The sequence below is a fragment of the Psittacula echo genome, assembly GCF_963264785.1.
Source record: "Psittacula echo genome assembly, chromosome: 1".
Taxonomy (NCBI): Eukaryota; Metazoa; Chordata; class Aves; order Psittaciformes; family Psittacidae; genus Psittacula; species Psittacula echo.
In genome coordinates this window covers 9104578-9165525 of record NC_137735.1, presented here as the reverse complement: position 1 = coordinate 9165525, position 60948 = coordinate 9104578, and the positions used below count along the sequence as shown (strand labels likewise).

The 60948-nt window shown below is 48.0% G+C and overlaps 1 protein-coding gene across 1 annotated transcript; it reads right to left on the bottom strand.

Moving 5' to 3' along the window:
• Nucleotides 1–494: 494 nt before the first annotated feature.
• NAT8L (N-acetyltransferase 8 like) lies at nucleotides 495–26904 on the bottom strand (the record flags this gene model as incomplete). Its single annotated transcript, XM_080627263.1, has 3 exons — nucleotides 495–862; nucleotides 25183–25347; nucleotides 26571–26904. The coding sequence occupies 3 exons, from the start codon at nucleotides 26902–26904 to the stop codon at nucleotides 495–497; spliced, it is 867 nt and encodes a 288-aa protein (XP_080483389.1).
• Between the last annotated feature and the right edge of the window lie 34044 nt (nucleotides 26905–60948).

The window sequence follows — 60948 nt, the reverse complement described above, 5'->3', positions numbered from 1 at the left end:
TGAAATCTATTGACCAGTAACTAATGGTAAGACAAATGCATATTCTACTGACTGGTGCCCGAAATACTGAAAACTGCATTCAAGTAATATTTTCTGCACTACCATGAACGCGTGGCTAGGTTATCTTACACTGGGAGGAGGAGACTATGTACACCAGAGCAGTGGTAACTGTTTCGCAGTTGAGTTTCTGTGCTTTCCGGAGGTACCTGGGGAGGAGAGGCCGCCGCTCCGCTCCGCTCTGCCCCGCGGCGTCGCAGGACTCCCAGCACCACCACCTGCAGCATGCGAGGAAGGAGCGCTGCTCGGCCGGGCCATCGAGCTGCACGGAGCAAACCAAGAGATGACATGAGGGAAAACAAAGACTCAACCCAACAACCGGCAGAATCGGGTGACGAGGAGGAGGAGGAGGAGGGTGGTTTATTATTTTTTGAAGGGGGAGAAGGAAGGAAAAAGAAAACGAATATTTTGTTGGTTTTGTTTGGTTGGTTGGGTTTCTATTCTTCCCGCAGCTGCAGGCGGTAGCGGTGGTAGCGGAGCTGGAAGAACATTCTCTCCAGTAAGGAGCGCGTCATCCCTGGCAGGGCGTAATGTTCAACAACACCCACGTGCTTGAACCCCAAGGACTCGTAGAGCTTGTGGGCTGCCATCTTCACGGCCGTGGTTCCCAGCACGACGGAGGAGTAGTTGTTGAGCACGGCAAACTCCAGCACTTTGCGGCCCAGGGCCTTGGCGATCCCTTTGCCGCGGTAGTTGGAGTCGACGGACATGCGGCGCAGCTCCACTGTGTTGTCCTCCTCGTTGCCCCGTGCTGCCACGATTCCCACCACATTGCCGTCCAGGACGGCGACCCAGAAGCAGGAGCCTGCAGGAGATAAAGCAGCACATGTAGCCACTGGCTACCCTGGATAGGGAAGGCAGGTAAAGCACCCATTGACAATCATAGTGATGCGAGGTAGGCTTGGGGTCAGAAATCACCCTCTGCCACATGTGGGGACTAATGACTTCTGTATAGAAGAACCAAACTTTCTTTTCCCCTGATGCTGTGAAGGGAATGTTGTTTTTCCCAAGGAAAATGCACAAGAAAGTCAATACAAACCAAAACAAGATTCCTAGTGTCCAAGCTTTATGAAGTACAGATGGGCAGTGATCCTCAGCTTACAGTGGCACATGATGGGTAACTGATGATGGCCAGCAGCACACTAACAAGGGAAAACACCACATACACACCCAGAAACAGCATCTCCTGTGCAAGATCAGGCTCACCCATCCCTTCTTCCCCCCGCAAGTTGGGATGCTTGTGGCCAGGTCCCCCTTGCTTTGCAGCTGCTATTCTTCATCTGCTGGAGAGTGCCAGGCAAGAGCATCCCAAGAGCTGGAAACATGGTGCTCAAGCAACTCAGACCAAAACCATGCAGGGTTTAACCAGTGAGCAAAACCAGCCTGCCCTTAATTGTGCCCCAGCACTGGTCAGCAGACACAATGCTCCAGGAACATGGCTTAACCAAGAGGCTGCACTTTCTGTGTGCAGGGGGGTCAGCACTGGCACTCTGCCATGGGGCTGAAGGCTTGGTAGAGCAAATGATGCATTCAAGCACCCAAAGCAAAACCCAACCTAATCAAAGCCCAGCAACTTGAAGGGCATCCAGCTGGGCTCAGGGCAAGTACCTCAGGGTGCCAAGCACTCTAACAACAGCCCCACTTATGAAGCTCAAATAAAACTGGACCTCGCTGGAGAGAAGCACTGATGCCATTCCATCCCACTGCTTGTAATGGGCAAATGTTAAAGCCAGTGCCACTGGAAATTGCTGTAACTGTGGACTACTGCAGTAGTACTTGGCCCCACCAGCAAGGGGACTTAAATGAAATTCAAGTAATGAATTACTCAGATCTTAACTAAAGATCTTTACAGGAGGTCCTGGTGAAGGAAAAGTGTCTTCAATTGAACTGAAAAGACCAGCATCAGCACGGGGCGACTGCAACCTTAGCTTGAATATTGCTTAATTAACACCCAAGAAAGCCACTATTCAATTAGTGCAGCTAACAAAGGGCACGGACAGGTCTGTCACTGGGAAGGAAAGTGCTGACTTTCAGTGCTCAGGAGAAACATGGCTTCATCCAGAGAAAGAGGACCCCATCACAGGGGAAACCCTGGCACACTGCGACCTGCCACAGGCACTGGCCTTCTTTCCAGTGCTAAGGAGAAGAAAATCTGACTTGGGCTCTATCTTTAGCATCAACCCTGCCAACCTCCCCATGCATGGCATGGCACATGTCCATAAGGACTGGCACTGAACAGCCCAGGTGGGTCCTCGGGGGTGCACAGCACCGTTCCCTCTGCAAAATGAGGGGCAGGGAAATGAACAAGGCAACTCAGTCCTCTGCTACTGGAGGAAAGCAAACACAGGGTGGCAGGAGGTGCCTCCCCGGCTGCTGCCTGCAGGACAAACACCCCTTGCAGCTCAGTGAAGCCATCAGAAAGAGATGGCCGAGGTCTCCCACCCTTCCCCATGGCACAGCCCAGCTGCCAAGGAAAAGCCTGGCACAAAGGAAGCGCAGGGAACCAGCCCAGGTTCAACTCAGCACACCAGGCTCATCCCCACCTTCAGAGCGATGCGCAGCTCCAGTGATGCTCACTTCTGTTCCCACTGCAAGTCACCCCGCTGTCGCTATCTAGGTCAACAGCTAATTTTCGAAACCCCGGGACCCATCTTGACCCATTTATCAGGAGCAGTTGTCTCCTCCGCTGTCACAGTGACAGTGCAGCTTGTTCCCTGCAATCACCTGCATCTCAAAACATCATCTATTCACATACAACCCCAGACGAAGACCTTAAAGAGCTGAAACCCAGCAGTTGCCTTCCCTGCGAATACAAATTACAGGGCTGAGAGCCCGTCTCTCACTGCTCCAGAACTGCTTTAAACTGCTCAATGTGTGGTGACCTCAGAGCAGCCTTGCAGTGTCTGAAGGGGGCTATAAGGATGCTGGAGAGGGACTCTTCATCAGGGACTGTAGTGATAGGACAAGGGGTGATGGGTTCAAACTTAAACAGGGGAAGTTTAGATTGGATCTAAGGAAGAAATTCTTTACTGAGAGGGTGGTGAGGCACTGGAATGGGTTGCCAAAGGAAGTGGTAAAAGCTCCGTCCCTTGTGGTGTTCAAGGCCAGGCTGGACAGAGCCTTGGACAACATTTTCTAGTGTGAGGTGTCCCTGCCCATTGCAGGGGGTTGGAACTGGATGATCTTAAGGTCCTTTCCAACCCAAACCGTTCTATGATTCTGTGTGGTGGATCTGCCCAACACAACCCCGGCCCATCCACCTGGCTGCATGGCAAACACACCACAAAATAAGGGCCACAATGATCCTCACCCCTACATGCACAGCCACCAACTTCAGCTCCCTTGGGGTACTCCAATAGAGGGTTCACGTGTACCCCCATGTTTGAGGATCAGAGGTGGGATGCTCCCTTGGGACACAGAATGCTGTGTCCATCACCCACCCAGTCAAGAGGCAGCCCCCAGAAGTGCCACAACGTAGCCACCAACCGGTGTCACTGCCACCACATCCCTGTCACCCAGCGCCTGTGCATGGCAGTGACTCCTGGAGCTGCTTCTCAGCAAGCCTGTCTTGTGCTCCCAAAACCAGAGATGCCAACCCAGGCTCCTCTCAGCCTGAGGTTATGGAATTGCTTCTCTGAATGCTTCCTGTTTCTATTCCTGATTATTCTCAGCAAGCACCTCTCCTCTGTGCCTACCAAGCCCAAGAGGCTGCTAACGCTCACTCACCAACGCTTCCCACAGTTGCAAAATGGTATGTTTCTAGTATTTTTGGGTCTTCTGCCTATGTAAAACCCAAACCTGGACGTGCCCACCCCGGCAGAGCCCACAAGGCCCTTCTCACCCCTCCAACCACCCTCCAGGACAGAGCCTGTGCCCTCACACCCATCCATCCCAGTGGGTACCAGCCTGGTTGCAAGCAGCATGACAGTAAACCCACACCCCTTGTTAGCTTTTACTTACAACTTTAAGGCTTAATTATAATGATTTTGAGTTCGATGTGAAAAGAAACCGTATCTGGCACATCTCCCAGTGTGTTGTGCACGCAAATGCTTATAATTAGCGGCAGACAGGACACATCTGCTCAAACAATGTGAGCTGTGCTCGGTTCTTGTTTACACCAGCACCATCAATCCCCAAGACTTTTACCCTGCTGCCCACCTTGTGTCTGATCTGAGCATCACCAGCAGCCACATCCTTCAGCCTAATAAAGGCACCTCGAGTTTCACAAGGTGACAAATAAGCCCAGGAGAAGCTTTCACCCATGGGATTGTCAAATCCCTCCTCTGGGGAGCTGCACCCCATTCGGATGGGGATTTGCTACCGAAAGCTGTTTTGGGCTCCTATCATGTGCTGCTTTGGGCTAAGACCCTCCCTCCTCTGGGAAAACCTTCCCATTTCAGCGCAGGAACCCTGAAGGCCTTCAGTTTGCTTTTAACCACCATGTTTCAGCAATCCCAGCAGCTCCTCACCATACCCAGCAGTGGCTTACTATGGAGAGGGGTGGAAGCATCCCGGGAAAACCACCCCACGCTGCCCCTCCTCAGGGCTGGAGGGCGTCTCTTCCCCATCTTTTCTGGACTGAGGGGACTGACTCAGAGCCTGTCTTGTTTGTGCACTCTCAGACCTAAATTAACTTCATCTCACCTGTCAGCAGCAGCAGGAGCCTTGTTTGCAGCACTATTAATAGCAGGGGCTGACGTTTTACTCTCTCACACCACTATCTGAAAATAATCACTGCTGCAAAGATAAACACAAACCCCAGCGGCTACAACTCTCCCTGCCCTTCACAAGCTCACCTCGTGGCAGCGTCTCTGCCTTCACTTCCATCTGCCTCCACCTTCTGGGGTCCCCTGTGAACTCATCGCTATGGCCATCCAAAGCCCTTCCGGCTCACTCCAAGGTCTGTTCTTCATGGACATCTTGCATTTAACTACAGCTGCCCCCTCAGTGCCACTCAGGAGGGCTGGAGGTACCCACTGGAGACATTAGCTGTTTCCAGTCAAACACAAGCCTCTCTGCAGCACTGTCCCTTGCCTCTTGATCTAACCCTCCAGGGCTGCCAAAAGGCAAAGGCAGAGGAGAAGCAGCCATGGGAAGCCCATCTCTGCCTTGCATCTCCACTCCCCAAGCCCACTGCCTCACCATGCAGAGCCTCAACTGCAGAAACTCAAGAGGTGAAAGACATAATAAAGGAAGAAATACCCTACAACAAGGGGGTGAGAGACCGGCACAGGTTTCCCAAGGAGGCTGTGGGTGCCCCATCTCTGTCATGTTCAAGATCAGGTTGGATGGGGTTTTGAGCAACCTGGTCTATTGAAAGATGTCCCTGTTCACAGCAGGGTGGTTGGAACTGGATGAGCTTTAAAAGCTCTCTTCCAACCTAAACCATTCTATGGGAAAAGTAATTGGAATGCACACATCTATGGAAAAGGCACAAGATGGCTGTGATGTGCATAGCAAGGAAGATGATTTGGGGTTGTTCATGCTTCACAGCAAGTCACAGCTTTCTCAGCTGATGGCACCCAGGGCCTGAAAGCACACATGATGGCAGTGTCTTTCTGCTCTAAATTTAAGGCTGATTCCCAGCTTTTGAGGACCAAAAGAGAGCATCTTTCTAATCCACCCACCCCTCTCCTGCAGCACAGGCTGCCCTCAGGCTCCATACACCCTGACGACTTCCCCAGAGCACTGGCACCACGCTGGCTGCTCATCCTGCACCCAAAGCACCCACTGCTCCTGCCCAAGGCCATGCAGTTCCCTGCCTGTGCTTGCAGTCCTCCTTCTCCTGCTCTTCTCCTCTGCCATGAGCTGCACAGCTCCCCCCACGCACCCGGCGGGGATGGTGGGTGAAACCAAACTCATTTATTTTTGCTGCAAATTCTTCTACACCCTTTGGTGAATAAAAGGCCGGTGGGTGGATGGGTGGAAAGACTGGAGCCAAAAGCAATAGCACAGAGTACTGCTAGGAGAGAGGGGGGAAAATGAGACACCCGCCTTCCTCAGCAGCATGAGTCCTACGTGATTGACTGCAGCAGGTTCCCACAGCTTCCCTAAGACCCTTGGCATCCAAGGAGCACTACTGCAACAAACCAGCGCTTAACAGCTGTGTGCTGCTCTGAAACAGCAAAGCTCCATCTGACAGGAGCTTTAAAATCCACCATTTTCTGGTAAATTCTGTTATTTCCACAGCAGCAAGCAAAGCTCTGCCACCACAAAACATCCTGAACTCACATCTGGCTCCGTCCTCCATGGTTCCAGCACCCATGCACCAAGACAAGCCATGTGCAGCAGCAAGAGCAGACAGTCCCCAGCCTAAAGGTGGCTGTGCCACAGCTATGTATTGCTGATGCCATTTAAATCCCTACCCTTTTATGCCATGTGGGGTCTGGAGAGAAGAACTCAGTACTTGAGGCAAGCCTCCCTCCTCCTTCCCCTCCATCCTCAGTGAAATCCAGGGCAGCCCAGCCGAGTTACATCAGCATCAAGGCAGAAAGGAAGCTTGTCTGGTAGAGCAGGGCTGCTGCAATGTGAGTGCTGCCAGCGGGAAGAGTCTGGGGCATAGATGTGACGCTTTGGCCACAGACACAGCTTGGGCACAGGGACCAACCAAGGTCAGGCAACAGCGACTGACTGCAGCTGCACAGCCAGCCAGGATGGGGAGGGATTTATTTATGTGCTTATCCGGCACATTATTACCCTATTATCTCGCCCTGCCTCCATCTTTCCCGTGTCTTGAGTTTCTCTCCTTTCCACCTTTCTAGTTCCCCTTGGCTTCAAGCAGGGCTGCATAATAGCTCCCACAACTTCTGCTAATAACTCTACACTTGACTTCAGTTAAAAGGCACTCCTAGAGGGCTCCTGGATAATAATTGCATTTCAGTGTAGTTTATGGCCAGGGAAACCAGGTGAGATGTGAGAGACTCTGACTCCAACACTGCTGACACCCGTGAGCATCCCTCTACATCAGGCAAGGCCCAGGAGTGGGGGAACAAAACATGTCAGGGACACACAAGAATTACTCATGCATGAAATTAGAACTGCTGTGGGACCCCTTCCTTCCCATAAATAACTCCACACAACCTACCACCGCAGGATTCACTGCCCAGTTATAAACAATTCCCTGCTGGAAGAGCACAGGACAGCACATCTATGTGCCGAGGGTGGGTGACAACCCTTGATTCATGGGGCATCTGGCAATGAGATCACCTACACAGCATGAAAAGATCGATGATTTGGTCCTGAGCAACCAGCTCAGCTACTCCTCATCTACCTTCTTCTCCATCCTTGGTACCTTTCACCTTTGTTTTGTTGTCAATGAGGGCTGAAGCTACTCACAACCACCCCTTAAGCTCAGGCAAAGCCTCCAGAGCTGCAATGAGGGAATCAGTGGGATGACAGTGACATCCAGCATTTGACCTGCAACAGGGCCACAGCACAGTTCCATGCACATTCACTACCAGAAACACCATGACCACAACCCACAACAGCAATGGGTCTGAAGCCACCCCAACAGACAGGAATTCAGAGGCAGCCTCTGCAGCTGATAAACCGGAGCATAAAATGAGACATGGGGTAGGTAACAGCTGGCCTAAACATCTGTGCAAACCCAAAAGGACATCTGGATTCAGACTGGTCTGTGCCTAACGTGCCACCACTGATAAACCTGGAGCAGTGGCACAACTACAGAGGTGATGGTCCCACCAGGAGGTTTTGCTGCAGCCCAGCTTTACCTTCACCTGGGGATGGAAAAGGTGGTGGGGCTGCAGTTTAGAGTAACAGTATGAGAACTGACTTTGATCAGTGCCTGCTCCATGCTTCCTGATGGAGCTGGTCCATCCTCAAAAGCACTCAGCTACTTTATCATGTCATTTTGGGGTGCCAAGGCCCCTGAAAAACCCCTAGGATGAGGAGAGCTAGCTATAGCATCCTTTCACTTTAATATTTTGACTGGAGAAAACCAACACATTCTGCAGTAAATGAACTTTAGGAAGTAGCCAGGTTTGGTCCTAAACAACATCTCCTGCTGTCACTGCTGGGGATATAACATTTCCAATGTGTCATTCCTAATCTCTTTAAAACCTCTGCTTTAAACCTCACCCTGTTCTTCTGAAACACCTATATGACAGCTTCTTACTCCTCTAAAGCTTCAGGAGCACCCAGCCTGGATGTCTGGATCAGCACAAGCTGTTAGTGGCAACAGCTCACGTCAGCACTTCACAGGTTGGTTTTTCAAACAGGCTTTAGCCCCGCGGGGCCCACAGTGTCACCACGTGTGACAGCACCAGGGGAGCTCTGCAAAGCCCTGGGAAGTGCCCAGCACATCTCAGGAACAGGCTTTTGATGAGACAGCTAAAAACCAGGCGATGCCGCAGATGGGGAAAGACAGCCCTTCCAGCACATTTCAGAGGGTGCTATATTAAGAAGTGCAACAGCAGGACTTGCATCCGGCTCTTTCTGCTGCCCGTGGTGCACCTTGAAAAGCAAAGACTGTAATAAAGCCAATGTATAATAACTGATCAAGAAAAAGCTGCAGAAGCAGTTAGGGGGGATTAGAAGTACCCTGCTTAGCAGGGCATATTTAGCCCAGTCCATCGCTCTGCTCTCCACTGTTGAAAGGAAGGACACACAACAAGAACAGGAGAGACAAAACCACTGATGTGGTGATTGGACTCTACCTGCTGGGTCATCAAGAGGAAGCACAGCTTGAGAAACCAGGCATTGTCTGTGGTTTTGGCATGTGAGCCATTGTTATCGATAAGCAAAGAATTAAACAGCCTAAAGGAGCGGATAAAGACTAGAATATGTGACTTTGGCCTGGCATTGTCCTCAGGGCTAACGGCATGGTAAGTGCAGCACAGTGGAGCTGGCTCAGCGGAACAGGCTGGTGTGCACAAATGGACAAAACCAGGAGAAAAAGAGCATTATAAATACTTTCAGAGCAGATGTTCCCTTTGCAACCAGAATCCACACTAAGCCCACAAGTGCAGAGTCAGACCTTAAGCAAACCAATGCTTCGACTGATGTTTAGATAGGAGTTTAAAGGGAAAAAGAAACAAAGCCCTCCTGCCAGCTTTGCTAGCCTCTGTCCTCCCAGCAACTGCTCCAAAAGGCTGATGTGACAACTAGGTGCTCACTAGTTAAATCAGCGTACAAGATTAATTGTGTTGCTGGTTGTGTTTAAGCCAGCTCCTTCCAAGGATGTTGTTAAGGCTCGGTCTCCATCATCTAGACCAATCTTTTATTATACGGCTTCAATGATTTCAGAAAGGTTATGAATTTGCATTACAGCCCCTTCCACTTCCAAACACTGAAAAAACCTGGAAAATCTACCATTATTGGATGTTTTAGAGTTCATTATTTGCTGGCTGACTTCTACTTCATACGCATTAGTGTAAGAAGGCAGTGAGCAATAATCATCAAATGACTCTCTTTTAGCTTAGCAGTTGGCCTAGCCATAAATCACACAGGGAAACCAGACAGAATCAATCTCATTTTTACCATCCATCACTACTCGTCTGGTCTAAATTTAGCCAAGGCTCCCTTTAGTTCGAGAGAAATGCCTGTATCTTACACAGGTATTGCCCAAATGCTTCACAGCAAAGAGAGAAACTGACTCTACATTTACTTAAGGTTAAATAATAAATGCAATTCCAAGCCTTACAAGGACTTCCAAGGAGATTTATGCTGCTCTAAATGAGGTCAACAACCTTTAGGTGAGTCTCCCTTTCGGAGAGCCCCTCTTCTGTAAATGACCACAGCAAAAGCCTACACAGCTCACTGCAAACAACTGCTTTTAGCCAGGAATAAGGTAGGAAAGATGAATCACACCCAAGATGTAGGTTCAAACTTAACGTATGGCATAATGACGCATTAGGACAGAATTACTTATTTATGTGTGCAATCTCTTTAAATCAGAGCCATAAAGAAGGCTGAGAGGTGCTTTCCCTTACGTTACAGCCAGGGCACCTACCTATACTGAAAAGGGAGAGACTAGAAACACTTGTATATTTAAACATGACAGACAAATAAACCCTGACGAACAACAACAGAAGAAAACCCCACAACAAAGCACACCCCAAAACAGGACTACATTGCTTACATTACTTTTAGGATATCAAGGACAGCAGAGCCAGGAATAGGAATGCCTGTCAGGTAACCAGCATATAACCCCAATTCAGGGGATGGTGCTCCCCAGGTGCTGGTGCAGATGCTGACTACTTCTGCAAAACCACTCAAATCTATGCCTGTAAAGTAGAGAAGTGAGTGAAAAGGGCAAGGCACAACATACAATTGCAGGTCATGTAGAGGATGTGTGTATTCAGCTAAAACATGCTGTACAGCATGCTTCAGTGCTTCTGAACATGGGGTCTTTCCACCCTCAGCACATTCTCTCTGCCCTTAGAAGCCTCTGAATGAGGATTGCTACTACAGCAGTCAATGAGCAACAATGATGAGTAGCAATGAGCGGTATTTATGGTGCAGAAACACTGACCAGGAAAGTCTCCAACCCCAGGGCAGCTCCTCTGTGTTCCTTACTGGAGCATACCAGGAATTGAGGGACAGAGACTGCATTTCACCAAACACTGAATGGCAAAGAGAAGCTACCATGGTTGTCTCCTAACACCAATAAATACAAGTCTGCTGCGCTCAAAGCCTTTCTTTCTGCAGATGACTTGGGTTTCACAAGAATCCTACCTTGTTGCTAACACAGTGAACTAAACCTCCCAAACCTCTAACTTTCCATTGTATGAATAATCTACAGGAGAGAAACAGCAGTCACAAGGAGTTATATTTTCCCTGAAATCACAGTGAAGAACTCACTACTTAATGTGGAAGGAAGACATTAAAAAAAGAAGAAAACGTTCAGGCGTGTATTTGGTACAAACTACAAGCTGAGGTCAGATGTACATGGCTTGATCACCTCAAGTCTATTGCAAGCCATAAATATTCCTATTTCTAGCACAACAACTTGAAAGGGTGCTGCATAACCCTTCCCAGAGCTCAGGCATCCAACAAGGATGCCAGTTGTAATCAGCTAGGATCAACCCACCCCATCATATCACAGCATGTGAATAGTCACCATCTGCCACACCAAGACAAGCCCCCAAAATCCATTGTAAGGCACTGTGAAGAGCTCAAGAAGCAAAGAGTGAGGGTGGCACTGAAGCACAGCTCAATCACACTTCTCACTGGGACCAATCCTGTCTGACCTGTTAGTATGAGCCACCCAAGCAATGGGCCAAACCCATTCCCCTAACCTCTGGGTAAGGAGCAGATGATTAAACAGGGGATCTGAAATGATAATAAAGCTGGTAAGGAGGATCAGGCTTGGGTCAAGCAGCCAAACCCGCAGCCTCCTTGCCCTGCTGCCATGGAGGCAGCACAGCATTCCTGCAGACACATCCTGGCATGGAAGATGATGGGAAAAATGAAAGCAATTTCCACCTGCAGCATGCCAAGAAACAAAGCCTTTTCCTTGGAAAGGGGGTTTGCCATGCACTTCTGACATCCATGGCTAGAGGTAGTGACAGTACTAAGGCTTTGTTTTATAGCAAATGCAACTCCAAACCCATATAAATAAGTGAATAAATAACTCACAAAACTCTCTGGAAGCAAACCTTCCAAGTATTCCCTAAGGGCTTTTAACCCCTCAAATACTCCTTCAAACACCAGAGGTCTTCCTCCATCAGTAACTTTTACCCTACACAACACCAACCAGCCCATCCTCTTCACGAAGAGCAGGGAAGGAGGCACTCATTGGATCACATGGAACCAGATCCTGAAGAGCTTCATTGCACTGCTTTGGGGCGGAACCAGACCCACTGACAGCTTCAGGCACCTTCCCACATCTCCAACCCCACCCTCAACCAACCGATACTGTGGGTGGTGATTCCAATGGTCCAGTAGAATCAGAGGGTACCAGTGCGTTCCCATCCCACCATGCTGTCCACATCCCCATGGCCATCACACCGCAGGCTGCCTCTATAAACTAACACCTTTTCTCTACAAAGCCTTGTCCCCTTTAAACCCAGCACACTGCAGTCCCAGCATGATGTCCTAAGCAGTGTGAGCCTCCACCACCACACACCAACCTTTACCTCTCAGCAAACCCGTGGTAATGCCTCATGTAAAGCCAGGGAACTGCCATGGTACACAAAAACCACACACCTGGATGCTCACTGTTGTTAAAGCCAACGTGTTTCTTCATCCCTCCTCTAGTACAGGAAGGCCAATGTGCCTTGTGTGTGATTCTACTGAACTCCACAGCTCCAGACTGAAATTAGCACTTCAATGTGGCAGTGTAAGAAAATTCTAGATACATAAATGTATCTATCAGACTGGGCACAGACAATGGACCTGGTGTAGATGATGGGTTAACAGAAAATGACAATAACATCTATATAAATCTCTACATTAAAAATTAAAGAATAAAAAAGGGTAACCATTTGCCATGTGTCCAGACTACCATGGCAGACCAACCAGGCTCCAAAGTCCCTACAGAAGCCTGATTTGTTTATTCCCATATCTCCTTTGATGACCATCTATCACCACCTTAAGACTTCACATCCACATAGAATCATAGAATGGTTTGGGTTGGAAAGGACCTTAAGATCATCCAGTTCCAACTTCTCTGCCATGGGCAGGGACACCTCACCCTAGACCATGCCACCCAAGGCCTCGTCCAACCTGGCCTTGAACACCGCCAAGGATGGAGCATTCACAACCTCCCTGGGCAACCCATTCCAGTGCCTCACCACCCTCTCAGTAAAGAATTTCTTCCTTAGATCCAATCTAAACTTCCCCTGTTTAAGTTTGAACCTGTTACCCCTTGTCCTGTCACTACAGTCCCTAATGAAGAGTCCCTCCCCAGCATCCTTGTAGGCCCCCTTCAGATACTGGAAGGCTGCTATGAGGTCTCCACGCAGCCTTCTCTTCTCCAGGCTGAACAGCCCCAACTTTCTCAGCCTGTCTCCATACGGGAGGTGCTCCAGTCCCCTGATCATCCTCTTGGCCTCCTCTGGACTTGTTCCAACAGTTCCATGTCCTTTTTATGTTGAGCACACCAGAACTGCACACAATACTCCAAGTGAGGTCTCACGAGAGCAGAGTAGAGGGGCAGGATCACCTCCTTCGACCTGCTGGTCACGCTCCTCTTGATGCAGCCCAGGATACGGTTGGCTTTCTGTGAGTGGGGGTCCTTTGAGCCCCAGCCCCAAAACCAGTCACAAGAGCCAGCGATTTAAGAGAGGTTTGCAAAATAAACCAGACGGAGTAGGTAAAGGGCTCTCTCTCATTCCATAGACACGTGGGAAATGAATGAGGCTTGCTCAGAGCCAGTGAAAGCAGACACTTCCATGCTTATTCACCACACATCTGTGCAAAGGGGATCAACTTACAAACATGAACAGCACCTACAGCAACCAGAGCCAGGACAGATGCAAACCTGGGCAGAAGTGCAGTGTTTTCAGGATCCATTGGATCTTCCTCACTACAAAGGCACCACTAAACAACACTAAACCCCCATAACCGATGCTAAAACAGGGCAGAATGAGTAAACTAAAAGCAGGTTCACAGCTGCAACTCCTCCTTCTGATGCACCAGTTTTTCCTAAAACATCATAAATTCCCATTGCAGGAAGCTGGTAGCACACACAGCAAACGCAAGGTTTACTCCATCACTGCATGTCCTACCTATGTCACAGGTCTCCTGTAAATGTCAAAAGAGCACTTGCACCCGTAACTGAAGGATGTCCCTGTGCTGATCTCCCAACCAAAGACAAGGGATTTAAGCCTATGATTAAGTTAAAGCAAATGCTCCAGTGACTCTTTAAGCCAAACTGCCCCAGAGTTCAGTCTGTGTCAATGCGGGGGGGGGCTGTTTGGGGTTTTGAGGGATTCTTTGGTTATTTTTTAACTTAACTTAAATCCTCTTTGGCTGCTTGAGTTATCCATGAAAAACATTCCCACTCCAAGAATCCTTGCAGACACTTTGATGCCTTTCAGACTGCTGATGGCTCAACAGAAAACCCCCCCGTAAAACCTGACCATGGCTTATTCCCAAATGAAAATCTGCCCAAGAGGCACATCTTGAAGCTATCCCCTAAACATCTGCAGGCTCTGAAATCACACCAGACGTGTATTTTCACAGCCATTAAGTGAATCTAATTGACTTCACAGGCAGCAAAAGACTGAAAAGGTGTTTTATAAATACCCCTTTTACACAGTTTGGAGTTTTAAAGCATCTCTCATCAGCGTTCCTTTCATCCAGTAACTCCCTTCCTCGCTTCCTCTCTTGAACAAATCCCACCACCAGCAATGTAATTCCAATCATGAGGACTTCACCAAGATGCTCGCTGCTGTTGAGCAGACAGCAGCCATGTATCTGCCACGCTTTCATTGCTCTGTTTCTAGCCAACCATCATCCAAAATTACTTACAAATGGCAGGTGCTCCAAACCAGGGTATTTGCAAAAGCTTCTCTTTGCAGTTCCACTATTTAACATTATTTTACATTGAAAGAACTACAGATTTAGGTCTTCCCTGGATTCCCACGAGAAGTGTTACACAGTGCTTCTGATGCTGTTATCTAGTTCCAGGGAGGATGCACAGATTTGGCACCTCCAAAAAAAGAACAAAAAGGCCCGATCTCAGCAAATGAAATGGGGGGGGGTTTGCTGTACTGACTGCAGCAATGATTTTATGTATCCTATTAAAATGGGGAGAATGGGGTTTGCAATAAAAAAATCATAGCTGAAAAGATCAAATATCTGTGTCCAGGTACATGTAGGAACGACGTGGGTCAGATGCTCTATGGAAGGTGTAAGAAATGCAGTTGTTGCAGCTCATTTGCCTTTAGGCAGAATGTTCTCTCCCCACCATCACCGACAGGTGGGTTTGTGCACTGCACTGACGCACTCTTTTCAGCTCAGCAGACACAATATCCTCGTGCTGCTGCCTTCTATTTATTTTCTCATCTTTGTTATTCCGAGTACTCTACCAAAAAGAAAATATTGTGCTCTATTCCGTAGTGCTCCCCATGCACAACATCTGAATGGCAAACTGAGAAGATGAAAGTACTTACACAATGAGATTAAGCAAAACAACAGAGATTTAAAAGCGTAACAGGAGGAAGGGGAAGATCAGAGAGATACAAAGAGGGATGCTGAGTGTGGGACCATCACTGCTGGGAAACGCCAGAAGTGATGAATGGAGCAAGAACCAGACCAAACCCCCCAGAGAATTCAACACAGGGATGGACAAGAGAGCCAAGCAGAATTCAAAGGATAAAAACCAGCATATATTGCTGTTTGACACAAAACGGGACAAGTGGGATAGAGAACTGCTGTGGCAGGGGAAGAAAGAGGGGGATAAAATGGTAAAGAAATAACTCAAGGAACTACTATTGACCCCCTATAGATGGTATTATCTGATAGCTGTTGAAATGAGTGTTGTCTGGGACATGCACTAAGGAGCCATTCACAGCCAGACAGCTGGTCCATCAACCCCCATTTCAATTAGCAGCCTTAGCACAGACCAAGAGCTGCAACCGTATAAAGCAAACAAACTTGCACCTTGGTTTCCAAGTCAGGATTCAAGCACATTGGCAAGAGACACTGGGAGCAGCTTGTACATCAATTACTAGTGATCGAGGATAAATCTGGGCAAATAGCTTAAAAATGCAGGTTTTGTCAATTCAAAACAATTTACGCATTAGTCCTGAATTCACCAATATCTTCTGCTGGGAAAGATGACGCAGAGGGAAGCCAGGCTGGCAGTAATCCTGCACACAGCACAGCATCCCCCCAAGGATGTTGTTCCATCCAAGGGTTGGAACTAGATGATCTTAAGGTCCCTTCCAACCCAAATCATTCTATGATTTTCTGCCAGCACACAGCTTGGTCCTACCCAGATGGCAGGGGACATCCTATCAAGGCTCTACCATGATCAGTTATCTTAAATAAATACTTGGGTCTGAGCTTTGCTCCTTGAGGAAGCCTGTAACAGAACCAACAGCTTTGTTTCAGGCTGAAAAAAGTATTACATTCACCACTACACCCAGGTTTTTGCTTCTTCATGGTGAGAACACACAGAATGAGCAGTAAATCAACTTAATTTGGATTAAAACCATCCTCCCTTTCATTTCCCAGTTCCTGAACTGAAAAATCCTTTTCTCATAAAACCCTGCATTTTTCAGTTTTGCCACTTGGAAAAATCCTAGAAGCAGCACGTGAATTTTCAGTGACAAATATTAGCTGCAGGTTATCATTTCAAGCAGCACGTGTTAATGTGCCACTAGTGCCTTGCATTCTTCTATCAGCATTTACACTGTTGCAAATCCAATTTTAAATAGTAATATTTCATGTAGGCACTTAAAAATATTCCTGTCATACGTATTTCCAGGTACCTATTTTGAAAAGCCTCCTTTCACTCGCAGGAATCCCACTTTAACACCAAATCACGGCTTGGCACTAAAACCATGGGAGTCCTGGGTCTACATTTTAGAGTTATACTGTATGAAACAGTTTTCACTTCTTGAAAGAAGCGCTTGTCAAACAGTTATAGAAGACAACAAACAATACCCTAGGTGCTTGCATAAAAAGTTAATTGATTGCTGGGGTCCAACGGATCAATAGATGACTTGAACGAATGGCTCAAAGCCATCTGTAACAGATACCTGAGCTTATACCTGGCTCCAACCAGGCCACTATGAACTAATTGTTGATGCACCCTTAGTAAAAAGCATGAGGCTTCTTGGTGATTCCAAAAACCCAAAAGCTGAAAAAACCAACCAAACATCCTTATTATTTGGGTTAGAATAGTAGATTTGTAAATGTAAACTAGGTATGGCACCCTGCTCTCTTTGGATTCCCTTGAAGACCACTTTCATCAGCCATCTGTCAGGAAAAAGAAACCATTCCTCAGCTTCCTACAGGGGGAAAAGTATGAAAGGAAAAGAAAAGCCCTAAAAATACACTTTGGACTTCCTGTTTTGCTAATGCAGAAAGCTACAAAGACCTGTGCATCCCTTAGCTCCTCACAGAACCAGATACCAGCAACACACACGAAGTCTCTGTTTGCTTTAGTCTGGAAGAAGCAGCATGAAGCATGTGATGATTTATAACAGATCCCCAGCACTGCATGACCAGAATAAAAGTGTGTGCTCTGCAATACACCAGTAAATGACACTGAGAGCCTCCAGAGCCCACACAGGGCTTGCGGCCACCTCAAGCCCCAGCAGCCATTCCCACCCCAGGTAATTAGATATAACCTGCCTGGGTAAGGATTTAAGCCTACAAAAGGCATTTCAGAAACCCACTCTGAAATTTGGACAGATTTTGAATGGCTGCTCTTGAAAATCAGGCTGTGCATTAAGGGGTTTACCTAAAAGCTGCTTTTGCAATATGTTTAGAGGTCTTAAGGTAGAGAGCAATGACTAATGATGATTTCTAAGGTATTAAGACCCCTGGTTGTGCACACTGGGAGGAACCAACCTGACCACAGACACCCTAGGATAATCCTAAGAGGCTAAATGTAATACTAAATATAATAATGTGCTTGAAAGTAAGATTTTTCACTTCATGTTCCCACATCCAAAACTCAAGTGTCAAGAGGGGCTCAAAGCCTTGGACTTTTAAAACGTCTCCTACAAGCTACATACCTGACATGGAGCCTAAGTTTAGGCAATGATGAAAACCTTAAGCAGGCTTTTAATCTTGGCCATTCCTAAGAAAGAGAAATAAGGAAGAGGAGCCACGGAAAACCCTTTAGAAGAGTAATTAATTTGCCTTTAAACTTGTGGAGAAGATCCTTTTTAGTTGTGACTGCACACAACCACACCAGGAAACATCCAACACAGAGAAGACATTCAAAAAGATACTGAAAGCCAGGAAAAAACCCAGAGCATCTGATGTTGCAGCCCCCTTCATGTTCATATGGCTTGTGTTTGCTTGTCTGGAGAAGTTAACTGTGCCTGTAACACTCCTAATGTTGAATTTACACAACTTATTACTTCTTATATTGAAGATTAATGAACAGCACTTTGCACGTACTGGGGTTTTTAAACACCTGCAGGCAGAGCTTATGTTCAGAAGCATCATACCCACCCAGACGGATACAACTCAAATGCTGCTGCTTTAACTGACAGTCATGTCAATTAGGGACTACCTTTGGAGAGAATTTTTCAATGCATGGATAAAAAATAAGTATTGCTCTGCAAAATTTACTATAAAATCTATTTTCATCTAATTTTGACATGGGACCGCGCCAGCATTCGTGGGAGAGCTATTTTTGTCTTGTGCACGTTGAGAAACGGGTCTGTGCATATGTTCCTACTCCAGTGATAAATACATAGGAGGGGGGAAGGCTGCAGTGGCTTGCCCATGAACACACTCATACCATGTGCATGGATGATATAGCCCTGAATCCACAGGCTGCTCTGCTCATCAGACAACTGCAGCTTTCCCACGTGCCAGCCCTTGGCTGACAGCACCACTGCTCTGTTTGGCACTGCCTGAACCCCCAAAAGTGGAAAAACCAGTGAATAATAAAGAGTTTGTGGGGCAGAAGGACCCTGCAGGCACTCAGTGAGGTTCAGCAGAGCTGACCCACGCGGCTCACTACTTCTGGCACTTCTTACCCAAAGAAGTTGTGAATGCTCCATCCCTGGCAGTGTTCAAGGCCAGGCTGGACAGAGCCTTGGGTGACATGGTTTAGTGTGAGGTGTCCCTGCCCATGGCAGGGGGGTTGGAACTGGGTAATCTTAAGGTCCTTTCCAACCCAAACCATTCTATGATTCTATAGGGGACCTCTGGAGAGAGAAGGCTGCGTGGAGACCTCAGAGCAGCCTTCCAGTATCTGAAGGGGGCCTACAAGGATGCTGGGGAGGGACTCTTCATCAGGGACTGTAGTGACAAGACAAGGGGTAACGGGTTCAAACTTAAACAGGGGAAGTTTAGATTGGATCTAAGGAAGAAATTCTTTACTGAGAGGGTGGTGAGGCACTGGAATGGGTTGCCCAGGGAGGTTGTGAATCCTCCATCCCTGGCAGTGTTCAAGGCCAGGTTGGATGAGGCCTTCGGTGACATGGTTTAGTGTGAGGTGTCCCTGCCCATGGCAGGGGGGTTGGAACTGGATGATCTTAAGGTCCTTTCCAACCCTGACTGTTCTATGATTCTATGATTCAGCTTTATCCCCTCCAGATCTACCCAGAGCTTACCCGCACAGGTACATTGTCTGTGGCCTTCAGCTCACCTGTGCTGCCAGCACTGGGGAGAGCCCTCTCTCAGCTCTGGGAACACGGGGTGGAGGGTAGGAGCGATGGTGTGGGCTGGTGCTGGCTCTGGCAGCGCTGTGCCATGCTCACTGTGCTTGCTATGTGCTTGCGGGACGGGGCTGCCTCCAGATGCAAAAAGTCAAGGCTTCTCTGCAGCAAACCAAGGCAGCCAGGAGTGATGGAGTGCATGCTGTATCGGAGGAGGTGGGTTTTGGGAGAGGCAACCTAACTTTAAAGACATTTTACATGATTCAAATAAAACCGAAATAAAACTAATGCTGGACAAAGCATATCCCTAACATTTGGAATCATGAGCTGTTTTTCCTATTGCTTCCCAACAAACTGCACTGGAGACGAGAAATGCCAAACGAGGCAGCAGCTCCAGTGCTAAGTTGTCAGAACTCAAAAGCAACATTGGGAAGCAGCAGCACTCCTGACTGTTCCCCTCAAATACTTTCAGACATAATACCTCCCACTGTAAATATACCAACGGTCTCTAATCCTAACCCTGTAGGATCTCTCTGATATGAAGATCTCATCCCTTGAAGCACCTTCATTGAATTACAGAGAGATGCCAGCACCTGAAACACTCAAGGGAGAGACCCTGCACTGCCTGAGGACAAGATCTGACCTCAGTTCTCAGGGGTGTGGAGCAGAGCTGGGAGACACCGAGGTGGAGGTAAGGACACAGCCCCTCCCCTGGGTTTTCTGGCTCCAACTTCTCACCACCCTACACCGTGCATGAGGAGAGGCACGCACAAAACCCCGATACACGAGGGTGAGCGCAGGGGGTTGGCAGATACATGAGGTCAGGGCACTGCATAAGCCAGCAAGAAATGCTGCAGATAGGGATGCTTCGGATTCCAGTTGCCTCTGGGCACCGCGAGCGGGGTTGGGCTCTCCAAAACCACATTCCTGCACTGGGAAGCAGCAGCCCTGAGCCCTCTCCCGGCGTCAGGTAACCAAGCCCTTTCTTTGCTGCTCTGTTCTTTCCAAACAATGTTATCGCTCGGCAGCGGTGCTCCTGCTTATCTGGCAGCTTGAGCATTACCCAGAATGTGGAGAAACTGGGCTCCGTGGTGGGGAGAAAGCCCCTAGGCTTGCAAAGGGTCTGGGCATGGCAGAGGAACCACAGCTCCCATGCTGAGGATCTCCTCCCAAGGCGGCCCCTGTGTCTTCCCTGCACCCCAAACCTCACTGCTGTGCATCCCGTAGCCCCCAGCGCTCGGCACTCCGTGAACAGGGTTAGCTGGAAACTAAGTTCAGCTCCTCTGGTGTCAAACCTGCTGCAAATGGCCTGATCCAAAAGCACAATTAAAACCAGATAAAGGTCTCACTGAAGGCAAGGAACACCTCAAAAAGATCAAGCGGCAAACAGGGTATCACCTCCTCACAACCCAACCCTGGCCCCACCTCAACTGGTATCCTTCTGGCAGAAGGATGTGATCCCAAAACCTCTGCCAAGAAGGGCAGGACATCCCTCCTTCAAGCTTAGCTGAGGAATGTGCCATTCAGGAGCTGCAGGGATTGAACCCTAATGAGCCATCCCCCCACAGTCACCTCCCAGTGCCATGGGTTAGTGGTGGACTTGGCAGTGCTGGGGTAACAGTTGGACTTGATGATCTTAAAGTCTTTTCCATTCATAGCTGATGCTATGATTCCCTAGGGCCCTGTCACCCAGGGAGGTTGGGATCTCAGCCCAGGCTCTTCATCTTGAACCCTCATGTAGCAGGTGACAAAAGGCAGCAGGATGGGGAGGCTCTGCTCAGCCCTTGACAGAAGGAGGAGAGCAGAGGTGCATGCCCAATTGTAGCACAGGGCAACCAGAGGCATCCTGTCTCTCCAAGGCAAGAGCTGATGTGCAGGCACTGCCGAAAACCACAGCTCTCAGCGTGCTGCGGTTAATGTGACCTGACACCTCCTGCAGCAGCCAGTTGGGCTTCATCTGCTGCATTACCCAAGGCAGATGCCCTCAAGACTCCATTAGGTCCTGCAGCCACAGCGCTCCAGGTTGCCCAGCTGCGCTGCCTGTCCCTCCTGCCCTCCAGCACTGAGCATTGCAATGCAATCACCCAGCTAATCTCCAGTGCCCAAAACCATGGGGAAAGGCCAGCTCCCACCACCAAGAACACAACACATGTGCACACCCCTCAGCAGATCCTGCTGGGACAGCTGGCAGCAGAGATACCACTGCAAACCACAAAGAAAGACCTGCTGTCTCATCAGCTAAAGCCCCGTCTCTGAGAGCAGCAGGTTTGCATTGGAGGGAAGGAGTCCTGGTTTCCATCACCCTCCAGCGGAGACCTCAGCCTCACAAGAATCTCTCCAACACACCACCAACCACTGCAGTATATATATACAACACAACTAACAGGGACAGAAGCTTGAAGAGACACTGTGGAATTGATTAGTCCTCAAATTCATCAGACCATAAAAGAAGCTCCAGCTGTGCTCCTCTATTTGCGTAGAGAAATGCAAGAGGCAGTGCTCTATTTAAAATTAATTCCTTCTTTTTTTCTCTGTTTACTAGAGCCCAAGTTATTCTGGTTGACAATTAAGCCCATTATCCAACTCCTTTCTTTTCCGCCACCCCTGTGCCTAAAAAGGAAAATTCCTATAAGCGCTATTTTAAATGGAAAAACGCAAGTTTACAAAGAGCTCAGGAAGGCGTTTGAACCATTCAACCTCCTGGTTTAAGATGCCAGCACAGGACTCAACACAAGCAATACCTTTCAAAGCAACAGCAATTTCAAGTCACCCCCGCTGCACACGAGCTCAGAATCAAGAGCTGGCCTAAATGTTCTGCCAGATCCTTGGTTTAGGTGTAGGAGGGCAAGAGAAAACAAAGACACAGATTTTGGCTGGTGTACTTGTGCAGAACCACTGTCAGCACATAGTTCTCAGTTCATACAAAGCCCAGCAGAGGAAATTTAAAACAATAACTAACTTGGAGGCCAGAGGAGCAGAAAACTGCAGAAACACTGTAATATGATGTAACCCATGGGACTGTTCAACACTTGTCGTTAAGCTGGATGCTTGCAGTATCCCATTGCAAATCACGTCTTTTTGGTTCGGTTTTAAAGCCGAGACACAGTTTTAGCAGGTGCTTTGGCAAAACCACCAAGAATGATCCTTTCTAATATGTAAAGTGCTCCCTCACTGTAGATGCCTGCTTTGCCAGGGGCTATTTGTTATAGATGCTCTGTACAATGGTACCCAACCCGCCGTACCACAGGGAGCTCACTGCAAACAGGTTTTCATACCCAAGTACCAGAGATGCCAACAGCAAAACCACAGCAAAGCCACAACCAACCTCAAGATCTGAGACCTTAAAACCTCATCCCAGCTTTAGCTTTGTGCTCACCACCCTAAGAAACAAGAATTCATAAACCACTCCAAAAACGCTCCCTTCCTCTATTTTCCATGTTGGAAAAACAACATTCAAGCAGGTAAACAAGGATTCTCCAGAAGGAGCAAGAAGTTGCCTATTGTGCTCCCAGCCAAAGCCAGGCTGGGACGCAGTTACATCAGGTTGGATTTTAACTCATTTAGTCAAGCTCTGACCATCTCCAGCCTCTCTGGGCCCTTGTTCCCACACCAAATTACCCTCACTGTGGCCATTTCTTCTCTAACACCTCATTGAGAAAGCTCTCACTAATATCTGAGCTAGAGCATTACACAGGACAAGCAGCCCTTCTCATTCCCACTGCACGCGTTTCGGCCTGTGTGCTAATTTGTAAACTAGACAAATAAAGACAAACTTGGGGCTGGAAGTTGTTTTATTGTCATTTTTCTGTCCTTTGGGCAGGATGGGCAGTGCCGATATGGCACATCACTGCCTGTCTCCGCACACTCAGGCAGACAATGCAAGTCAGAGAGCCTCTGAAGCACACAAAACTCCAGGCTGTTCCAAGATAACTGCATTTATACTACTGTCTTACAGGGAAGAAACCAGCAACTGTATTTTTGGAGGAAACAGGAGCAAAACACTGGCTTCATGCCTTGTGCACGGCTACAACAAATAGCACCACACAGCTTTACGGCACATGGACAGACATCACTGGCAGTGCCAGTCCCGACCCACAGTCACCCTTCTCTTCCCCACAGCCTCTTTGGTCTTTATCTAATTATGACTCCAGCCAACCTGCTTAACACCAAGAACCTTAAACAAGCACCACCAACCCCATATATCTGTGTTTTATGGCATTGCAGAAGCCTAATTACGCACAATTAAATTCTGTCAAAAATTAAAGCCCACACATTTGCTCTAAAATTGAAATCAGCCCTTTAAGGTACCAAATAAAAGCAATGCTAACATTTCAAAGACATGTTGGCAACACCGCTGAACCGGATTACATTACTGACCCTAAACAAATTGAGGGCATTGCTCTTCCTCTGAGACCCTTTATTTTATATATATATATATATAGTGTTTTAAATGCAAGCACTTTGATCCATGCCCTGAATCGTGACCACACAAGTCCCAAGCACTAATCAGTGATGCAGCTCAAACACCTAGTGACTCCATAGTACATGTTCTTGTTCTGCGGGAGTCCCCTGCTACGTTAGCCAGCATAACACATTGTTGAACCTCAGAGGCTTGGAAATGTTTTGCTTAAGAGACCTTCCATTTTTGCAAGACCACCTTCATTGGAGGTTTTTAAATACAAGTCACACATCAATTTTTCCAAGAACAAGCGCTGTAAATGAAACACAACCCATGTGCAAGATGGGATGAGACCTGTACAAGATACGCACTATGACGGGAAATGAAATCTAAAGCAAGCACATCTAGTCTTCAGCGATTTTCATTACAGGAAGAGCACTGTAGAAGTGAAGGGAATTTTGTGGCTATAGTACTGCTTCCCATGAATCCTCTAAAAGTGCCCAGGATGAGGTCAGTCACACACAGGGAACAGCAATGACACAGTGAAAACATGGTTACATGGAAAACTGACTGAGTAGGTACCCCGAGAAGATGGAACTAACCAGGATACTGGCATTGCCTTGCTCTCCCAGCTCACTGCTTGTGCTACGTGACCACCCAACCTCAAACCCTAAGCAACTGCCCAGTCATCCCCTTGCTCTTGCCCTCAATGTGGATGTCTGCCTACAAGAAGGGAAACAGCACCTGACAAGTTCTAAAGGGCCTTTATCTTTTTTAAATCATCACATAAGAGATCTTTTACAGCTTAACAGCCAAATATTATCAGCAGATACTATACTTTTAATTACATGCATAAATCTAATAAACGGGTGAACATGTATTATGTCAAACCCAGGCAGCATCCCTTTACATACCTGATCTGTGCCTCTTCCAGAACACTTGCATTAAGGCATGTTCTTCTTGCATAACACAGAGAAATGGGCGCAATAACTAAAACAGGTTCCTCTATGCGTTTGGGCTAAAAGGCCTTTCATCATCCCCTCCTCCCACTCTCAGAGCTAATACCAAGTGCAAAGCAAAGAAATACCAAGCATAAGAAGTAAAGGCTGTGTTGGACCTGGGCTACGGTAAATAAACCACATCACCCAGCCCCAGCATCCCCCAGCACCTACATCCTGGTCCCCACAGACAGGCTGTGGGACCCCAGAGCGCTGCGCTCTGGGGTGGATGGAGGCTGCCTTGGATGACTAGACATCTTTGAGGGGAGAAGGGAAAAACCAACCCAAAAACCCCAAAATGAAAAGCAGGGGTATCTGTGTGCCTGATATGGCTAAAGAGCTGCATTCTGGAGACTTTTGAGCTTGCTCAGTGCTGCTGACAGGAGGAAAAGGTGCCAGCAGCAGGGAGCAGCCATGTTCCCGGAGGAACAGGGCTGGGAGCAGGCTCCCTCTGGGAATTCGTACTCACCTGGCGGTTTCATGTAATATTGCTCAATATCGGACATGTCTGTATGCAGCGCACAATCGAGATAGTGCAGGATAACTTTTCTACTGAAGTAGTACCTCATGCCCATCAGAAAGATGGGCAAGCAGCAGGTCAGCAGGAAGGACTTGGTCACAACAAAGCATATTACTATGGAGATAAGGAAGAGAAATAAACGATACCTGTCAGAAAAGAGAATTTAGTGTTGATTTCGGAATACAAACTCATTACACAAAATAAATTAAAAAAACAAAAAGAAAACAAGCACAGAGAAAACATACATTTGCAGTACACACACAATTCAAGCTCTTGAGATTATCATGGTAAGGGACACACCAAGATAACCCTGGAGAAGTTTATGGGGTGTCTGGAGAGAGCAGATGGGGAGGATACCGCCATAGCACGGCAAATCCCACCAAGCCCCCCCAGTGAGACAATGGTGGGGACACCAGGGAGCCCCCAAGCCCCCCCTCGGCTCTCAGCGGCCGGGATGGAAAAGCCACGCTGCGCGCACGCCGCTCCGCAGCCATGTGTGTGTCACTGCGGCAGTACTATTTCCATCACACCGCCTCGATGCCGGCGTGCTGTCGAAGACCTGGGGGGCTTCTGCGGATGCCCCCGAGACGGCAGCTTCCCCCGGCACGGCCCCTGCCTCCCAGAGCCCCCCTGCACCCCAATTGCTTGCTCTGGGGGGAGTCCCCCTCCAGCACAGGGCCCTGTCGTCCCCCCAGGCTGAAGCATGAGAGTGCAACCTGCCTGTAACCACCAAGGGCAGGAGAAACCAGCCCAAAGCTTGCTCGGGGAGGCGGCGTGGGGGGACACATTATTGCTAATTATTAGCACGGGGCGCGCTGTTATCTGCGGGGTGAGGGTCACCTTGCAAGAGCTGTTTAGGGGATGCAGCTCTGGGAGGTGACCCCCCCGGCTCGGCCCTGCTGCAAGGGTCACCCCCTCATCACACTGTGGGGGGCTCCGCCGGCGGGCACCGCCGTCTCCAGGCAACGCCGGAACGCGGCGGCCCCCCTGCGCCTCCGCTCCCCTCCACCGCACCCCACCCGCCGTTCCCCAGGCCTGGAATGACGACTCTGCCCTCGGCCCCGCGCAACTTACGCGGCGACTCTCACGCTCCCCAAACCCCCCGCAGGGTCGCGCATCCCCAGCGACGCAACCCCCCCCCACCTCCCGCCGCAGCGCTGCGGCTCCGCGGCCGCACCGCACGATGCTGCGGCGCTCCCCAGGCCGCTCCTCCGCAGCGCCTGGGGCTGCAGGTCCGTGTTCCCCCCCGGCTCCTCCCGTCCCTCCGATCACATTGTGCAGCCCCCGGAGGGGTAAAACCCCTTGGCCCCCTCCCCCAAAAGGGATGAGGTACTCACCGGCAAGCAGTCCGTAGAGCAGCTGGGTGAGGGGCTGCTGCTTCAGCCCCCTGAACGCCGTGTTGGGGATCCGCTCCATGATCCCCTCGTAAAATATGCGGCGCACCACCTCCTGCTCGGAGGGATGGAATTCGCGGATATAGACATTGTCGCGCTTGGGATCCTCTTTTGGGGAGCTGAGGGTTGGCGGAGGGGAGGAAGGGGAGCCCGCCAAAGAGGGCCACATTTGGGAGGAAGAAACAATGATCGTGTCTTTTTTAGATCCCGGGATTGATTCATGATCTTCCGCCACAATCTTGGTCTCACAAACCATCTTGGGAGACAGACAATGCATGCAAACCGGCCGCGGGGAGGGGGCGGAGAAGAAAAATGGGAAGGGGGGGAATAGCAAAAAATTAACTAAAACCAATTAAATTACCAAATGAAAAGGAAAAGGGGAGGGGGAAGGAGCGGGCGCGGAACAGGACGGAGACCCGCGGGCAGCGGCTGCGCGGGGCGCGGAGCGGCGCGGCCGGGCGGGACGGGAGAAAGGAACTCCGCTGCATGTTGGAGAGACATTTATAGTGCGGGGGGGGCCGAGGGTCCCCGGGGTCCTAGCGCCCCCCGCATTGGCTGCCCGGGGTCGACATGTGATCGGGGGGGGCGGGACGCAGCCCCTCCCCTTCCCCGTCTCCATCCCCATCCCTTATCTCTATCGCCATCCCCGCACCGCCCCTTGCAAATTACTACGGCGAGGGGCTGCGCGGGGGGCGGCAGCGCGGTTGCCCGTCCCCACCGGTGTGTGCGTGTGTCTATATATTTATATACAGCGCAAGCACCACGCACCCGGCAGCTTCTGGAACAGTCGGTGCCGGTGCGCAGCGCTGCGCGGGGCGCGGAGCCGCGGGTGTGTGGGGGGGGCCGGCGTCCCTTGCACCGCACCGCGTCCCGGCGGGCTGCGGCGGCGGCCGCTCCGTGGTGAGTCATTCACCGCGGGGTGCGAAGTGGCATTCCGGCCCCGGGAATACTGCGGGATGCGGGGGCAGCCCAAACAAATCCCCCTCCCCATGCACCAGCTCCCCCCGGTCGGTAACTTTTCCTTCTGTGCCTACGGCGCCGCGCGGGGCGGAGAGAAGAGCCAGGGTTCGTGGCGGGGGGGACGCGCAGGGAGGAGGAAGGACGGGCTCCTCCTCTTCGCAGGACCCGAAAAGCTTCGGCCTCTCCCGGTTGGAACCGGCCGGCATCTGCCCGAGGCATGCGCTGTGCGCGGCCGGTGCAGGGACGGGGCGGAGGCGCGGGGAGCAGGACCCGTTCCTGCGGGCTGCGTCCCCCGAGAGTTTCATCTGTGCGCCCCTCAGGCGGCAGCCACCACCGTGGGGTGCGGCTGTGCGACCCCCTCAACTTCTCCTGTGCACGCCCGGCACGGTTCAGCTGCGCTTGCGAGGTGTCGTGTGTGTCTCCCCCCCCCCTCCCCCCCCGAAAGTTTGGTCCGTGTCTCTTCGCCCTGCAAGGTGCATCGGGGCATCCGCTCTGCCAAGAGCCACCCTTGCATTCACTCCTGTTTGAGTCATATCCCTGCACCCCGTTACAAGCTCCATCCGTGCACCCCCTGGGAGGTGCACCGATCCATCAGGAGTGCAGCCGTGCCCCTGGCACCCTGAGAGACCTGCTGCCTCTGGAGCTCATGGGGTCTTGGTCCTTGGGAAGATGCACTCCCTGACTGGGTCTTGCTCCAGACTAAAACTTCATTTCACTGTGGTGATTTCATTGTGGGTTCATTGCTTCACTCTTCTACTGGAGAAATTGTTCAGGAGTAAGAGGGATGGGAGAGGAGGAAGGATTAGGTAAGGCTTGGAAGCCTTCCCACCCAGAGGAGTGGTGCCAGCACCCCGCGCATCGGTGTCCCTGGCGAGCAGCTCTTCCCCCGGTGGCTGTGGGACCTGCTGGTGGTCAGACGCTGTAGCGCTGCCAGCCTGCTCAGACGGGCAGGCACGAACGGCCTCGCCAGCAGCAGGCTCAAGCGCCCGCAGAGTACCCATTTCTAACGAGCATCGTCTGCAACTGCAGCCAGAGCAACCCCCAGCTCCCACTGCCTGAACTGGAGAGCAGAATGTAGGATTATAAAGCCTTGCTGCTCAGTAGATGGGTTGGCCAAAAAGAGCATCTCCGGCTCAACAGGGGAGCCTGCCAGGGGAAGGAGATGGGACGAGGGAAGCATACAGCATCCCTGCATCTCCCTGTCATGTATCACCTCAGCAAGGATCAGTTGGACTCCTGTGGCTGGGAGAGACCTGCCATCTCCACATTCACCAACACAAAGGCAAAGTCTGTGGATGGGGGGGAGGACAAAAAAAATCAGAGCAGTGTTTGCCTTTGAATTCTGAAAGCTTCGGGCCAAAGATAGGAGGTTGCTGTTTCAAAAGTATAATTAAAAAATGCCTAGTTTCCGTATGCCTGGGTTAAGCAGGCATTTATTTTTGTTTGATCCTTTCTAGTCAGATGTGTTGCTTACTTATGAAATGAGCTACAGTAATAAGAACAACCCATTCCTTAAAAAAAAAAGGAAAAGCCAGCCCCTCTGTGGTTTATGTAACAGCCAGGGGAGCTCCCAATTCCAGTCTCAGGCTATGGACCTGAGCATTTGCAGATGAGCTATCTTTAGAAAGGCACTAAATACTTGTTTGCTATTTATGCTGCTGCATTTGAGCATCTTATGAACAGTAATTAATATCGCCTGTTCCCCCAAGATAAGGGGGTACCATCATCCCTGGCCACCATGAGGGAGCTGAGGCCCAGAGAAGAGCAGTGATTTATGCATTATCATGCAGTAGCTTGAAGAAGACACAGGCACCGGACCAGATTTCCTGAGTCCTTCCTTGCTGTCTGAACGCCAAACTTTGCCTTTCCTATTGCAAAGCCAAGATTCCATGTCTCTCTGTAAAGGGGGTTGAAGGGGAGGCACTGGGAGTGCTGCATGGTGGGGACGAGGGATGGAGGAGAAGCGGGCAGCTGTGACTGACCGAAGCAAATGTCAGTGAAAATGAAGGACCTCACTGCAATCAATTGTAAAAGCCAGTCAGGTTCGCAGGCAGCAGATTTTGGCCCCTGGAATGAAAAGGATATTGTTAACAGCAGCTTGCTGGCAAGGCAACTGCTCTGCCAGGAGCTTTCAGTCATTAAGAACACAGTTGTCATCCCAAGTCACTGAGGATTTTGCTCTTGGGTTTAGTCTTATTCCTCCAGGACCTAAGGGTAAGTCTCCCACATGCCATGACCGACTGCTGAACCTTATGGATAGAACTAACTTAATTAAGATGGACAGTTCAGAGTTCAAATGTCGTGCCAGCCCTCGGTGCTCAGTGTAAAGAAGGAGCTTGTATAAATGTTTGATCCATTGCTACAGCTGGGAAAAAGCCCTGTGATAACCAGGGCAGATTGTGTGGCTCTGGGGGCTGAGGACGTTTGAGTCTGCTTCAGACTGACTTTGCTTTGGATTAGCACATCAAAACAGTAAGCCTTGGAAATACCACTATTTAACTTCCCCAAAAGTGCAGCTCTTATCTTGGGTCAGAAGGAGTCACTGCCTTTACAGGTTATAGGAAGCGCCCAGCAAACACACAACAGAATTACCACTGTGAGAAGCTCACACCCTGTTCTCGGTCTAAAATGTTAGGTTTTCTGTCCAACCCTGGACTTTGAATGACTTGAAACATCTTTTTCCAACTAGATTCTGCTGTAACTCTTGAAGTAATGAGATCTGTGTGTCTGCAAATGAAGCAAACAATTTGGGATGAGCAGTTACTCCTGCTGCTGCTAAACCAGGACAAGAGCATTCATACTTACAGAGTGAGGAACGCCAAGACAGGCCCCCTGCAAACCTCCCTGATCCACTGCTCAGTGTCTGCTGGGCAAGGAGAGAGGTGCTGCTGCCTCTATCTTTCTTCTGCAAAAGCTACAAGCAGCCACAGCCCTTTGCTCATCAGGGACTGTATCAATCAGCCTCAGCAATTATCTGGTTGACAGCAAAAGCTGCCCCAAGTTATATTAATGCAGTGATTCCGGAACAGCTCATCCCAGCAGGATGAGACTGTCTGGCAGGGGTGGCTCCCACCCTGTCCTTTGCAATGTCTCCGTCAGGGAGCAGGGAAAGAAGGTATCCATGTTTAAAGCTCTTCGCAACCACCTCCAGGTTTGCCTCCAACCTGAACCTTGGTTGTTCCAAGTGTTTTTTCCACACTTTTGACCCGGGATGCCCGGAGTGGGCTGAGTTCCCCCGACACTACCGGCTGTTCGGCTGCAGGAGCCACTCTCCCTCTTTTTGGGCTGGGAAGAAAGTAAAAGCTTCTCTGTCTACTGCAGATGTGCATATGAATGTGAGGCATTTGCCTAATAAATATCTTCCTAAAGGGGGTTTAATTAGCATCCCAAGATTTGCTCTCATTGCACTCCCTCTGACGGCAGCATCTCTGCAGCAGCTTCTCTTCGGGGCACTTATTTCCTGCTGAGAGCCTGTTGCTGGCCACTTTCCTGATGCGCAGACCCCAGGGCCTTGGAGTCATTGATCTTCTCAGGAGCCATCACAGTGGCATCAGTGCCATGCAAGCAGTTGGTAGTAACCACACATACATCCCAGTTTCCCCAGTCCTGCCATACACCGTGACCCACTGCAGTGGCGATGCAGGATCCATCCTTCCCTAGCTGACTTTGTGCCATGAATAACAAGTCACATAAAACCTGATGTGCCAAATTATCTCCAACCTGTAAAACTCCATGAATTGGCAACCAGGGGTCAGAGGTGGGATCTGCTGACAGACACAGACCTGGGGTCTGAGCTGGCTGCACTCTGCTCCAGGCACAACAAAGGGGAGAAACATGGAGCCTCCCAACCCAATGTGGACCTCTAAAATAGATCGGGTGAATCATGTGCTAAAAGCAGTTGGGTTTGTCTATAAAGGGTGTGCGGGGTGACTAGCTCAGCTGTGGAAGCCTCCCCAGGGGATAACTGAAGATGAATCTCTTCCCACAACTCTTTTGGGTTGAAAGAATTTTGTGGGTTGTGAATAAAATACAAATGTTTCCCAAACAGTGTGGTTTTATCCTCTCCTGAGCAGGGATTTTGGGAACTTGCATTTAATGTACAGTAACATCCATGGTGATGAAACCCCACTGTAGATCACAGCAACATTAAAATCTGAGCTATGCAGCGAGTATTTGGGGATTTATCTAGAGCATCTTGGTGCGACCACGAGGAGCACTTTCAAACAAGGAGAGGTTGCTGCAGAGTTGTAAAGGAGGGACCAGGGCTATGTGTGGCCTGAGAGCTCGTATGCACATGGGAATAACACAGATGGCGTGAGCCAGGAAATGCTCGTTTCTTGGGGGTTTTAGTGCAGGACTTTGCACTTTCTTTGTAAATTAGCAACACTGCTTTGGAAAAATACCTGTCTCCACAGTCAGTTCCTTCTCCTGCTGCAAATTACCTCCAGCCACCCAAATTTTGGCTACCTGCTTGGGTCAGCAGGGCAACGCTACTACGAAATCTGCTGCATCATGAACAACTCTGTCAATGTGTATCCATCTTTGCTAAGGAAGAAGGGAAGAACATGAGGTTAATGAGTGTACTTTTGACCAACAGCTCTTTTGCTGGCATTTTTGACAGCAACTGTTGTAACTAATGATCAGCAAGGTTTGGCTGCAGCCCTATGATCTTCGAAGGTGGCTGATGGGACTTGAGTGAGCAGCATCTCACCTCTCTACATGGCAGGCACTGCAGCTTGACAGCACGCAGGGGGGAAGGAGCTTGAAAAGGACCCAGGGGAGATAAAAGGAGGAAAATAGGCAGAAAATTACAGCAGAAAAGAGATGAGGACATTCTGCAGCAAGGAGAGGGAAATCAGATGTCAAACCAACCACGGGTGGAAAAACCTCAGAATACGACTGACAAATACCTTGGCCCAAGATGAGCTCTGCAATGATGAGGCAGGATAAGATGTGAAAAGGTTATTTGGGGTTTTTTGGGCTACATTTGGGAGTCAGTTCTGCTGCTAAGCAAAGGAAAGTCCCATTTTCTATTTGGCCTGCAAGGCTGCGCTGTAACTGCTTGCAAGGGCCAGCCAGTGCCCCAGACTCCAGCAGCAATGTACCTGTTGCCTCAGGAGAGGCACTATATATCTTCTCATCCCCTGTGTGGGCTGTGCTCATGTCAGAGCTGATTTTACACTGGTTTTTCCAGCACCTGATCCACGCTGGGATTTTCCTTTCCTTGAATAATGCCTTCCAGCAAGGAGCTCAGGCAAATTTTCAGGTATTTCCAGTTTTCCTGCTCAGTGATGCCTCCAGGCTCCGATGCTGCAGGGAGTGGGCCCAGGTCCCCTTCCCTTTTGCACACTGGGCTGGGGGATGCTCGATTTGGGTGGTGCAGAGACATGGGCTCCTCCTGGAAAAGCAAAACCTATGGCAGGGGCATCTGCTTGATCCTCCCTTCATTGTCTGGGGGGCCTCAAGCTCTTAAAATCACACTTCCCACCACTCCTCCGCAGAGATTCAGGCATCACTGAGCCCAGCATCCTCCTTGAGACCAGTTGGGCATGAGGAAAGGTGCTGAGCATCATCAGCTGGGGTCTGAAAGGGGGTTTTTAGGGATCTGGGGGCAGTCCCCATTTCCCTGGGGTAGACAAAGCTGTCAGCCTGGAGTCTGCTGTGAATCCTGCCTTGGTTTTCAATGTGTGTGCTGCTTCAGCCTTGCTGGAAATGTGGCAAGTGCACTGTATTTCTTCTTCAAAAAGCAAACATGGTGGGATTCATATTTTTAGGGAAGCCATCTGCATTTTCTATCACAGCCACTTGAAAAAGCCCATCATTTAGTATATCCTTGCTCTTCCAAGCTGCAATGCTTATGAAAAACAGCAATGCTCCTCCTTTCCTGCACCTGACCATCATTTTCCCTAAACCATTCTTGTGCCTCCTTCCTCCCCAGCCCAGCCCTGCATCCTCATGCACCAAGAAAACATCCTGTACCTCTGGCCCCTCTCTGCTCCTCTTTTGCCTGTGCTGCCTTTTCCTCCCTCTCAAGCACTCAGCTGAATTTCAGTTGTCTTTTGCCCAACCTGAACTGAAGGCTGTTTTGGGGGTGGTTTGTGGAGGTGTAACATGGCACCAGGTTTCCAAAGCTCAGTTAATAAAAAGTCATGTTATGGTTATGTTTGACCCAGCAGACAGCAAGGCTCTGACTGCTGTTGCTTACTGTAGAATCATAGAATCATAGAATAGTTAGGGTTGGAAAGGACCTTAAGATCATCCAGTTCCAACCCCCCTGACATGGGCAGGGACACCCCACACTAAACCATGTCACCCAAGGCCTCATCCAACCTGGCCTTGAACACTGCCAGGGATGGAGCATTCACAACCTCCCTGGGCAACCCATTCCAGTGCCTCACCACCCTCTCAGTAAAGAATTTCTTCCTTAGATCCAATCTAAACTTCCCCTATTTAAGTTTGAACCCATCACCCCTTGTCCTGTCACTACAGTCCCTGATGAATAGTCCCTCCCCAGCATCCTTGTAGGCCCCCTTCAGACACTGGAAGGCTGCTCTGAGGTCTCCACGCAGCCTTCTCTTCTCCAGGCTGAACAGCCCCAACTTTCTCAGCCTGTCTCCATACAGGAGGTGCTCCAGTCCCCTGATCATCCTCGTGGCCTCCTCTGGACTTGTTCCAACAGTTCCATGTCCTTTTTATGTTGAGCACACCAGAACTGCACACAATGCTCCAAGTGAGGTCTCACGAGAGCAGAGTAGAGGGGCAGGATCACCTCCTTCGACCTGCTGGTCACGCTCCTTTTGGTGCAGCCCAGGATACAGTTGGCTTTCTGGGCTGTGAGCGCACACTGAAGCCGGCTCATGTTCATTTTCTCATCAACCAACACTCCCAAGTCCTTCTCTGCAGGGCTGTTCTGAATCTCTTCTCTGCCCAACCTGTAGCTGTGCCTGGGATTGCTCCGACCCAGGTGTAGGACCTTGCACTTAGCATGGTTAAACTTCGTAAGGTTGGCATCAGCCCACCTCACAAGCGTGTCGAGGTCCCTCTGGATGGCATCCCTTCCCTCCGGCGTATCAACCGAACCACACAGCTTGGTGTCATCGGCAAACTTGCTGAGGGCGCACTCAATCCCACTGTCCATGTCACCGACAAAGATGTTGAACAAGACCGGTCCCAACACTTATCCCTGACGGACAGGGTAGCTCTGCATTCTGCTCTCCCTTTGTGGTAAGGTCCACCACCATCACCTGGAGCTCCCAGACAGAGTACGGTGGTGTATATGATGTGGTCATAGGAGAGACACAGGAGTATGTCCTAGGTAAGACCTTCAGCCCTAAAGCATCTAAAGCATGATAGTGGGGTACGCTGTGCCACATCTCCTTTAAAACTGAAGTCCTGACAACTCATAAAGTTTAAAAGATCCAGTGGCATTTTCGTGGTGGTGAAGCTGCTATATTCATTGCACTGGGCAAATTCACAAAAGGCATGGTGATATCCAACGGCATCACAGCCCAGAGCAATGAGCACAGCGTGGCACCCTGCAGAGGCCCGGGCAGGGAAGAAGCCATTCCGCAGTCATGCCTGGATAAAACTGGGATGAAACACAACTGATCTGATCCACCTTTGAGCCACTGCTGTGATCCTGCATCACAGCAGTGCTGGTGTTATTGTACCTGTCTGTCTGTCGAGCTGGGAAAGGGGGTGAGCACCCTCCCAGAATGAAAACCTCTGTGCAAACACATGCTCATGCCATCATCCTGTGGCTCACAGCCATGTCTGAACTTGGTCAAAAACAGTCAGGGCAACCGATGCAGCAGGGACCAGAGAAGCAATGATTGGGATACCGGTAAGAGGTGCAGGACCAGAGCTGCAGGAGCTGGATGACAGCAAGCGTCTTCAGAAAGCAGGAACCTGCAACTCTGGCAAAAGCCTTACTGTAATAACCCCAGGATCACCCTGTCTGTGATCCCAGGGAAAGGATGGAGGTTTGCACATCCTGAAGGCAGCAGCTTCATACAGGTCTGGACTGAGGGTGAATTCACTTCAGACTTGGGAGAGCTGCAATCATTTCCTTGGGAAACAGAGAGCGGGGATGTCCTGCTGTGCCGTTTTGGCTGTAGGAGATGCCTCCTGAGTGGAGAGGATCCAGAGGAGCTAATCTGTTACTCGTGTCTGGTTGGATTCTTGCCCCACTATGGAGCCCGGGAATGCTCAGAGGGGAGCAAAGCTGCCCCATGGGGTCTAGGGCTGACCCGGGAATGCGAGTGGGGTTTATCCCGCTCTGCGCGGCGCTGCGCAGTGAACGTGAGAAAGCAAACGCACGCAGACCTCTAGTGGTCCTCCCGAGTACTGCACCGCATTGCCGCTGCCACCCCAGCGGCAGGGACCTCGCCTGGGGCTCCTCTTCTCCTCCTCCACTGCAGATGAGTGAGCAAGAGCTCCTGTACTAAGTGAGGGGTCCTGTAGGAAAGAGAAGAGGAATGGAGGCGATCCTCTTTTCCTCCCTGCTGCAGCGTGAGGTGGGGTGAAGCTGCAGGCTGAGCAGGAGGACAGCCGGCACATTGCCTGCTCAGCATCCCATGGCACTGCTGAGCTGCCTCTCCTGGGCTCACTCTGGCTTTTGGGGTCCAGAGGCTGCAGCTTGCACAGGGTGGTGCTCGTAGCCACAGGTCTTTGGGTCAGATAAACCTGCATAGCCCTGACGTGGGTCTGGGTGCTCAGCTTGGCTGCTTACACCCCCCGGGTGTTACAACACAGAGCCTGAGTGCGGGTGACACAGGGATTGGCCACAACATTCTTGCAATGAGGCAATGCTTGGTGGAAAACATACTGAAGGGCCAGAAAGGGACTCTTACCGTGCATCTCTGGGACAAGCGCCACACATAACCTACTGCCTACAGGAAACAGCATGGTGTGGAAACTCTACATCCCCTTCCATACCTCTCTGAGACACAACAGAGGTTTCCTATGCAATCCTCTCTCCTGGTGTTCTCATACAGAGAGACGCAAGGCTTGAACTCATCAGCTTCATGTGATCTCACAAAAACCCTTCTAACAACCAGCACTTCTTCACGTGCCTCTATTGTAAATACCTCCATAAGGAATGGTTACTCATTTACAAGGTAGTGCTCTACGTGCCAGTCTGCTGCTCCTTTGGTGATTATTTCCCAGGTTTAACAATGAGCAGGAATTAGGCTTGATGGATTTTTCTCTTTTGTGACCCCTTTTACCACATGGGAAAGGTGTTTTTCCTTAGCAGAGTTTCTTAGCCCCAGTCTCCTCCATTACATGGCTTCTTTTCACTGCCCCAGTAATCCATCAGCTTTGTGCCATGCACTCTGCAAGAGGCAGAAACTCAGGACAAATGTTTTAGAGCCCAGCTCCCAAGGAGGTGTCATGTGTGGCTTCAACAAGCAGCTTTTAGATGGGGAAAACAAAGAGCAATGCTGAATGCAGAAAAGGAAGACCAGAGGATCTGAATTCAAGGTTTAGCATCTAATTTCAGCACGTCCGAGTGAGGGCTGAAGCCTGGTAAGAAAAACCTCCTTCCTGCTGTCCCCCATCCATCCACCAGTGCTCCCTGGGGAACTGCTGCCAACTGCTTCCAAAAGCAGTTCCTGCACTAGCAGCAGCACTTGGCCTGGCAGGAATTGCTTTGCCAGCTGACCAACTGCTTGTCACTGCCACAGTGCTGGGGGCCTGAATCAGCAGCGCTGAGCCCAGTGCTTCCTGCTTCCCATCCCATCCCACAACCGCCTGGTTCCTGCTGTATCCCCCAGCGTAGGCTGGGGTGCCCAACCTAGTGGGAAAGCTTTTGAGGGACCACAGGCTCCCTCGCTGATGCTCACCTACTGCTGCTCCCTGAATAATCCATGCCATTTCCAGTACATCTCCAGAAAACAGCTCACTCCCCCTGATGCAACTGGCTTTCCGCAGCAGGGATTGAATTCAGCAGTTTACCAAAGGGATTCTGATTCTTATTTTAGGCTCCTATTTTAGCCTTCTTTTTCTTTATGAATTTGTTAAGTTAATCCCTTTTACAGCTCTGGGAGCGAGGTGCTGCCAGTGCAGCATCACAGTCCCTGCATAAAGACTTACAAGCTTTACAGCCCTGCTCCCTGCAAGCTGCTTTCCTCACCTTGCCCCCAATGTGCCTCCTTTAATATGGACAATAAAAGATGTCTGAGCTAAGCAGCTGCTTTTTTCTTTTTATCACTTGCAGACATGATCACCTCTTCAACAACAGGAGGGAACACACTGAGGGTGCTGAGGCACTGGCACAGGGTGCCCAGAGAAGCTGTGGCTGCCTCATCCCTGACAGTGTTCAAGGCCAGGTTCAAGGCCAGGCTCCACAGGGCCTTGGAGCAACCTGGTCTGGTGGAAGGTGTCCCTGCCCATGGCCGGGAGATGGAACTGGATGAGCTTCGAGGTCCCTTCCAACCCAGACCAGGCTGAGATTCCGTGATAAGGTGAAATGGCAAATCTGGGGGTTTGGCATGCCTGGTCCAGAGTGGCAGCACTGATGTTGCTGGGCCTGGGACTGAAGACTGCAGAGTCCTAATGCAAATCAAAACTGGGTTATATCCATTACTTTGCAATCTGCTCCATCTCCATATCCCTCATTGCAAATGGCCCTTGCCAGGATCATGTTTTGCAGTGAGGTCTGCCTTGTATCTGCCATGTACAGAAACCTGGTCTCCATAAAATCTGTGTGTAACATCTGCGGATCCTCTCAGTTTCAGTGGACAGGAAGAGGATGATATGCTGCAGTCATGCGAGTCTCCTTTCAGTTGTTTCAGTACATCAACACGCTGGTACAGCCAACCCGGGAGACATCTGTTATTCCTGCAATGCCAACTATGCATCATCTTGACTCATTTTCTATTCGATCCAGCTGTTCTGGCTGATACGGTAGTGACCTTTTCAGCTGGTTCAGCACTTGGCTACCAGGAGGTGATTGGATGTGACTTTGACATAGGCTTGATGCTTAACATCTATTCTGCTGTGGTGAGGAGGGATTTCATCCACCTGTTTCGAGAAGGAGCACCTTGGAAGATCAACTGGCCCTTGCTCACCAACACAAGGTCAATTTGCAGGCTTCAAAAAGCATCAATAAATCAGTCTGGTCCTGAAGCCCCAGTTAACTGTGTAATCTGGAAAGCAGAGCTCAGCTGCTTGCCCTCTGTGCTCTTGGGAACTACAGGTTCATGTCACAGCAGGTCCAGGTCCTGACTTCAGCTTTGTTAGGCAGGAGGAGATGCCATAGTGATGCATGTGCTAAAAATACCTATTTAATATCATATAGCAGCCCTGCTCCTGGGGAAAACATGACCAGGGCTTGGAGAAGAGGAAAGGACATACAGTCAGGGTTGGGCTCTGACCAGTACTGCGTATAGCTGCAATACAGGAGATGGGAAATAAGCAGAGCCCAAAACGCTGGGATTCCATATTTCACAGAGTGGCTTGTTCTTGTGGGCAATGACTTTTCAAAGCATCTTTATATTTCAGTTTTGCCCATCTGTTTGCCCATGCTCAGCCCCTAAACCAGAGTCTATGGTTGAGATGGGGCCAGATTTCTTTCAAGTAAGGAACAAGTATTCCCAAACTATTCCCAGTCAGTTAGTCTCATCTGTCATTAAAAACCTTTGCAGATGGGGAGTCTGCAGCTTTCTTCTGTAACTTAATCTCCAGTTTTATTACCTGGTATTTGAATCTCCTTTTAGTTACTCCTCATGTCTAACCTGAGTCACTTTTGCTGGATAGTACTCGTTTTCCTTCCAGGAGCTGAGGGACGATGACTGACCACCTCCTGCTTTAGAGCAACTCTTTACATGTTGAAAGATTATTATCTTATGGCATTTTAGCCTCCTTTTGTAGACTAAACAAGGCTATTGGCCGTTTCCTTCAACTTCAGCTGCAACCCTGTTATATTTTTCCAGCCTTTTGGACTTAATTTATAGCATAAGGCTTGGCTGGTGTGCCTAGGTAAGACTGTGAGCAAAAAGTCCCTCTCCATCGCTGCAGTTGTGCCAGCAAATTCATCAAAGCAAATGCGGCTACATCCATTATGCGGCCTTTTGTTGGTGCTGCTTGTGGTCGCACCACCACAGGGAAGCTGAGTCAGTAGAGCCCTTCTGCAGGAGCTTTGTAGCTCACATTCCACTGAAACTCAGAGGTTTGTCTCTTTGTTGCAACCATGGTGGTTTGCAGCACGTTGCTGTCTCATTTCCCAGTGGCATTGGCACTGACTGACTTCTCCAGGAGGCTTTCCAGGAGAGGACACAAGCTGCACCTTTGGTTCTGAGCTTCCTTGTGCTTTTGGCTGCTTCTGGTGCCGTGGACAGGGTAGAAAGTGGAGCAGAATGTGTCCTGCAAGGCTCTTGCTTTGTCTTTGCTTGGTGCAAAAGTCTGTGCAATGCTTTTCGTGCAAGGCAGGCTGGTAGGCCATCTTGCTTTGTGCACCCTCACTGGGACCCCTCTATGCTACAGCAGGTCTCTGAGAGATACCATGGGCTGTTCCAGTCCTGGCTGGATACCTCCCTCCTGCATGAAAAGCAGTATGTGTAGGTAGGGAGAAGATGGAAAACTGTTCTCCTTAGGCTTTGCCTACAGGTCTCCTTTCCTCTCCATAGGTGGGAACTTATGTGACTGGTGTGCCATCATAGAAGACCACCTGGGCTAGACGTCCTGCACCAGGAGGGAAAGGGAGAAGGATGAAAGGCAGGACAGCAGGCAGACAGAACATCCGTACTGTGATAAGGTTTGGTTGGGTCTGCATTGAAGCCTCCTTGGGTCCCCAGTGCTGAGGACGCATTTTGCAGACCTCTCTTCTGCTTTCAGAAATCCCCTGCTCATCTCAGAGGCCCCAGAGAGAGGTCTGTGTCTGCACAGTGGCCTCAGGGATGTGTGGAAGTCGTAAGGATGTTTGTAGGCTGGAGGACACACTGGGAACAGCACGCTTAGCTGGTTTTGCTATCTCAGTGGGACTGATTGTGGGGAACAGCTGGTTCAGCCAGGAGAGAAGCGCGATAGTGAGATGCCAGATGAGTAAGACTAAACAGGGCAGCCCTGACTTGCCTCTGCCTTCCAGCAGATCAAACCAAAAATGACCCCAAGCAAATTACCCAGATCAGAAGCTAATGATAGCCAGTGCCTTCACTTTAAAAAGGCACCTGACCCCACAGGAAAGGACCTGTTCAAAGAAGCCAGCACCCTGGCTGTTTTGTGCCTATGCCTGACGCTCAGTGACTCCCAGGAATTCTGGCCGTATCACTAATAGTGCTCAGTTTGCCTACTAGAGGCAATCCCTGTTGTAAATCCCAGGTGTAAATCCTGCTATAAATCATGCTGGGTACAGGTTCTACAGCTTCCTGCGGGAAGCTTCCTCCACCTTCTCATGGGATGCTCTGGGGCTGCTGGTGCTTCTCACCCTAAGGCGCTTTGCAACCTCTGCCTCTCCTCCTGAGCCAGCCTTGTCCCACTGCATGGGGAGAGCAAAGTGTCAGCCTCCTGCCACAGCTTTGGGGCTGAGGTGATAAGTGCTGGGGCCTTGCAAGAGCTTTGGGCTGAATTTAGAGTTCTTACATGAAGTGTCTGGTTTAATCATGGTGCTTAAGGTCAGGAGAATGATGAGTGCACCCACCAGACCTGACTGCCTCAGCAGTGGGGGGAAGCTCTGTAGGAGCTCCGCAGTAGTATTCAGACAGAGAAGAGTCTTCTCTTTAAGCAGGTTAGGACAATGCAGTGTTGTTGCTTCAATAGAGGCAGGAGAGACCATTTCACAGCCTATCTGGTGTCCAGCTACTCTGTACAGGCAGGAATCTGCCCCTGTCTCTCTGCCACAGCCATTAGTCCCACACATATGGTCCAGTGCCCTACATTATGGTGCTATTGGCCTCTGCATGAGCAGCTGAACAGGGCCTGCAATGGCTCTGCTTTGCAAAACTAGAAGCAGACCTAGACCCTGGTACAGATAGGCAATTCCCAGTGGGGACACTTGCATCCAGACTGCAAGATGTCATTGCTGGGGACTCGAGCAACTTTGGCTTGTTGACTGTTAATACTACTGTTTGGGTTAAACAGCCAGTTGTGCAACTGGGCTTGGGGTAGCCCTTATTTTAAATGTACACACAGCCTTCCCTGCAAAACTATGCCTGGCCCCAAAGGACGTGCAGCCAGAGCTGGGCAGAGCAGGGTTTTCTTCCCTGGTGAAGTTTGTCAGGGTATCAAAGAGAAGAATAATAAATCTGTCACGAGTTGCAATGAAAAGCCACAATCACAGAAACATTTTCCAAGCTGTAAACCTGAAATAAAGACTCCAGTGAGTGCAGCTGAAATGTTTCCCTTCCATCTCAAGCATGCAGCGATTGCCCGTCACCCTGCTCCGGTTGCAAAACAATATGTGGTCAGCGCTGTCAAGCGTGGTTCAAATAAATGCTTCTCCAAGTTGCAAAATGACTTGAATCCAACTTTTCCCAGCAGAGTGCATTGTTTTTAGCTCTTCTGATGAATCTTTAATTTTCCCATGAATCTCGTTAGCCCAGCAGCGATCCTATAAACCCCAAGCTGTAGCTGGGCTCTGCCATTTCTGTGAGCGCTGGAGGGATACATGTGGCATGTGGAGTGATTTACGCAAGTTCACTTGTGTTTCCCAGTTGTGGTTGCAGTTCCCCTGCAGCTCCGATGCTCTCCAGGAATCTCCTTGCTTCTCTCCCTACTGCTGTGCTCCCAAAAGGGCTGTCTGGGTCTCTCCTGTCTGTGCCTACTCACACTGTATCAACCTGTCACTGTGATGAATGTGGAAAACAGAGCCAGGAGTGGAGCTAAGGCATGTGTGTGTCAGCCCACCTGCCTGCCCAGCAGCGTTGAGCCAACACCTCTACCAGCCTGCTCTGCTTTAGCAGTGAGAGGAGGAGATATCAGAGGAGGACACTAAGGATGTGGTAAGTGCTGGCACAGAGGAGTTTGGAGCTAGTATCACTTAGAATTCCTTCCTTATATCTAACCTGAACTTCCTCTGTTTAAGTTTAAACCCATCACCCTTTGTCCTACTGCTACGAGCTTGCAATTTTATTTCATAAAGACGTATTTCAGGGGGGATTTCACCTCTGTGCATGGGGAAATATCTGGTCAGGGGACAAGATGGAGGTGTTCATTTTGTTATCAGCCATCTGAAAGGAACATGCGTTTCTGATGAGCTCTGAGACATGCAGAGCTTCTCCTGGCCCAAGATGTGAAGTCAAGCGTGAGATGGAATCAGTTCCTGGGATGAGATAATATTTAGCATTATTGAACAGGGAACAGAGGGAGAAGTAGGGAGGGAGCTGTGCATGGCAATCAGGCCTTGCATCCTGTCAGAGTCATGGAGACTGTCCCACGGGGGCAGTCTCTCGGGTAGACAGGCACGGTGATCAACCGAAGGCAGCTGGAGAGCATTGATTCCAACCTGATCCTTGCAAGGGGAGAAACAAAGGTATTCCAGCTGCTCCTTCAGTCCCTAGTTGCTACTGAGGACATATTCAACAACTCAAGTTATGCTGCTTGCAGAGTATCATCGTCCTTAAGAAAAATGCCACATGGAGCTGAGATACCAGAAGTACCTCAAAGTTCCTCCTGGATGCTAAACTCTTCAGGGATGACAAATTCCCTGGACTACTTGCATATGATGAATCTCTAAATCACTCCTCTGGGGTTTCTTCAACCACAGGAGGAACATGTAGCTCTTGTGCAGCCTTGTGAGACCCTGGCATGTCTGTGGGCTCCTCTCCAGCACATCAGTAGGTGTCAGCTCTTCCACATGGCCTTCAGCCTGTGTGTTTCTCACGCAGGCAGGGGCAGCTTTGACCAACGACGTCTGCAAAGCTCCTCATGGTTTTCTCTGTTTGTTGGGGCACTGGGTGACAGCCTCAAGGGTTAACAGCCACTGCCAGCTGTGGCTCCAGAGCAGGGACAGAGAGGGCCCGGCACCCAGCCAGGAGATAATGCTGTTTGAGCACTGCTGGCAAAGGCTTCAAACCCCTCAGCTAATTTCAGATGTTCTGCTTGTGGCATGGAGAACTGCATTCCCATCTAGGAAAAAGCTTTTCCCTGCGACTGGGAAGGGAAGGGACTGTTTATTAATATAACATCTTCAAGAGTGGCCTTTAATTTCAACACATCTATCTTTTCAGAAAGCCTTGTCTGAGATGGTTTCCCTCATATGACACTTTTCTTCTCAGGAGCCCCAGGGGTGCTGTAGAAGTGGCTGTCACAAAGCCCTTGGCATGTAATGTGGGATGACCACTCTGCTTTGATGACCACTCTGATCAGTTTGAGAGATTAAAAAATGCAGAATATTAAAATCAGAGAAAATCTGGGGCAAACTCCTGCTTACTTTCCATGCTCCGAGCAGGACAGAAGATTTCTTCACTTTGGCAAACTTGCATATGACTTTTTACCTACAATAAAAATAGCTATATCTATGTATCGATGTATCTATATATGTATATATCCATATATCTATCTCTATGTATCTATCTCTATATCCCTATATCTCTATATATCTATATCTCTATAGTACATACAACCTTTTATTTAAGCTAACTAGAGTTTTAGCTGTGTCAGACATTGGACCCAACACATCAGGAATAGAGTATCCTGCCAGGCTGCAAGGCCCAGAATATGTAACAGGAGTGTGCTCATCACCAATCATAGATGCCATTTGCTTTAGTTTTCCCTGATTTAGGAGCTGCTGGGGAGCTTCTCAGCATGAGGAGAGTCACCCAGGCCTCCTTGGTGCTCCCTTATGGAGATACCATCTCTTCTATTGCTAAAGAAGACCAAACATGGAAACCAATCTATGTAGGGAGGCTGGATTTCCCCTGCTCTGGCCCGGGCAGTGAGAGCAGAGCTGTCTCCCTGACAGGAGTGGAGACCTTTTAACAGTGAGGGGTTTCCCCAGAGGATGGTGCTGACAGATGCCAGCAATGAGATCATGGAAGAGGCAGCAGCATCAGATGACTGGATCACAGCGTCTCTCTGTCCTGGACGTGTGTCTAATCCAGAGCCTGTACCTTGCAACACATTGGCTCTGCTGCCCATTGACAACGTGAGATTCATGTGGGCTGGTGACAGCACTCGGCAAGGCAGAAACAGTGTCCTCTAGTCCTTGCCATGATCTGTCACCTACCTTCTCCAGTGACAGCCATTGTGATGATCAAGGCTGCTGGATGCTATTTAGGAAGCTTGGGGCAGTGATTGCTCCCTCTCTGTTGTCAGCTATAAGGTGAAGTGTTATTCCTGGCTGCCTGGTTGCACAGGGAAAGCAATATCTGGTGGTGAGGACATCACTACCAGTGCCATGCTTCTTCTGGGGAAGCTATAGGAAGATGCCATGATTCCCCTGCTTTTGCTCTCTTTGTAAGTAAATATATGACCATGCCTTACAGACTGGCCCTGCCTTAGATCCTGTAAATGTGGTGTCAGCCCTGGCTCTGGGATTTTTATACCCTAATCCCCCTTATGTCTGAAACCACCGTGTCACCAGGCAAAGCTCAGAACAGCCCTGCAGGATGGGGCTGAGGACTCCTCGCTGACCAAAGCCTCTCCAGGCTTAGCCCTGTTGGCTTTAGAGGTGAATAGTGCTTCATGCAGGGAAGAGGGCAGTGAGGATCCTGCCATACAGGGGAAACTGCTGCTGGGACACTGGTGAGGGAGGATTGAGTGCCACTGGGTCTGACAGCAGCCAGTAGGGTCTGGCATCATGTCATCCCTGTTCTAGTGTCACCTACATATAACCCTGTACAGCTTGGGCTTAGGACACATTTTCCTCCACAGCACTTAAAAAGACCTCAGATCTACGTGAAAAAGCTTGCTTTTTCTCAGCCCAGAAGAAATAAGGAATGCCATGTAACACCATACTGTGCTGCAGGCTTCCCTCATGGCTCAGGGGATGTGCAATTGAAGATCAGGTCTCCACTAGGGTTACGAAACACCAAGAAACTCTCAGCATCAAAGCTGATGATTTGAGGGGAACAGCAGAAAGGGAACACAATCTCTGTGCTGAAGGTAACAAATCCAGGCACTAAGAATGCCGTGGCATTCACAGCAACGTAGCAAACCTCTGACACAGACAAAAGTTTCCTCAGTCCCCTATTTTGCCCTGACACTGCTCATTATGGCTGCAAAAGCTGGTGGGAGCACAGGGATGTGCCCTCCAGACCTTCCATGCTGGGGTCACGCAGTAGCTGATGTTAGTGCCACAGCCGAGGATCCCCCGTGGCTTCCCGGGAGCCTCCATCCAACAGATGTTCCTGTGCACAGCGGATATGTCAGGATTTGAGGACATCTGCTTGCCTGGTAAGGATGGCTGCCCCAGTGGGGCTGCCTGACATCCATAAACTGTGGACAAATGTGCTACAGCCTACAAATGCCATCACAGCAGAGACAGAGCACGTCCCCAGAAACCCAGGGAGCTGCTGCTCTTCCCTTGATGGTGATGGTTTGTGACCAAATAGCAAGTGCCTTCTGTCATTGCCTCTAATACATCTCCCTTACAAATCCATCTCATCTTAACAGACCTACTGCAGAAGTTGGGTGTTTTTCCTTCTGGTTATAAATGCCATTGGCATATAAGTTGCATGGGTTCACAAGTTAGGCTCCAACTTTGACATTGCATCAAGACTTACGTACAGTTGTGAAGGCAATGAGCAGAGTGGATAGAGAAAGAAATCAAGAATGAGGGAAAAGAGGTGTTTGTTTGCTTTTTAAAAGAGGAGAAGAAAGCAAAAAAGAGAAAAAAAAAAAAAAGAAAACTAAGAAATGGGAAAAAAATTAGTGAAGGAAGACGAAAGAGCTAGGAATGAAAGAGGGAGATGCACTTATTGTGCGGCAGGTGCTTGCCCACACCAGCCCAACATCAGCTCCCTTAGTCCTCACAGAGAGAAAGCAGGAATCCCTGTAAGTACAAATCACGTGTGTGCAAATAAAACCCACAGCAAACTGAATCACCCTGAGGAGAAAGACAGGAGATTAAATTACAAACCAATTGGATTGAGGAATGGAAGCTTTCGCAGGAGGCCATTTCTCCAGGGATGATGGCCCTGTCAAACCCTCCCCTTCCCCTTCTCCATGAACCAGCCTCATCCCTGCTCTGCTGGGAAGGTTGTGCCAGTCATTTCAAGCCAATTGTGCAGGCATCCAAAGGACTGTGGGACCTACTTCTGACCATGCATTAAAAACAGCATTTGCCTGCTGCATTCTGTATGGGAACACCATGCCTGGGTTTCTTTGGATCTCCAGCTTCTGAGTACATTGCTATTAACATGGTGACCCGCACTTCTAGACAGGGAGGATGAGGTAGCTGGGCCCATTTAGTCTGGCAAAAGGGAGTTAAAGGAGAAACTAACAGTCGCTTACAACTCCTTGTTGGACAATGATGAACATAATGGAGCCAAACTCATTTCAGGAGCCCAGGGCAGTGTAAGAGAGAGCAACAGCCAGTCTGCAGTGTGGGAAGGACAGCAGGGAAAGCATAATTTCATGAGGAATGTATTGCAGCACTGAAACAGGTTGTACAGAGGATGCTCAGCCTCTGTCTTCAGAGGTTACCAGAATTTGGCTAGCAAAGCCACATCTGACCTGGTCTCGAGCTGTTAGTAGTCTGGCTTTGAGCAGGAGGCTGCGCTAGAGGCCTTCAGAGGTACCTTCCATCCACTGTGTCTATGATTCTGGGGCTATTGCCACTCAGTTTCAGCATTTATGCTTGAAAGTTTGGTTCAGTCTTACTGTGCAAAGTGCCCAAAATGATGGTGTTCTATTTCAGAAGACATCCTTAGACTGTACCAGGTGGGGCTTCTGGCAGCTTATTGAATCTGATTCACCTTTGGTTACTAGAAAACATTTTTACTTGTCAAAACTATCCAATTTATGTATTCTGGAGACAGCCAGGAGCACAAATTGGATCTGAGGTTGAGCATTATGCAGTTGGGCTATTGGGAGGAATATTTAATTTTAATTTAAGGGTTGTTTTCCTTTTGTTAATAAAATATTCAGCCTTTAGTGCCACATAGCCAAACAACAGTTGGAGAGCAGAATAACTGGTGGCTCCAAGTCTGCAAGAACATTAGGAAACCCATAACATTTATCAGGTGCTGAAAGCTAACACATGATGTGTTACATCTGTGATTTAAAATGATCTTGATATATAATCCCTGAGACACCAGAGCATCAAGGTTGGATAAAGTTTCTCTGTAACGTACTTAAGAAAGCTAAATTAAAACAGTTGAGGTGAGTGAGTTTAATAAAAATTATTTCATATGAAAGCAATATACTTCTGACTCATAAGAATCTCCCTGTTTTGTTAGTCCCAAAATTAAATAAAGGGAAAGCTGTGTTTTTATGGAACAGAAGAGCAGCTCTTTTTTTTTCCTTTGGATGCTCTCAAGCTGAGCTGAGCAAAATCTGATTTACTCAGATTTAAGTCTAAGTCATTCGCTTCCTGCAGGGATCCCACAGCAGTGTTCTATTTTTTCAGGTGCAGAAAATACATTTTTTATACTTTATTTTATGTGATTATTCACTCTGCTGACATTTAAGGAAATGATGTGCAGTTTCCCTATTGTGTATAAATCCTTTCCCTTTCCAGCAGATATTACCTACTTTTTTCCTAATCCTCCACCAGCCAGGGTAGTGCTGCATTACACAGGGTGTCATACCTTGATGGTCAATGCTTTTTGGCTACAAGAAGGTGGGGTGTGCAGTTGAATTTCCAATCTTTCAGGTTTTTCCTTCAGATTAACACTTTTGATCCTGTTAGAAAAGTTCAAACACAACAGAAGCAGAACAACTTATGGCTTATATGACCATTAGGAAACTTCCTGGAGCAAGTCTTACCAAAAATACAGGTATTTTGTGAACCTGATAAACTGATGGATGCCCTGGTCAGCAGCAGTACTTCAGAAAGGCAAGGCAGCTGGGACACCAATGTAACTAAATGCCAGGGTTTAATGAAAACCTGTCAAACCTCAGCAAAAGGTGAAGAAACGAGGTCACATTGTAGAAGGCTCTGGTAGTAACAGATTTGCTCTTCTTCAGGGTCTTTGCCTGGCAGGAACGGTGACATTGATTTGAACGTCTCTCCCCCTTTTCAAACAGTTATATTATCCATTGTTGTCAGGTCTGTTGTTTTGGCAACTTTTAATGGTATTTACACAATAGCACTGTTGCTTTCACTCCTGAACAAGAGCTTTGGGATGAAACCATCGTCCTCAGCAAGCCCTTGGCTCTCACCAGGAAACAGGTTTATGGTGTTCACTTCCTAAGGAGGCAAGGTGGTTAAAGCAGACATTTCCAAGAACTGGCTGCTTTTCCGAGCACTGCTGGAAGGGTTAAAGCTGTCTGAATGCTGCTGCCGCAGAAGGGGTGGCTGTGTTTGTACAACTGCCATCTATCCCCATCTATCCAGGTTGGAGGTGTTTCTTTGTAAGCTGCTAACGCTTGTCTATGAGCCGGGAATTGATTTCTTGGCACTGGTATTTCTTCAGACTCTTCACTAGAAATAGCAGATCCCTCCAGAGGCTTTTGGTGTCCCTAAGGATTACAGGTAGGGACTGAAATATGCTGTTCTCTTTCTCCTTAGCTTTTTGGTACTTCTGGGAATCCTGGGATTCCATATGAGAGCCAGAGATTTCAGTCCATGCTCTGCAACTCCTGCTCTATTCATCGTGTGATGTTTGATGTAAACCAAAACCATATATTTATTTATTCCCAGAGTACTTCGTATGTAACTAATATATGGCTATATTTTAGCTAGCAGTAGATACATAAAATAAAATGGCCAATGATGAAATTCCCATTGCCTGCCCCAAGGACCCAAAATGCTCCTGTCCAGATGCACTTACAATTGCTGTATTTTCTTTACATAATAGATGGTGCTGGAACACATATGTCCAAACCCACAGGAGCATGGATGCAGGATGCAAGAGCAGCAAAGAGACCAGGCTGCAAGAGAAAAAGGAAATGGTCATGGTACTCACAGGCAAAGGGAGACGTACGAGGATTCACTTACTGCCTGTGCTCTCCTGTCCGCTGGTTTTATGGTGATAACAACACCAAGTGAGAACAGAAGTCCAGGCAGGATGATGTTAATATAGGCCAAATGACAGGTAAAAAGGGAAAGCAAAAGCCAGAGGCACTAGTAAGGTATGCCCTCAGAGACACTGAATTCATCCCGCTTACTTTGAAGTGAAGGCATTATAGATCTGAGGGTCTTCAGCACTTTTTAAGAGACAACTTGCAAGGTGAAGATTCAAAAGGCCCAGACACAGTCGACAGGACAAAGGTGCAGGAAGAGAAGCCTGTTCAGGGCTTGCTAAGAACAGCACACTGATGTGATCAGGCTTAGCTCATGGGGGGTTTGGGACCTTTCATCTGGGACCTGCTTCTGTGGAAGCAAAGAAATGACAACAGTAAATGGGACATTGTCAATGGAGAATTGGCACAGTGACAATAAAGGAGACGTGCTAAAGTGGTGAAATAGGGTTGAGGAGGGGGCTTGGCGTGAGTATGCAGAACTGCAAAGGCTACCCACTGCGGACAGAAGTGTCTGAGCAGAGCGAAGGGCCTGGTTTTGGCCAGCCCCACTCAGTCACCCACTGAGGCTGAACAATGAGAAGTGCCCTGCAGCACCCGAGAGCTTGCTGCCCTGTCTTTGCAGGGGGATTGGGAGGGAGGACAAAGTGCCACTAAGTGCCAGTGTTGATAAGACTGTATTAGGACATATGCAAGGAAACCGGAGTTGGAAGAGACCTCTGGAGGCCTCTTGCCCAACCTCATGCTGCAAGCTGTCTACTGCTGACTCTAGATGTTGGAGATAACCCACATGCCCAATTCCAGCTGTCTATCCAGCATGGCCCAGGTCTCCCATAGCGCCTGTGTGGTACCTACTACCTACATAGCCATGCCACAATGCAGACAACCACGTACTCATGGTACACATTCAAGTAACTCAATTGTTCCTGTCACATTGGACATGCAATTGCCATGAGAGGATACCTGCAAGTCAGCCTCCAAGGTTGAGGGTCTGGAGCAGTCCCTTGAGTTTACATAAACACCTAGGGACCAAGATAAGTCCATAACATAAAACACAGTCTGAAGTGGCTCTCCTCTGCTCCCTCTCAAAATGTGATGAAGCAGCAAACAGCCAGTCCACCCCAAGAAAAGCAGGTTAACATAAATCACACATCATTCCTGCAACTGGAGCCTTTTGGGCAAGAAAACACAAAACAGACGACAGATGTGCCAACCAGCAAACTTCCTGTGAGCAATAATCTTCCTCCTCTCATGCTCTCGCTTTTTGGCTTGAATCCTTGAAAGGGTTAAGGAAACTGCAGAGCAGGGAGGATTCCAACAGCTCTCAAAAGGCTTTTGATAAAGTCCAGCACAAGAGGCTATTGAGAAACTTGGCAATCCAGGGGTGAAAGGTAAAGTCCTGTCATGGATTAAAAACTGGGGAAGAGATAAGGAGCAAAGACCTGGAACGAATGGCCGATTCTGAGCGTGGAAAAAGATTAATTGTGGGTAGCTGCAAGGACAGGACTGCAGACTAGTGCTGTGATTTCTTACTGCTGGCCAGCCACGAGGTAAAATGTGCTGTTGGCTCAAAGCGTTTGGGATAGCCAAGACTAGGGAGACTCAATACAAACACAGGGAAAATCCAACTTAAGAGTCCAGTTCTGCCAGGAATTAGTGTCACTCAGCATGGCTTAGGAGGCATGAAGAGAGTAAAAAGGCAAGTTGGCATGGGAAGTAAGGACCACAGAGATAGGCAAATACAGGCTAATGCTGAGAAGACAGAACAAATACTTATTAGCCCATTGTCATGGGCAGCATTAATGCACCAGAATGAAAAAGCTAAAAAGGCGAAGAAAGGGAAAAGGAAAGACGTGAGGGCACCGCATGGCACTGCACTTTGATTGACTACAACATCACCCGTATAATCTGGTGCACACCAACTGACAGGAGAGAGGCAAGACTGAGACCTTTAAGTGAATATGAATAGCCTACACAGTTGTACATAAATTACAAGAGCTCTCTGTCCTCCTGCTCCCTTCTACAAGAATAATCACTGTCTGCACTCAGAAGAGGTATTAATGCAGTTATGGTTTTCTTCTGGAAATTTCTGTCATTGGAGGAAAGTTTTGGAGAGATCATTGCTTTTTCTGATATTGGATAAAAATGACAACAAATTCAATTTTACATCCTGCCCAGGGATTTAAGAGCACTTGATATATGTTAACAGCTTAAATTTTATGGCTGCCCTCATATCATAGCTAATAAACCTTATTGTCTCCATTTGACATGGAGCATCACTGCAGTACTACATTCTGTATTAACTTTGGAGGTGAGTTACTTTACTTACTTGAATGTACTTATTTGGTGTGGAATGACACATTCACAAGTGGCTCTGTCTTAATCTCCCAACAGAGAAGATCTTGGTTAATACTTGAGTCTATCTTTTGAAAGGTCAGAGCCTTGCTGTTGAGTCCCTCCTATAGTGATTGATGCCAGAGACAGAAATAGTCCCCAAAATTCCTGACTCCCACTGTCGTATTCAAGTACAAGAGTCTGTAACTGTCCTTGAAGATGCCAAAGGGAGCTTGTTCTTCAGGCAAATTCTTGCAATGTCTTGGCCAGGTAAGAAAACGTTATCTCAAGTATAGAACCATACTTGGTAGGATAGAAAAAAGATGTGGAACTGAATATGCCAGGTTAAATCCATGAGATGTAAAGGGAAATTAAATATTCAGGAGTTGCTTGTTGCAATGAAAGGTGAAGAGAATTTCAACCTGCTTTTTGCTTACATATGATCCCTTTAGGATTCACTGTTGCACAGTGCCGTAGCAGGAGTTCATGGTGTATCTTCTGCCGTTCCTTCAATTTTGTTTCTCCTCACTTGTGATTCTTCTGAAAGGGTACACAGAAAGGGAATAGAGCAAAATGGACACAGCAATCAAGAAACAGATTGTGTCTTTCCTATGGAGGGCTCATCTCCGGCTGCCACAAAATTGTTTGGAAAGGTCACGGGTTCCCTTGGTGGCAGCACTGCAAGTTAATTACGTACACAAAGGCAGGTAGTTAGGTGGATGCAAAGAGGCAAAATTGAGAGTTCCCTTGTGGTAAGAGATCTCAGACGAACTGCCTGTTGGATCAGATGGATTTCCCCGTGTATCAAAATCTTCTTGCATTTGATTATGCAAGCTGCAGAAATTTGATAAATAGAGATGATATTTAGTCATGTAGGATCAATATGGAGTTTTGAAGTTTATTGCCAGAGGAGCTGGGCTTGCTTTCTGACAGATATATCAGGAACCTTTCTGTCATTCGTGTATCACAAGTGAATGGTAAAAATATTCTCTGCAAATGGCTAAGACTTGCCCTGAAGTGGAGAGATGAATTACCTAGGTTGGGTTCAACTAACAACCAGAGGTTCTACTTTATCATCAACTATTGGAAAACTATCGAATCAAAGTAGAATTAAGTTAACCTAATTTTTTGGTTAACTTAACTTAACCTAACCTTAATTAAGTTAATGTAGGTTAACTTAACCTACCCTACCAGAACATAAGGCTGCTGATTAAGTCCTCTTCCTCCCCTGCCTTCACCCACCCTCCAACATGTTCATATAAAAGAGCTGAATAATTAATTGCAGCCTGGGGTCCACGTGGGCATCCTGATGAGCAGGATCAGCATACATAAAACACGCTGGTGAATTGAGGAATACAAAGGTGCAGCCAGAAAAGTTCAAACATGAGCTGAATTTGAATGGACATCACCAGACACCAGCTGTCTTGTTCCTATCAGAAAGAATTCAAGTGGCACATTTAGTAACTAACTTGCTAACTAATGAGCTAGGGATGAGCAGCTAATGCGTGAGCTCACCCCATCTAAGTCCAGGCACTGAACCATGGTCCCAAGTTAAGAGTCTTGGCTCCCTTTGTGGTCAAAGGAGAGGTAGACACTGCTTCATGTAATGGAATAATCAAAAGGATGAGGTGCAGAGAGCAACCACAACCCAGGCAGGGAAATCAATCACCCAGGAAAAGGTTGACAAAAAAAAGAGGTCCCATTAACAGCCCAGTGACCACTAGACATGGCAAGGTAATGAACTAGGTCTGAGGTCCTCCCAGGAATCATTGCTATAGTTACAATGATTCAATAAAGTAGGAAAAAAAATCGTATGCTTAGGAAAAGCACTTATTTACAATTCTAAAAGTCACATTTTGCTTCCAAACAACACTCTTAATAGCTTCTCAAATGTCAGTTTTGACTTTTGCATTGGCAAATAGTTTTAGATTTCTTGAAAATGCTTCTTCTGCTCAGTGTTTGCACCTCAGCCTTGTATGAGTCTCTGTCAGATAGCACCTTATTATACCTTAGCTAACAAAACAATTACTAGTAACATGCAAACAGTGGTAGAAATACTGAATATCTTAATATCTTCCCTTAGGTATTACGTTGACTTGTTCTCCATATACTCTGTGTACATTTCAAAGCCAGTTTTCAGCTAAACAACTACATCCATGTGAGGATGTGAGCTCTGTGTGATGGGCTCACTCTGTGTAGACCATCCTGTGTAGAACTTCCTTGGCAAACGATAGCCAGAAGATCCTGGCTCTGGCACAAACAAGGCTCCCAGCACATTGTTGGGAATCTGCAACTCAAATTTACCTTGGTACATCCACAGAAGAGCACTCTTAGGGATACTGATCTTCATGACACTCTTACTCTAAAAAGATGTGTATGTCTAAGGTATGGGCTGGATTATGTTCTGGAGGTGTCTAATTTCCTGTTGAATGAACAGAAAAAAGGAAAAGACTATTTTAGACAGAACTGGCCTCTCCTCATATGTCTTACAAAGTGCTGAACTCAACTGATTGCAAAGGGAAATTCAATATTAGATGGGTTGGATTTGCCCTCCCAGGCCAAGTGTCTAAAACCTCATTGAGGCAGTGCCTACATTAGGCAGTGATCAATTGTTGCCATTCCAGGGGAGAGGATAATATGAGAGACAGTGAAGTACATAAATACAGAGTTGATGACCTTAGCAGTAAACTGCACAGATTTACCTTGGTGCATGAAACGTCCAGGGAAATAGCTCCAACAAGAATAATGCAAAAACCATTCTGAATCACACCACAAATAGTGTTTACAGGGATCTGTTCCTGCAGAAACAGAGACAAAATGAGCCTCCTTTCTCAATAAAGTTAGGTCTTGGTAGGGCCATTTTGCACAGTGAACCCATTAATCAGCCCAGGCACCACATCAGACAAATGATTTTGCTCCTGTGAGGAGCTGTCAGCACACTGCAATGATGGAACCAGCTAAGTATGTATGGAACTAACTGGAAAAGAAAGTGGTACCTGACCAGAATATATTTTCCGCTCAATAACGCCTGCCTGAATTTAGCTTCTCCTGTAATGCCAAACCTTAAGAAGCCTGGAAAATACATTAGGAAGATTAATAAGTCTGTTATTGCAAATCGAAATAGTCAATGCTCCTTTGTGAGTGGCACCAAAACCTGTAGTAGCTCATCCGCCATCGGTCATGCCACCGGTCCATCAGACTTCAGAGTGACTTCTGAAAACCTCTCCAGTTATTGCTCCATCTTGATTTCTTGTTCTTGGGCAGACTTGGAACACAAAACATCAACCAACGTGGGTACAATTCTCAATAAGGGTGTAGACCATAACATGTCATAGAATCACAGAATCATAGATGGTTTGGGTTGGAAAGGACCTTAAGATCATGTAGTTCCAACCTCTCTGCCATGGCATAAGAACTCCTATGCTTGTACTGAGGGACAGACTTAGTATGAATGTATGGATAATGATTATCTATCATTTAATCACCCAAATGGCTTGGGAAGTCATTGGCTTTCTGTAGCTAGTCGCTTGAACCCCCTTTTTCCAAGAAGGAATTACTTCTCTAGAATATTTTTAGAGAAAGACATTTTAAGGTACTCATTTAACATCCCTAAAACTCGTCTCAACGTGACATTTGAAAAATTTATATTGATGAAAGCACCCATAATTGTCATTTTACAAGATGAAGTTGCTGCTTTGATTTCCTAACACCATTCAGTTCTGTTTCACAGGCCCTGTAGTATGACCCTGTCATTACATTTTTTGTTCTTTGATTTAGTGATTCCAATTCATAGGAGCTTATCAGAAGTTTCATAGAATTTGGTGCTTATCTTAAAGATCTTGCTCACAGGGCAACTGATTACATAAGAAAGTCATATTTTATTTAAAAGAAGAAGTTTTTAATCCTCCGAGTCACAAAGCAAATTTAAACCAACAGACCTGGAACATCCCAGTGCCCTGCAAGCCAGGAGATAAATTCAAAGAGTCTCTTTCTGCATCTCATCATTTTAAAGTCAGTCTTAAAATGGTAGAATCTTGTAAAAATCTTGTAAAATGGCAATTAGGGGTGATTTCCTCCATAGAAATTGGTCAGTGTCACACTGAGACCAGCTTTAGAGAGTCTGATCCATGATTTCGGAATACTTGAAATTGGCACTACTTTATCTTGTAATCTGCAACCATGAACATGTCAGTGCTTGGGTCTCTCTATTCAGATACTGTACATTTTATGCAACAGGATGAAATCTTTAGTCTGTGTATATTATGCTTCTCCCAGCCAGCTTCCTAAATAGTACATACAGATATTGCACAGACAATGTAATTGCACCAGAGTTTTAAAACTCCATCATGTCGATTCCCTCTTTACAGGGGGATCCTGATGGGCACACCCTGATGTGCCCTGGGTGTTCTGCATTGGTTCAAAGGCATTTCTAGTATTTTATGTTTGGTAGCTTTGTTTTTTGGATTTCTGTCTGTGGAATCCAAATGTATTATCATATCTGTATCCATTATGGCTATTCTGTAAATCTGTGGCTTTGGTGGAAGGCATCACACCATATTTACAGTGCAATAGATTTTTATCCAACAACTACAGAACACATATTGATGGAAGACAAGAGAGAACTTCTGTGAAGTGCATGGACCATAAGAACTCAGATCCTGTTTTCCTTTGCAGACTAAACCCATGGTCTCTCCAAAGGCATTTGTCTAAATGTGCTTTTTGTTGCCTGTGTGGAGCTACTTTGCAAGTCCCAAAGCTTTCCCAGGGAAGTGCCACTGCTGGAAAACTCAGGGTCTGGCAGAATGAGGCCATTTTTCATGTCTGTGCTGGTGCTGGTTCACACACTTGGGTGTGCTCAGGCCCAAATAAAGCTCCAATACAAGGAAGAGCCAAGCTTGGGGGCTGCATTTTAACCAGCCTTCATGCTTCACAGGCACAGAATGGAGACCTACCCAGCAGCGAGAGAGGTGAAAGACAGGATGCGAATGGCTGGGTTAGACAAGATGTGTACCTGTAAAATGGGAGTACAAAATAGGAGAGTTGCCTCCTCAGCATCTTCATAGGGTGGTGTTCAGTCCTCCTCTGCCAAGCAGAGAAGTGAGCAGCTGATGGGCAAACAGCACTGTCCTGACGAGGCACTTCAGGTCGCCCATTGAAAGGCACAGGCCTGGATGTTCACCTCTTAAGGAAGCCGAGCAATGCTGATGGAGACTGCTCAGCTAATTCCACCTGAGATGTCCCCTGAACAAGATTCCCAAAGCTAAACTTAGCTCTAGAAGGTGCAAAAAATGCCTAGTCCCATGTTGGGTGTCTCTGACCCATACAGGAACCTTGGGCTGCTCCTGGAATAATAAGCCAGATGAGAAAGCAGAACATATGGGAAATGTTCCCATTTTGTTTCTCATTCTATGGAGGGAAATGTTGTTGTTATTTGAAACCTGGTTGTGGTTTGAGCTATACAGAACCCATAACTATGTGAAGCTTCTCACAAACCGAAAATTGGAGGGAAATAGCAGTTCAGAAACAATGCAATGGCATGCTTGAAAAGGAAACGTGCTCCTTGGACCTTGAGGCTGCCTGCAAGGTCTGACATCTGACAGGTTTAAGTTTCCAAATGCTGATGAAGATTCACTTTTAACATGCACACCAGATCCTTTTTCAGTGATGCTTGTTTGTGTGCAATCACAATTCCCTGTTTTTGCAAGATCATAGAGAGTAGATGCGATAGAGTGCAATATTTTTGATGTATACCCTAGTTTAAATTGAGACTGAAATAACCCTGTGACAAGCACCATAGAGTGAAAAAGTGGTAAGTATTTTAAAATGAAAGTCCCAATTCATCAGGAGCACTCATCAGAGGGATTATTTCCATGCATGAAGTTCAGCATTCATGGAAGTACTTTTTGGATCTGGGCAGGGAAGAATATTGATTTTGAAGAGTTTTCCATTAATCACACTGAAAGATTAAACTCTTGGCTTTGGGGGGAATCACGTAAGCAAACAAATTATTTTGATTCTCTATAAGATATTGCATTGGTCCCAAAGGCCAGCTGGTTCTGATTGACTCCTGGAGTAAATGCTTCGCTGCCATTAGATGTCTGTGAGACAGGAGATGGCATTCTATAAATACTGCATGACCGTGACCACAGCAGGGTGATGCTTATTCCCAAATTGGATCAAGCGAATGCTGATATGTGAGGTATGCTCTCTGCTCTCCTTGCCTGCCCCTTCTCCCACTACCGCTGCTCTGCTCCCTCTGATTGCATCTTACCATGCCTTATACCCCTAATGCCTGGGTATTTTTAGAACCATCATCATGTTGAAGGCATGGTGATAATCATGTATGTATAGACAAAATATGTGAAACCATCTAGGTTGATAGTGTGCCATCTTCTACGGACATTTATAACCTGGTTGGAAAGGCTCGCTAAGGAAGTAACACATGTTACTAATTAGTCCTGTTGCTAATAATAGTAATCTTCCGGTTTAAAGTGTCAGGTTTTTTAACCTGGAGCAGGTGAGAACCACCGGGGGTCCATGACATGGGGCTCATGAAGCAGCTTGAGGTGTGCACTGAAAACGTAAGTTGGAATGTGAGTCACCTGTGCATCCAGACTAATGTTCACTTTGTATGTGGGTTACTTCTCTATGGGAGCACCGTGCATGCATTCAGTCATTTCTGCACCTCACTCTGAAACCTGGGAGCCGTGTGTGCCTGGGAAGTGTTGGACACTGTTGTCTGGAAAGCTTCCAACACACTTCATGTGTTACTCACAGGAAATTATTTACCATAGCGTTGGAGTTATTTGGGTTGAAAACCAGCAAATGTCTAGCAACAACTGAGAAAATGTAAGACAAGAGACAAAAAAATAGTTATCAAGACAAAATTGCAGGTAATATTTTAAAGCATATTCTTCCCTGAGTATGATACCATTGATGTGAGCAGCTACATTATAATTAGGATCCTGAGTGCTACAGGGTACTTTAGACCTTCTTTAACATACAAAATAGAATCATAGAATCATAGAATAGTTAGGGTTGGAAAGGACCTTAAGATTACAACCCCCCTGCCATGGCAGGGACACCCCACACTAAACCATGCCACCCAAGGCCTCATCCAACCTGGCCTTGAACATTGCCAAAGATGGAGCATTCACAACCTCCCTGGGGAACCCATTCCAGTGCCTCACCACCCTCACAGTAAAGAATTTCTTCCTTAGATCCAATCTAAACTTTGCTTGTTTAAGTTTGAACCCATTACCCCTTGTCCTGTCATTACAGTCCCTGATGTACCTAAAATACCCTGGACATGGGGTACAAGCTGCCAATACCTCAAGCTATGATTCTGAGTCTGCAACTGACAGCTCTTAGATTTCTTCCGAAAGTCCCTCTGACTGTTCTTGGCCATTCTGAAAATAAACAGAAAAACTTTTGCTGCTTTTTCTATCAGTTTCTGTAGCTTAAACCTCTGTTCTCATTCTCATTCACTCACATACCTAAAAAATGCCAAGCTCCCTGCTTTTATTTCCAATCTGGAGTCAAATTTCTGTAATCATATAACACAACATAATTCAATGACAGATGAATTGTTGTAGGGGGTGACTGCCAAAAGCAGTATTGCTTTGCTCATTACAAAAAGAGCTTAACCACTTCTTCCACCTGACTTGAACAAATAAATCTCTCACCTACAATAATGCTTCACTCTACTATCATCAAAATAATAGGTTATTATAGCCTTAGTCAACCAAACCATCTCACCTTGCTAATTGTGAAGTTCTTCTACTAGTTTCTATATTAAGTATGAAGAAGAAGAAAAATAGGACAAATATAATTTTCTAATGAGTTAGAGAAGAAACAGAATGTCCTTGGGAGCAACTTCTCAGCTTATATCCCTACGAAATAGTAGGGAGACTGAATAAGGAAAAGTGAGGTCATGATAGTTATTTAGGTAGGACATGGCATCAGACAAGGCTTAGATGGATGAAGTAAGCACAGACCATGGCTTTGTGGAAGCACGATGCAAAATTCAGAGAAATCAGGATTGATGTCTTCAGGGCTAGACCTGGTTTTGCTACTTTGGTGAAGGCGTTTGAGCTTGCTCATGTGGTGTCCATAAATCATGGGAAATTTGCCTCATGGGAATGCTCCATGGTAGTAAGACTGTAATTTAAGCTCTATGAATGAGAGGACTAAAGAGCCAAAGAGCAAAGCCCTTGGTGGTTTGGTGCTAATACCAACAGATGTGTGTGCTGCAGAGGAAATGTTCATGGATGTTGTGTGAGGGCACTTCTGATGACAGGAAAATGTAGAACTGACCTTTCTTTCTCTGTGCTGTGGTTATAGGGACAGGCCTCTAATCTTGTGGTCGATCACTCATTTCCTGCCTATTTTGGACCCAGGGCACTGGATTATGAGCCTGGGGAACCCAGCATGGTTCCCTCTGCAGACCCTCAGCTCCTCACCCCACCAGAAAGATAAACTGGCATAAGTTCAATAACATGGAAATGAGGACAAATACTGTGTAGATACAGTGGCAACTAGCTTATGTTTTGAAACCTTAATTCCACATTGCCTGTAGATTTGAGCTCTTAGGACAACAGAGGCTATTTATGGATAGTTTGAAGAAAGCAGATTTAGCTACCTTTTCATTTACATGGTGGACAAGCAGAACCAGTATTCACGGACTTTTGGGGGCTGGTTGGAGAATTGTAAGTACATGGTTTATAAGTTCAGTCCTAGTCCCAGCACAGGAGGGACAGGGCTGGCAACATCACAAGTTGGAGCTCCTAGATAACTCCCTATGAGAAGCATCACTTCTCTTCTGTGCTTCAGACTCCACAAAGTGTGGATTGAGCAACATAGGGATCAGAGCAGAAGGCAGTGCAGCATCTTTCAGGAAAAGGATCAGATGTTATACTACACAAGGGGTAATGGGTTTAAACCTAAACAGGAGAAGTTAAGG